Source organism: Papaver somniferum, chromosome 1, assembly GCF_003573695.1.
Source record: "Papaver somniferum cultivar HN1 chromosome 1, ASM357369v1, whole genome shotgun sequence".
NCBI lineage: Eukaryota > Viridiplantae > Streptophyta > Magnoliopsida > Ranunculales > Papaveraceae > Papaver > Papaver somniferum.
Window position 1 is genome coordinate 85,341,638 of NC_039358.1, and position 72,089 is coordinate 85,413,726.

Here is a 72,089-nt window from a genome sequence, read left to right on the forward strand (position 1 = left end):
AATCATACTCACGGATTTATATCTGTTTAATTTGCTGATTACATTAAGAAACAAAGATATAACTCTTTGATAAACTTTTCTTAAGATTGAGTCTGACTGTCAAGTGATTCTCTTGAAAGTATATTGGAGTTAGTTCATACAGATTGCTAAGAAAAATATTAGGTGTGGTTGTTAGACCCCCGTTTTTCACTCTTATCGATTAAAAAGAGTCTGGAAAATTCTGATTCTAAGAAGATTACTCCAGTTCGCGTTTCTGATCTACAACACTCATCATCTGCTTCTCTTTCACCTTCACCACCACCTGCTCATGCTGCTAAAAAGCGTCGTCGAAAACTTGCTTTTCTTCTAGATGATGATGAAGAAGAATATGTGAATCACATATTCACATCAACAAATCATCAGATCCATTCGTAGGAGAAGAAGATATTTCTGAGATAAACATATATCAACTATTCTTCGTCTTTTTGGAAGTGAAATTAAACCTAAGAGAGCTAGAAATCTTGTAAATGATTTTGATAGGGTTGCTTCTGAAAATGCGTGGGTCTAAGAACCTCACCCAATATTTCGATTAACAATCTGTATGGACTAACTCTAATATACTTTTAAGAGAATCAACTAGACAGTCAGACTCAATCTTAATAAAAAGTATATCAAGCAAATAGAAATCTATATTCAAGCAGAAATCTGCGAGTCTTTATTAAATACAAGAGATATAAACTTGGATGGTACCAAAGAACAATATCCAAGGATCAATCAATTTCCAATCAACAACCAAAGGTTGGATTTCACAATTGATCGATACAACGCACAACCTGTGATATTTCATTTATATAACAAAATACAATGCAGAATAGAAATAACACAGACACCAGAAGTTTTGTTAACAAGGAAACCGCAAATGCAGAAAAACCCAGGGACCTAGTCCAGATTGAACACCACACTGTATTAAGTCGCTGCAGACACTAGCCTACTACAAACTAACTTCGGTCTGGACTGTAGTTGAACCCCAATAAATCTAACACTGATTCAAGGTACAGTTGCGCTCCTTACGTCTCTGATCCCAGCAGGATGCTACGCACTTGATTCCCTTAGCTGATCTCACCCACAACCAAGTGTTGCTACGACCCAAAGTCGAAGACTTGAATAAACAAATTTATATCACACACAAAAGTCTATGATAATAGATAAATCTATCTCCCACAGATAAACCTAGGAGTTTTGTTCTGTCTTTTGATAAATCAAGGTGAACAGGAACTAATCGATAACCCGTACTTATATTCCCGAAGAACATCCTAGAATTATCAATCACCTCACAATAATCTTAATCGTATGGTAGCGAAACAAGATATTGCGGAATCACAAACGATGAAACGAAGATGTTTGTGATTTTTTTTATCTTGCCCTATCGGAGATATAATCTCAAGTCAATTCTTTCAATTGAACTCGTACGATAGAAAATGACAAGATCAGATCGCTCAACTACAAGATAAGTAGTTTCGTCTGGCTTCACAATCCCAATGAAGTCTTTAAGTCGTTAACCTACAAGGTCTCGAGAAGAAACCTAAGGTTAAAGGAGAAACGACTCTAGCTAAACCAACTAGTATCACACAGGAGGTGTGGGGGTTAGTTTTTCCAATTGCTAGAGTTCTCTTTTATATAATTTTCAAATCAGGGTTTGCAATCAATGTTAGCTTAGTAACAAAGCATTCAATATTCACCGTTAGATGAAAACCTGATTAGATACAAGCTAATATCTTTCAACTGTTAGATCGAAACTTAGCTTTTCATACACAAATGAAATGTATTTCATTTAGGTTTGAGTAACCGTACCTAAACGTGTACACTTAGTTGGTTCACAAATAGTTAACCAATGGTTAGCCATATGAGCACTTTCATATTAACCGTATTCATCTTCCTCATAACTAGTTCAAAAGACTTCAAAGAACTAGTTGAAGAGTTGTTCAATTGCTTAGCTCTTTATACATAGACACAATTGAAACAAAATCGGTTTGATTCATTTGAATCAATTCATGAATAATATAGCCACGGTTTGCAAAGATTGCATTCCTTATAATTTATTGTTTAAGTTCATGAACTACCGATTTGAGAAAATAACCAGCTTGGGTACGCGTACGGGTATGCGTACCTTAGCAACCGGATTGAGTTGGTTTTGGTTTTCAAACTCAGCAGAATTTTTCGGGTAGAAAAGTTTCGTCAGTACGCGTACGGGTACGTGTACCCAACCTGTCTCCTTTACCAATTCTGTATGCACACATATGCACGCACTTCGTTTCCGGTACATGGATTTATACACTAATGTGCGAACACACTATATATGCTTATATCCATAGATGGTTACATAATCTCAACTCTACATTTCAATCATTGAAACATTCTTCTATAATGTTATAATAGTCGTTATTCACAACTATCATCATCAAAGCAATTTTCAAGAGATTGAAACGTCATCATGACTTTTATCACGGGTAAAGATGAAAATGGTTAAAGCGAAAGCTTACCAACACATATTTCGAGAAATAGATAGGCGAGATATACTCGGCTCGAAATAGCAAATGTGTATGTATGAAAACTATCATACTTATAATGCAACATGATTAGGATGAAAGAAATACAGAGATTGCTGGAGATGAGAAGAGACTGAAAGAGCTGCGAATAGACGATATTAATCAAGAGATTATAGAAAAGATAAAAGGGATAAAAGGAATCGTATTAAATGATAATAATATTGATTGATTGATAATAAGATTGATTACCCTAAAACAAACGTATGCATGTTTATATAGACTACTCGTTAACTAAAGAACTAGAGTTCTAAATAAAGAAAAATACTAGAAAGGAAATAATAATAACTTGGGAAACAAGATAGAATGAGATATATGTCCTGCATCAGTCCACCCTTCTTGGAAAAACTCGTCCACGAGTTGTCATCACAGTTCATGGGTTGTGTTCTTCAATGGAGAGCGCAGACGTAAACTTCAACAACTTACCCCGATCAAACACAAAGTTCACGTCATTAGTGGAGGTATTGTTATCAGTTATGCAAGCAGTGACCACGAGCATAGGGAACGCTTCTCCCAAATTCTGAGCTACACATTTGAATGCACATTCAACTGACTCTTTCTTCCGCCGGTCCAGGAATTGGAAAATCTCATTGAGTTTATTACCAAAATGTTTGTTTTGGAATGGAATCCACAAACCAAGTCTTTTATCTTCAACGTACCGTCTAACGTCAATCGTATTATCCAGTATTGTCCCAACTATAAGTGAGATGAGATACCGCGGAAATGAGATACCATTCCATTTTTCCGCGCCATTTGTTGAATTAACTAATTAAAATGCAGCAACAACACAAAAGAACTCTTCTTCCGTGGCGTGTAATGGAATTAAAGCATGAGGTGTGTTTAACGGCTGCCAAAAAATCTTGTCGATGACTTTTTTCCAATGGTCCGTCAAGACACCTCCTAGCTTCAGCTGATTTAGAATGCAGTAGATCTTCTCTTCGGCCATCGGGAATGTCCAAAATGTTGTATAGTGCACTGAATCAACGAAAGCTGGCCTTGTCATAAATGTCCTTCTTTCTTCCAATGCGAAACGCTTGAACTCATTAGTTATGGAATCTGCAAGCATTGTCGTAGTAGATTGGTCTCCAATGGTTTTGGTTGCCCAAACTTTAGCCAGAATAGTTTGCTCAGTTGGTTCCTTAAATAATGAAGTGCGTTGATCATCCTAACTAAATCTCGGCTTTCTGCTGACACTAATCTAGCTGGTGGAAATGACACTTTTTGCAGCTTAGTTCTTACGACATTTGCAGTCACATCACTAGTGGCTGTAATATAGTCGACCATGCAAGTAGTATCCACGAGCACAAATAGTGCTTCTCTGGAATGCGTAGCGACATCCTTGAACGCACATTCCATTATTATCGATGAGATTACTTCGGCTCTCTCGTAGTAATTCCCAAGGTTTTTGGGAAAAGCTAAATCCATATGACTATCAGTACGTCTCGGAGCGAAAAATACATTAAACCGTTCACCAGTGATGCAATTCATTTTAGCACCTATTGTCGTGTAACCAAGAGACCGATGATAATTTCCAGTACAGTGTACATTGTTCTTATGGACCCGAAAGGTTCTAATGGAAATATCCAAGTCTCTACAAACCATCGACATACTAAATACACGTAGAAACGCTGAAGTATGATATGGAGACAACTTGAGATTTAAAAGTGGTATAAGGTCATCACCAACGATCATATAATTTATGTGTGGTGGTTTGTTTTCTCCTAATGACATGAAAGTGATATGTCCACCCTTTTTAATCATTGTGGGAAACAAGCTGTACCCAACAGCTACTTCAAGAGCCGTGATAAACTTATCTTCACAATCAAGCAACTGTATAACTGGACCAAACATTCCACGAATATTAGGATCAAATTTCTCACTTGGTTCCGATGGTTCTATCTTAAACAAAGATGAATGAATTCCATATGCAACGTCAGGATTAATATGCGCAACTGTCCATCTTATACTCAGACATTGCACCAAAGTGTTCCTCTTGCAAATATCAATCTTTGGACATGCGTTCATGTTGTCCCTTAACTTCACTACAAAATCTTTTGCCAATGATACTCTCTCCGTGTTTAAAAAAAATCGACCTCATTCCAGCGTAATTCTCACTAGTCATATCTTTTTCAAATCGAAAATCATACACATATATAGACATACAAGACGACATGGAAGAAAACCCACAAGATGATTCAACAAGTTGATCCTTGCTAGGGTTTATATATGAGATCATACGTGTTTCACCTTGATTAAGAACTTCATTATTCTCAACAGTAGATAAAGAAAATAAATCGGAATCATAATCAGCTGGTTTGTAAGGATTTGAAAACTCACCAATAACCATTTGAGAAACATGCGAAACCTTGTCAACCAGATTCTCGTCTGCCTTAGCAGCAAGGTTCTCTTCATCCTTGTCTTCAATTAGCGACGACGGAGGACTAGTAGAAAGGGCCATAATAATAGTTTCCTTTGAATTATAAGAAACTTCGTTCAACTGATTTTCATCCTCTTTTTGAGAAGTAGTTACGCCTTCCTCATAAGTTGATCCAATACAGTCCTGTCCAACATAAGTAACGGGAACAATTCCATTGCCCTCAGAAGACGTTGAATCTTCGTGAGTTGAAAACAAAACTTCTGTAACCTGATTTTCCTCCTCCTTCTGAGAAGTAATTTTAATTTCTTCTTCTGGAACAACAACTTTCATCTCTTCTTGGTTAACTGAAGTAGTCGAAACAGCTAGGGAACCATTATAAGATGATGAATTGTCTTGAACTGCTTGGCCGAAAAGTTTGGCAAATCTAAGTGGATATTCACGTTTAAATTCAGCCAAACCAATCCTAAACTTTTCACGTCTAGCTTCAACAATTAGAAATTGTTCAAGCTTCTCCAAGTTTTGCTCTTCCTCTTCTCTGGCACGATGAAGTTTTTGTAATTCCCATTTTTCTACATAATGAGTTTCCATTATTTTCTGATTAAGTCTTCTAATACTTTTCGATAATCGTAGTCTAAGCTTCAGAAGATCTTCCATAGGTACTGCATTCATGATAAAAAAAAACGAAACAAGAAAACTAGGTTTTTGTTTTTTTTATAAGGAATAGGGTTTTGAGTTTGCGTTGCGGAAGCGGTGTTAAAGGATCGAATCCTAGATAAAAATCTAGGAAAATAGCTCTGATACCAACTAATGTAGCACGATTAGGATGAAAGCAATACAGAGATTGTTGAAGATGAGAAGAGACTGAAAGAGCTGCGAATAGACGATATTAATCAAGAGATTATAGAAAACATAAAAGGGATAAAAGGAATCGTATTAAACGATAATAATATTGATTGATTGATAATAAGATTGATTACCCTAAAACAAACGTATGCATGTTTATATAGGCTACTCGTTAACTAAATAACTAGAGTTCTAAATAAAGAGAAATACTACAAAAGGAAATAATAATAACTTGGAAAACAAGATAGAATGAGGTATATATCCTGCATCAACTTATACAACTTTTGTCTCAAGAGTAGGAGATAGAGTAGATAGACTTTTGAGTGATAGATAAGTTCAAGTCTCCACATACCTTTTAGTCGGATGAAGTTCCACCAGTTCCTTGAGTAGTTCTTCGTCTTCGTAAGATGCTTCTGGTGGAGTCTGGAGCTCAACTACACTTAACTATCCTAGTCCGAGACTTAGCTATAAGTAGACTAGAAATCAAGACATATAGTTTTGACAACTAAATTTGACAAAAAATCTTGAGATAGCAACGCTTGCGAGTTTGACCGAGCAATGCTCTAACAGCTTCTTCTCAATCTGAATCATCAACAAATCTGATTCAATCATCACCAAGTCCGGTCAGATCATCACCAAATGCTCGTCAAATTTCCCCTGAGAAAGAAGCAATAGTAGAAGATGCATATCATCTGTAAATATGGTGAGAGTGAGTTTAGGGTAAAATAAGTAAATGTTTTATAATTCGGGGGCTGCAAAAAAAATCAAGTCAAAAGTTAAACACATCATTACTTGACAAAGTCAACGCGGGTCAACGTTGGTCTTTAGACCAAACGCAAAGGCAGGTGAAATGTTAGACCAAACCCAGGTTTCGGTCAAAACCTAAGTACCAAAAACCAAATAACCTCTATTATAAAGGTAACCATACGGCGATTTTGGTTTATAAATTTAATGCGACAAATATTAATGAAATCAAAAAAAGGAAAAGTTATTGTTCATGAAAAGACGAGGGTACCCAAATACACCGCAATCTTTTAAATATCAACCTATAAGTCTGATACCAAGTGTGATCGTCTATGGACAAAGTTGAGATAATACAAAAACTATGGTATACACTTTCGGTGATCTTTTATGGATACGAGATCGAGACAATACAACAACAAAGTGTTCACTTGATAATAAGGACGGTATAAACCGAAACACTATATGATCAATATAAAGTGACTAGGATTAACGTACGTGTGTAATTTAATTAATTATAATAAAAATTATTAAGAAAATGACATAACAAGATTTTATTAACGAGGAAAACGCAAATGCGCAAAAACCCAGGACCTAGTGATCTAGTTTTAAATACTCTCAGAACTAAGTCGATGTACAAAATCTAATACCAACTTCGTATACTTGAGACCAAGTAGACTACCCCTAGCTACTTAGTTTCCTCAGTATCCATGCGCCTTCGACTTCTAGAGTCACGCACGTGAATTACCACTCCTTTTGATTGTATCCCAAACAGTAAATGATAAAGTTGTTTGGTAGCCACTTTATTCAATCTTGGTAATAGCATATTTCAGTCATTGACAAAAGCTCTTCCCTTTAAATCGAATAAACTCCTTTGTCTGGTTAGATCAATCTAAACTTTGATCATCGAAATAACCAAATTCTAGATGGCAATCAATCGATACAGAACTCAAAAAGCAACTATATAGTGATGCCAATCTCACGCAACTAGCCAATTAAGTCTATCAAATATAAACACGATTCTAGTTGGATCCCAACCGATCAAGGTTTTGTGCACTAAATTCACAAGATACGAAAACTAATAAGAAAATCTTTTTCGTCTTCAAATCTTTGTTTGTCTTCAATAATAACTTGTACAACACAACTTGAATCCTCTTGTAGTCAATCACACACAGATCGAAGTCTGTTATCAAATTATCACAAGATGTCTTTAGATCCTAAAATGGTTCTAAAGATCATGTTGATACTTTGATCTAGTTTGAGTGAGCCTTATATCTGAAGAGAAGGTTCTATAAAATAAACAAACTAGTTGTAATCAAAGTTTCAACAACCGTTAGTCAATCAAATCAATAACCAAAAACTAAAATGAGTTTCCCACCAACGATACTCGTAGAGCTTCTTGATCCCACATAAGTCTTTAAACGAGCGGTCGTAAGAGATTCCGCCTAATTAGGGTACTTTCCTCTCCAGATAGACGGCTCCACCAAAAAACGACACGAATGAAGTTTGCCTGACTCTTCGGATAGTTTGTTAGAAATGCAAACTCAAGTATTTATAGACCAAGGTTATTTGGGCAACAAGGAAATTCCAAAACTGAAAATATTCTCAAAATATTCATTAAAGTACCAAATTTTGGTTTTCCTATTTCCAATTAATTACCAAACCATATTTCCGAAAAATCACTTATAAAAATTCCATTATTAGTGTAGCACATTAACTAATAATATTTTCCATAGGATATGCTTTAATTGCTGGTAATTAAAACATATATTATGAAAATCATAATTAAATGCTTTTCAATATTTCGGCTTGGGATCACCTTGAGCATAAATGAATATCTTTGAAAAATTAATGATAGGAGTTATGTACATGTTCAAATAATGTCGACATCTTGAAGTTCCTCAGCAAACTCTAATTCCAAGATTCACACAAAATATAAAGAGATATGTGAATATTGGAAACTCGGTTTTGCTCCTTGGGATCAGTTTGTACCATGACTCACAATGTAAGTTATGATCGTCTATACCTTATTTCCCGAGTTAGCTTGTGATCGATTACACCTTGGTTCTCAAAGTACCTTGTGACCGATTACAACTAATTTCCCAAATTAGCTTGTGACTGGTTACACCTTGCTTCCAAAAGGTAGATTGTGACCGATTACAACTAACTTCCCAATGTAAATTGTGCCCAGTTACACCATGCTTCACAAAGTAGCTTGTGACCGATTACAGTTTGTTACACAGTATAGGCTATGACCGGCTATACCTCAATTCTCAACATAAGTTAAGATAGGTTCTACCTTGTCATCTTGCATTGGTCATCCAAAAGATATTCAATAAAGAACCAAACCAATCATGATTTCCTTTCGATTACGAAACAAGTTGGTATGTGTACTATCTTTAAACAAATGTTATAATACATAGTTTTCTATGATGAAATCACACCTATATCTTACACATTATCAAGTAACTAAATATAAAGATTATGTTGATGTCGTATTTACGAATTTCCAGAATATAAGCGTTTATACTTTGTAATTCAATAAATTTCTTGGCACTTTGATCATAATGATATGACCAAGTCTAACCGCTAGAGTATTATATATATATATAGCTTCGCATGTTATATTTTTAATATAATCCGACTTGAAAGATACATTAGGAATGGAAACAAGATCAAGTCAATATTACCAACCTCAAGTGGATGATATCTTCGTTGTAGTCGTTACTTCTTCACATTCTTCAGGTCTTCGGAGTAATACTTGTACGTCTCAACATTCCTATACTTTCTAGTCTAACCTAAACGAAGTTGACTGTAGTATTTAATCAAGCGACTCTAGATGAGTTTTGATACTAAAATACAACAACCAAACTTGACATACCAATGCTTGGTGAGTTCAACTAAGCTATGCTCTAACAATCAAGATCTCAAATTATTCCTTAGAATAATGACCTCGTTGATTCAAGGGTGAATACCTGACTATAGATAAAACATTAATACTTAGACTTCGGACGGACCGACTATGAATATGAACTTGTAGTAAACTTGAACCAGTTTAAGATAATAAATTATATTAATAAAAATCAACTGTCTCAACCAAAGGCTCCAACTGATTCCAAAAGTGAAATACCTCATTCTCCAGTTAATGATGGAAGGAGAAAATTCTATCAAGCTCCAAAGCATGCACATACAAATTCAGGTAACAACAAGCATTTTATTGTGGAAAACCAGGTCATTTACAAGGAGATGCAGACTTCGTAAAAGACATGAAATAAGATCCGTGATTTGTTGATAAAAAAACAAGATTTTGTGCTCCCAACAACACAAATTTACAAGAGATCAGTTCTTCCAATATCCCCCCAAGGAAGTTTGGAAAAGACGTTGCGAAAACAAATAGATCATTTGCTCATAAACCAACTCAGAAGTGGATACTAAAAAGTATGAATAGAATAAGTGTCAGGATAAATGAACTTCCAGAAAAGAGATCGATGAAGAAATTCCATGACGACTATATAAGTCAAATCAACAATTTCAATTTTTCTGACCATATTTTGACAATCAAACAACAAAATAAATCATTGGTCGTTAGGTAGGGAAGAAGATTACATTCATTAGAGTTTGATAAGCAAGGGGGGTACTTTTTAATATACAAAATTTTCTTGAGATGAAATGATGAAGAAGGACAAAAGAACGATGGAAGATTAAAAATAATGGTTGTTAGGTTCGGAAGGGTAGTGAATTGGTTTGGGGTTGGGAAGAAAAAGAATTTGGTGAGGGTACTAAGGTAAATTTATCCTGTTCGGACACCCCTTAGCCCAAAAAAGAGTCCACTTAAAATTGGCATACACAATTAATATGGGTATACCCCAATCCGGCCATGATAATTTTAAATCCTCTTTTCAAGGTGTTTCTTTATTCTTTAGCCGAGTGGCTCACCAAAATTTTTATTCCAAAAAAAAGGTTTTTCCGACCAATAAAAAATGATGAGGGTTACCTTATCTTTTGATATGAGAGTTTATATTATCCAGGATTTTAAGTCTTTAACGCAAATATTAAGACGTACAAAACTTATAACCCAAAAGCAAAATAATTCATAAATACTTTTAGCTACCCTAATGTTAAATGTTAAATTCTAGTTTGGTCACTGTTACCCAACAAAGATGAAAGGGGAACAAAATGCATGAGCTACCTACCAAACCTTATCGTACAACATTTCTGTTTCACCTTCTTTTTTTTTTGCTGCCAAAGAAATAATTTATTGATTACGAAACTGAAACATTGTCTGCTAACAAAAGACTCTCAATAATACTGGGAGGTTTATCAAACCATTCCCTAGTGACTCCATTACTCCTGTTGTGTTTCGCTAGGTTATCAGCAGGTTTATTGCAACTTCTAGGAACAAAATGGCATTCCCACTGTGGGATATTTTTAAGATAATCAATGGCGTCAAGTAGAATGTCCTCATTCTCCCAGGCTATCACCGGTGCAGAGTTGTTGATGTAATTTTCAATTCCCTTCAAGTCTGTTTCCAGTACTATGTGTGTATGCTGCTGTAGTTGCAGGAAATCCTACAACACACCCCTTGTAATAATTTGTAGATCTAAACATAAAAATGATGATAAGAATGCTAAAATTGTAAAGAGACACAAGGTTTACGTGGTTCGATCAATGTGATCTACATCCACGGGGTTAGGGATCTTCACTATGATTGTTGAATTACATATGAATTACAATTGAGACTCCATTAATGAGTATTTGGAGCTCTCTCTCTCTCTCTCTGGTTTTTGGGGAAGAATAAGAAGATAATAATAATACCAATTAATTTTCTCTCTCCTACCTTTCTCTTTATATAGGATGCTACCTAGTGGATCACAGCTCATATACAGCTAAGATTTCCCTTAATTTTGGATCTGGCTTGCGATGATATCGCAAGCTTACAAATGTTAATTTCGCAGATTTTCCAATCTTCGCAAAGTTATTACATTTTTATTATGTTTAAGCTAATATAACCTATTGTGTCGTTTCTCAAAGTGCTCTGCGATATTTTTGTAATGTGTTGTTAAGAATTTCGTGAGCGTATCGTTGTCGCGAAATTCTGATCCTACATATTGCCTCTTTTTTCTTGAATATTGCTTGAAGAGCGATCTCCAGGAAAAAATTCATTGTTGTAGTTGTTGGAGAGAGATACGTGTTGTTGGAGTAGTCTTTGATCTTTGTTGATGAAGGAACGAGCGAAAGAATACTGGACTTGAAAAGTACGTACTTGCCTCTATTCGTTTGTGAAGTTCCGAAGCGTTGCGAAGTAAATAAGAAGTATCAACCCTTGAAGTACGCGAAGTATGAAATATCCTTGAAGAAGTACTCAATCCTCGAAATATATAAGAAGTATGAAGTATCCTTTGAGAAGTATAAGAAGTACTTAATCCTCGAAATATATAAGAAGTATGAAGTATCCGTTGAGAAGTATAAGAAGTATCCGTCCTTGAATCAGAATAATAAGTATTGCCTCTATTCATGCGAAATTATTACTCCATTTTTGGTGATTCTTTCCAAGAAGATAAAGAACATAAAATGTTTTCTTGGTAATACATAGTTGCCTCTGTTCTTTATCTATGAGGATAGAATCCTTGAGAAAATGTTGAATGTACGAATTGTTTCTTCATTCTTATCTTGCCTCTGTCTCATGTTTTGTGCTCATGCGATAATATAATCTCTTCAAGTTGCTTATAATTTTGCGAAATAATTGAGTGAGATAATCACATCATTCGAAATAATCACATTCTGCGAAATTCTGACACATCCTACGAAATTTCGAATCATTCTGCGAAGTTCTGAATCATTCTACGAAGTCCTGAATAATCTTGCGAAATTCTGAATAATCCTGTGAAATTCTGAGTAATCCTGAATAATTCTGCTAAATTATGCAATACTATTGCGAAGTTCTGCAATATTATTCTGTACAGTTTTGTAAAGTACTTGTGCGAATATAATGCTTATGTGATGATTATGTTATGAAATGTGTATGCGATGTTTATGCTATGAAATGCTTATGCAATATTTTTATGATGCGAGTATGATGGTTGTATGATGAGAATGCTTATCTATTGCAATGTATAGTTAATGTTTGTGTTACTTAGCTCATTTTGCACGCTAAAATTGATGTAGCTTTAAATTTCCTCCATTCTCCATTTCTATGGCTTTTTCTTTAGTGTATGCATTCCTCTTCGTGTAGTTATTGTTCCTCACAAGTTCTTACTTGTGTTTCATCTTTCCTTTTTCCTGCACTATTAGTATCTCATAACAGTATGATCATAATATCAAGTCTGCGGCATTTTCACTGCCTCAATTTCATTTCCATGTACGTATTCGCAAGCTTGTTTACTTACATATAATCATTCTCGCAAGCTTACTTGCTTACTCATTTTCTTATGTGGTCTTATTTTTCCTTCCTAGTTAAAGGTCTTATTTTGCCACCTCTTGTCATTGCGACAAAATCGCAGGACGTCTTTGCACTTTCATGCAAAAACCCATTGATCTTGCCTTAAATTTTTCTTTTGTATTATTGCCTCTTCAGGATTGTTGTGACAATATGACAAGCCTAAATATTCTTGCGAAAATAAAGCCCCATGACATTGTCGTCTTGCGACGAAATCGCAGGACATCTTCACATTTTCATGTAATGACCCATTGATCTCGTCTTATCTTTTTCTCTAGTATTATTGCCTCTTCAGGATTGTCGCACAAATATGACAAGCCTTAATACCCTTGCGAGTAAAAAGCCTCATGACATTTGCGTCTTAAGACACTTATCAGCTCCTTAATGGAGAGTGCCGCCCTTATCTCCCCCTGGTTTCCCCTTCAAGGAGGCGTACTTCTACCATACAAGGTTAGCTCCTCCCATCCGGTCTTAACAACAACCAGTTGTTTTCGCAGCCTATTATCCCTTTTACCTATAGGTCTTATGGTTACGAGACTGCACCCTAAGTGGGGTTTTACTCGGGCCGAGTGCAGTATAAGCCAAGACTTGTCAAGAATGGCAAGGTACGCTCCAGACGCCCCTGACACTCTTGATTCAACCGTGTACCTCGACGGCTTGATCAGATTCCGCACTCCTTGGAAGAGTCCTTATTACCTTAGTCGCCCAACCTAAGTCATAAGCTTAAGCTGAGAATCCAAGGTGCCTCTCCCGGATGGGCTTTATTGACCCCAAATCTCCATGACTCAGGATCCGGGGGTGGTGTAACCTTTCCCTGAGCCATGCAACAGGTACCCCCTTATATGACGTACTTTAGGTCTTACATTTGCCTCTTGCGAAATTGTATTCGCGAACTAGGGTGTACGCCATAAATGTTCGCCCCTTTCTCTTTTTGTTTCTGCGAAATTTTCACGTCTCTTTGTTCTCTCATTCATCTTTTCATTTCTGTCATCTCTTTCATTCATTCTTTCATTCTCATAATATCATATCATTTGAATCAAAATAAATATTCAAGAGAAATTTTAATACATGGTAACTCTGAAATCTTTGTAGTTGTGAAATCTTTGTAATTCTGCGATTCTATCGCGTTTTGTAAATCAAATAAAAAATCTTTTTATTCTATGCAAAAGAAATATTCTAGAGAAACATATAAATTGAATTTTCTCAGTTTTCTGTAATTTTGAAATCTCGAAATCTCTGTAATTTTGAAGTCTTTGTAATCTTGAAATCTTAGTAATCTTTATAATCTTTGAACTCTTGAAATCTTTGTAATCGTGCGATTGAATCGCTTTTTGTAAATCAAATCAAAAATCTTTTTATTCGTTCCTAGTATAAAGTAAAATGTTTAAGGAAAGTGGTACTTAGCTTTTATGTGATTCGCGGTTGTTGTCAATCTCGCGCGAAAAATACGTTGCATGAAGTATAAGTGCCGCTTAGCAAAAATAGATGCGAGAGGCAAGAATTGAACCCGCAACCTGCTACTTGCATATTCTCACACCATACCAACTGTGCTAAGCCTCTCTTGCAAAATAATCAAAGTTCTTGTGAAGTAATCAAATTCCAACTGTGTGAGAGGCAATTTTGTATAAATTTCGCGTAACAAAAATAAACATGCGAGAAGCAAGAATTGATCCCGCGACCTGCTGCTTGCATTCATGCCTCCTGACCAACTGTGCAAGCTTCTTCTTTGCGAAATATCTCTGCGAAATTATCATCAACTATCTTCTGTGCGAAATAATCAAAGAAATGTTTGTGCGAAAAAATACGCAGGTGTTAGGACTTGATCACACGACCATGAACTCATTAAATTCGCAGATGACCAATTGTGCTGCCTCTTGTTTGCGAAATAATGAAACAATATTGCGAAATTATCATTTTTTCGCTCTTTGTAAAAAAGAAGAAAACTATGTTCGTAGGCAAATTCGAACTTGCGACCACGAACACACATACTGCTCTCTGGACCAATTGTGCAAGAACCTCTCCACATAACTTTTTTCCTTATTCTTTTATTCTCCCATGGAAATGAGAAGAAAATGAAAAATATGTGTCTCTGTGAATTCGAACCCGTGACTTATTTGTTGTTCGCTCAGCCTTGAACCATCTGTGCGAATTTCTGTTTGTGATAGAAATTGCAGCATCTGCCTCTTATCTTTTCTTCGTCCTTCCTTAACTTCTTTCACATTTTCCTTCTTCTCCTGAACATGAAAATCTTCCACTGAAACTTCCATTTTTTCCTTAAATTTCACCACAACAACTAATTTTTGTCTCTCCCTCTTTTCATGTCTTTGAATTGTTGATGATGTTTACTCCCTGAAAGTGTGATTTCTTCCATAAAATTTCCATTTTTGAACCTAAACTTTGTAGATCTAGAAAAATATGAACAGTAGCTAATCTTCATGAAAATTTCTTGATCCAACATGTTATAGGAAGGATAAATCCTTTACTCGTTCCATGTTTCTAGCGCCAAAAATGTAGTTGCAGGAAATCCTACAACACACCCCTTGTAATAATTTGTAGATCTAAACATAAAAATGATGATAAGAATGCTAAAATTGTAAAGAGACACAAGGTTTACGTGGTTCGACCAATGTGATCTACATCCACGGGGTTAGGGATCTTCACTATGATTGTTGAATTACATATGAATTACAATTGAGACTCCATTAATGAGTATTTGGAGATCTCTCTCTCTCTGGTTTTTAGGGAAGAATAAGAAGATAATAATAATACCAGTTACTTTTATCTCTCCTACCTTTCTCTTTATATAGGATGCTACCTAGTGGATGACAACTCATATACAACTAAGATTTCCCCTAATTTCGGATCTGGCTTGCGATGATATCGCAAGCTTACAAATGTTAATTTCGCAGATCTTCCAATCTTAGCAAAGTTATTACATTTTTCTTATGTTTAAGCTAATATCGCCTATTGTGTCGTTTCTCAAAGTGCTCTTCGACATTTTTGTAATGCGTTGTTAAGAATTTCGCGAGCGTATCGTTGTCGCGAAATTCTGATCCTACAGATGCAACTCTTTACTCCATTTAACAGCTTGGTAAAGCGCTAGACATTCTGCTTGCTCTGAACTCCTTATTCCTGCATAGCATTTTGTAGAGCATCCCCGCCATTTTCCTGCAAAATCACGTAACACAAGAGCAATCCCTGTCAGTCCAGATTTTTTATCATAAGAGGCATCACATTTTATAACATCTAAAGGTGGAGCAGGTGGTTTCCAATGCAGTGGTGATGTTTTTTAATATGCAACTACGAAATCCTGATCAGTTTTTTCATATAGCTGCTCTATATAAGTAGCAAAGTTCATTGCTTTAGTGACAACTTTCTGAGGAACTTCCTGCTTCTGTTGAAACTGAACCTCGCATCTTTCATTCCAAATTGACCATGAAACAATCATGGCAGTGGTTAATCTTCCTTTTGGCATGTTGTGTTGTCTGTCGATCATCATCCAGTGCTCAAAGATTTCTGCAATACTTATATCATTTCCTGCAGGTAAACAAGGCCCTCCTTGTATAATCATCCAGACGGCTCTGGAGAATGAGCATTTGAAAAGAACATGCACTGCATCTTCGTCATACTGGTTGCAGAATGGGCATTGTCTATTAACATAACCACCAGATCTGGACAATCTTTCATTAGTGGGCAATATATCTGCAAGACATTTCCACCAAAAGTGTTGAACACGAGGCCAGGTTTTGATCTCCCAAAGACGCTTCCAAAGTAAATTCGTGCCTTGGATAGTGAGTGAAACTTCAGTGTCTCCTAAGCTTAACTCATGAATTTTATTGTAAGCTGATTTCAAAGAAAAACTTCCATTCTTTCTAAGCGTCCATACAAGTTTATCTTCTGTAGCTGTGGAGATTCTCATCTGTAGAATTAAACTAGCAGTCTCTGACTCAAATAGATGATGTATAAGTGCAACATTCCACTGTGTTCCATCTTGGACTAAAAGTTCCTTTGCCCAAATGAAATCTTCACTGTCTGTCACGCCCTGTTTTGGACTTGGAGGCTCATTCAAACCTAAATTCCAAGTATCCAACCGGATCTTTATTTTATCCCCTTTCCCAAATCTCCATCTGCTATTAGCTTTTATGAAAGTAATCTGTTTCTGCACTCCCTTCCAAGCCCACGAACAATTTTGTTTAGGGTTTGCATGTAGAATACTGGTGGAAGGAAAGTATTTTGCCTGTATGGCTTTAACCCATTCCTCATCTGGGTTACTACATATCCTCCAAGCCGCACGAACTAATAAAGCCTTGTTAAGAGACTTCAAATCTCTGAAACCCTGGCCTCCTAGATTTTTATGTAACCCTAATCTTTTCCAAGAAGTTATGTACGTACCTCTTTTTTCAGTGAAACCCCACCAGAAATCTCGTTGTATTGAGTTAATATGTTTAGTTGTTTCACAAGGCACTTGAAGGCAGCTCATGGTATAAGATGGGATAATGTTTGTGACCGTCCTTATCATTAATGATTTGCACGTCTGAGACATAGATTCACCATTCCATTTAGAAATCCTTCCTTTAACTCTCTCAATCAGACCTGCAAAGCAATCAATCTTATTTTTCCTGATAAGCAGAGGCAGCCCTAGATATCTCTCATTAGATTTCATTCTTGGAATTTACCATCATCTTGTAAGAATTCTGCAGAATCTTTGAGGGACTTGCACACTAAAATAAACACTGGATTTGTTGAAGTTAACTGATTGACCAGACGCTTCACCAAAATCTTTAATGATGTCAAATAGATTGTTGACATTATGCATATCAGCATTTATAAACAGCAGGCAGTCATCGACGAAGAAAGGGTGAGAGATAGAGGGTTAACTTCGCTAGTTCTAATAGTTCGCTAGTTCTAATAGTATTTGCTTTCGATAATTCGGCTCGAGACAAAAGGGAGTTCAGGAGGTCTTCATTTTGATCAAGCAAACAATCTTTTGTGGTGCTCTGATTTTGAAACTCTTTAAGCACTTGGATGTAAATCTTGCCTTAAAGGGAATTGGTACTCTCTTCTCACCGATTGTGTTATAGAAACATTGTGATTATTGGTTTTGGTCTATATGTATAATGTTTAATATATCATCTTGTTACATAACAGATTACGAAATGAGACCATAACTTATCATATAGTCATGGATGTACCTAATAGTTACTAAACAGTGAGTATTATGTTGACACATTCTGTGTTTTCTTTGTGATGTAGATACATTTTCTAATTCAAGTGCGACGGGAACACATCATATCTGTAAGTATGTCGTTAAAATTCTCTTAATGAGCTTCTAATTTTGCATAATGCTCACATTTCACTGCCGCCTTATAATGTCTTGACTCTCACGTTGACCTCTACTTTGAGTTAAAAGGACCAGATGCAATGTATGTAAGTCTTACCTGTTGCCCCTCAGTCTTGATTAATAGTGTTCTCAAAAGATTCTGTGTTTTTATTACTACTTTATTATTATATCCAAACATTTTTCTTAAATTTCCAACGTTAAACCTGCTGTTTTGATCTAACAGTCTTTGATTTATCTTCTCTAAACCCCGGTTCTGTTTCTCAACCAGATTTCCAAATTCTCAGTTTCTTTCACCACACACAGAAATGGCAGCAGAAGGGTTTAGGGCTTTAAATGAAAACACTTTAGTGGAATACATAAAAGCTACACCATCTCTTTGTTCCCAACTTGGAAACCTTGAGAATTTACAAATCAAAGAAGTTGGTGATGGGAATCTCAATTTTGTGTATATCGTTACTACTTCTTCTGGTTCACTAGTAATCAAACAGGTATGTTCTGAATTCATTTGTTGATTTTCATTTCTTAATTTGATTTGGAATTTACAGAACAAGCATTTGCCCTAGTTTTCACTCAATTTTGAAATGGGGATTTTGAGTATTACTATGCCTTCACTTAGTCTATAGACTGTGGAAGAAATTTCAAAGGGATTGAAAATTTTAAGCTACTATTAAGTGTTGAAACTGTTTTCGAGTGAGCAGGCACTTCCGTACATTCGTTGCATAGGAGAATCATGGCCAATGTCAAAAGAGAGGGCGTATTTCGAGGCTATTACTTTACAAAAACATGGTAGTTGGTGCCCGAATCATGTTCCAGAGGTTTATCATTTTGATCGTGTTATGTCCTTGATTGGTATGCGTTACTTGGCGCCTCCACATATCATTTTGCGGAAAGGTTTGATTGCTGGAATCGAATATCCGTTGCTTGCTGAGCATATGGCAGAATATATGTCAAGAACTCTTTTTCATACATCCCTTTTGTACAATACTACCACCGTGCACAGACAAGAAGGTAAATTATGGTGCTTAATTAGATTGCCTATGTGGTCTTTTTGGTTTATGGATTGTAAATTTATTATACTCTACAACACTGGTGATGCAGATTATCTCTAGTTGATGTGTTTGTTTGTTTGTTTGTTGCAGTGGCTAAATACTGTGGAAATTTGGAGTTATGTAGGCTCACTGAGCAAGTTGTTTTCTCCGATCCTTACAAAGAGTCTGAATACAACCGATATACTTCTCCTTATCTCGATAATGATGCTCTCGCTGTACGGGAGGATGATGAATTGAAGCTTGAAGTTGCTGAGCTGAAAGCGAAGTACTATTCCATATCTTCATCCTGTTTCTTTTCATAGTTTGTTTGAATTCTGCTATCTAACAAGTAACAAGACATTTTCTTATGATATATTGGATATTCAAATGGTTTTGCATTAATGATTATCGCATGGACTGCAGGTTCTGTGAACAAGCACAAGCCTTAATACATGGAGATCTCCACACTGGTTCTGTCATGGCAACTCATGATTCCACTCAGATTATAGATCCGGAATTTGCAGTTTATGGACCAATGGGATTTGACATTGGAGCCTTCCTTGGAAACTTGATTTTGGCATACTTTTCACAAGATGGACATGCTGATGCGGCCAATGATCGCAAGGTATCCGTCCTGATAACTTATCATATTTGTTGTGCTTAGTCTGTAACTCTGGTTTGTCAGGACTATAGCTTCAAACTTGTAAACCGCCAGGTTCCACTTTTACGTTGGACTTTTTGTAGCTTCATCCGTAAAAGCATCGTGGTTGATGCTATGAATTATGTCTAAAGAGTGGAGACTTTTTGCAGGCATATAAACAATGGATCTTGAAGACGGTAGAAGACACTTGGAAACTTTTTGAAAAGAAGTTCACGTCACTTTGGGTTGAAAACAAGTATGGGTTTGGTGAGGCATATCTTTCAGCTATATATACAGATACGGTCTTCTCTCGCGCTCAGGAAAAATTCATGAAAGCTTTGTTTCATGACAGTCTTGGATTTGGTGCTGCCAAAATGATAAGGTAACAACACAATGCAATCGCGCATCTTGTCAGTTTTTAGATTGCTGTTATACCTCCTTAATCTAATCGTGAATGTTGAAAACCCTTCCCCATTGGATCACATTCTTAGCCCCAATAGCAACTGCTCTCTTATATCATGTTGTGCACCTTGCAGGAGAATTGTGGGTGTTGCACATGTCGAGGACTTTGAATCAATTCAAGATGCTAGCGTACGGGCTGTCTGTGAGCGTCAAGCTCTTGACTTTGCAAAGAAGCTTTTAAAGGAAAGGCGGGGATTCCAGAGTATTAGTGAAGTTGTTTTGGCCATTAAGAAAGTTCCTTCATGATATTTCCTTACAGTAGACATTACATTGAAAGTTAAGGGAACTATTTTCTCATGGATGATTAGTTCACCCTTTGTTTCTTGGGTCTTCTGCTGGGATTACCCATTCATTTGGGATCCTTCTTAAGTTTTTGATTTTGTTTTTTCTGTGTTTTAGCTTCTGTAATATCTTTCTTCTTTTGTACCGCTCCTACAGTTCAAAAGCTCGCGCTCTTCCTTCACTGTAGTTGTTTTCCTTTTTAATGAATAATTGGTTACAGTGATTATTTCTGCAAATGGATTCCTTAAATGTGGCTCTAGTTTTCTTCTTCATTTGAAATTTAATTATGTAACTTTTGATTTTCGCCAAATTTCAATCATTTTATTTCCAATATATAAATCTCCTAATGCTATTACATATAAGAGAGGTTAAAGAGATCCCTGTTTTATTTTCATCATTTCATACTTAATTGGAACATAGAAGCTAAGGAATCGCCATCCTCAGCAGAAACTTAGTTACATATTAATCAGCAAACATACCTACAGAACGAGTAGATTTAAAGGATCAAGAATGAAACTTCGCCTTGTAGTCTGCAAATAGTTCAGTGGCGGATTTCCCCAGTAATTCGTTAAAGTAGCTATCGTTATAACCAGTTTTCATCTTTTTATTGAGTTCCCCTACAAAACCACTTTTAAGACTGTCGCAGTGATCAAGAAAGTATGCAGTTATGTCAGACCGTTCACCCCAACGATTACCACTACCACGTTTTGCCCAATAAGATCCTGGAAGGTTTGCCTTTAACCTAACATAGTCAGCAATTCCTTCGAGTAAGTCCTGTGGTGCTCGTGGTCCTGGAGTCCCATCCCACTGCCAGACATGCGTAAGTTCATGGTAGATTATCCCAGTGATCTCAGTTTTTATATCTCCGCCAGAGAAACCATTGATGTAATCTGCACTCACTTGAATCTCGTCACCAGTGTGGGATGCCACACCATCGAACGGTTTCACTAACATGCTAATACTCTGAACATTTTTTCTATCGGCTTCATTGGATTGTCCAAAGATTTGCCAAATGAAATTCGTAGCTTTTTCAAGTGTCTGACGACAGTATTCAGCACCAACTTCTGTATCAAACTTTGTACCACCTGGTGTTCCTACCGCTTCGTTGCTCACAACAAATTCCAGTGCATAAGCTTTTTCCGTGCTTGTAACTGAGATTAATACTAGAGAAGATAGAAACATGAATAACAGATTTTGATAGGCCATGTTTAGCTAATGTTTGCTGCTTTACTTTTGAATTTCAAGGGAGTTATAAGCATGAGTCTGTGGGTACTGATCGCAGTATATATAGGATTTTCTTCCTCTCTTTCATTTTGGTGGAAAACGATCCCGCAGGATCATTTTCAGTAGACGACAATAACCACATATGCACATACTTTTTGCATGTATGAACAGAAAACCTTTCCCACAAGGAACTACCAAGTATTTTAGCCTTGGGTGCTCACGCATACGCCACATGATCAGGACCTGAACCCAAAACCGGGTAAAAACCAAAGTCCAGGAACTGAAAAGTTTTTGTTTTTCTAAAGGAATTGATATCTTTTGTTTTGTTTTTTTTTAGTGAATTGAAAAGTTGGTTTTGGCGTGAGGTTACTCTAAGCCTAGACAAAGAAAACGTTATCAAGTCTGGACTGTAGCTAACAGTTTCAGGTACTTCACTTAATCCAAACTAAGCAGTATCTGGATCATTATCAGTGGATGACTCTTTGCACATGCCACAGGTTCCTGATGTGACGAGGATGGCAGCAGGTGGATAGGATTTAACCATGGAGACAAGAATAAACATAAGGATTGGAAGATTTCATTTAATAAAATTATTTAGCTCAAATTACAGAACAGCAGTATGATGCTTTAGTTCCCACTTTTATTTCATACTGTAATATTAATACTGCAGCTACACTTGTAGACTGCGATATGCATCAGTCCTTTTCAAGTAGTACATAGTTACTGATTTACTGGGCGTACTTCGCCTTGTAATCACTCCAGAGTTGGTCAACTGTTTTCCCAAGCAATTCAAAGAAAAAATTGTCGCTATAACCGGTCCGCATCTTCTTATTTAGTTCTGCAACAAACCCATTATTAAGACTGTTACAGTAGTCCAAGAAATGGGCCGTCACATCATAACCCTGATCCCATCTGTCACCAGCACCTGGTTTCACCCAATGAGATGGTGCGTAGTTAGCTTTTAGCCTAACGAAATCAGCAATCCCTTCAATCAAACCTCCGTTTGCATTAACGCTCCATTGCCATATGTGAGTGGCTTCATGGTATAGTACCCCGGTGATTTCTCTCTTGACATCACCTGAATAACTAGCAATATAATTTGAATTCACGTGAATCTCATTGCCGCTAGCATATGCCACAGGGTCTACCGGCCTCACAAACATTTTTATGGTTTGTATAGATTTCCTGTCTGCTTCAGTGGATTGTCCAAAGATTCTCCAAATGAATGATGTAGCTGATTCTAATGTTTGTTTGCTGTAGTCGACACCGATTTCACTGTCAAAGCGGTTGCCTCCGGCTGTTCCGGGTACACTGTTAGTTACTTCATACTGGACTGCTTGAGTTACTTGTAAAGTAACTACGGCAAGTGTTACCATACAGGATAGTACCAAGTGCAACTTGTTGTGAGCCATATCTGTTGGATTTGCTAGGAGTTGAAAAATGTTTTTTCTTGTTTTGTTTGGTTGTTAAAAGATCGTTCTAACTCCATCCATTTATAGAAAGAATTTCCTCAAGTGATACGTATCTTTTACTCCACATAGACTTTGATCTGGTCACAAAGCATTTAATTAAAGACTTTGAATATATTTTTTGATCGGAAAGGCTTTGAATATTTTTTAGCGTGTTTAGTTTGTGCATTGACTCCTTCCAACAACGAGAAGGTAGTTGGCATATGAATGTCCGAGACAAGACGGCAAGAAGATAAACGATAGAAAACATACCAAGTATGCCATGGGAAAGCTATTTGGTGGCAACATGGCATATTTTCTAACGTTTATACTCCTGATCAACCTGAGAAAACATAATTAACAAAATCGATGGAAAAAAAGAGTTAAAGTTTAAAATCGAAATTAACTAGTTGTTCAAGTTCTTCCACAGAAAGCCGTTTCTATTAGCGAGATAACAAGAATAGCAAAAATAGTTTTGTCCATCCTCATTTGCACGGCGTTTGCAAGCGCATTTCATATTTAACATTTTGTAGTTTTATCTTTGGTGAGATAATTTACATGGTGGATTATTTATAAATATGGCGTTAGCCGTTGTAGGCGCAGATAAAATTTCATTCAATGTTCAAATTCTAGAATATACAGAAGCTGCCATCCTTACCATCGGAGTCTCATTGTTTGTTTGGTTATTGTCGTAATCTGTTTGGATTTGCGAAACTGAACATAATTTTTGAAATTGAATATCTTATTATTAGTCGACTGAATAGGTATAATACAAATGAATATGCAATATTCTATCCAGGTTTTGAGAAAGATAAGCGTGTACCCCAACTTAAACGGTATTCCTTAACCTACACCACTTCTGCCGGATTATCCTGCACTGCATCACGACCTCCACTAGTATTTGAAACAGGAAAGGCCTAACAACCAAGGACAAAGAACTCTTATAAAGTCTGTACCACTAACTGTTCTGGCCATTTCACTTAATGGAGTCTTGACTCTTAACACCCACAGGACAGTGGGCACTTCTTGATATGATGAGGATGTTCGTATCTTGTCTACAATTTTGTAACAAGTTAATCCACCTTGAATTTTATATCTAGTTAGAGAAATATAAGTTGTTATGTATTTATTGCAGGCATGAACAAAATTTGAAAAAGTTAACAGCAGACACAAGGAAAACACATAAAGGAATACTTGGCTTTTATTTCTTGCAATATTAGTACAGCAGTTGCACTTGTAATTCACATTTAATCGACAGTTACTGGGGGTACTTGGCCTTATAATCACTCCAGAGTTGATCTACTGTTTTCCCGAGCAATTCAAAGAAGTAATTATCACTATAACCAGTCCTCATCTTCTTATTCAAATCTGCAACAAACCCATTTCTTAGACTATTACAGTAGTCCAAGAAACGAGCCGTAACATCATAACCTTGATCCCATTTGTTACCCGCACCTGGTTTCACCCAATGTGATGGTGCATAGTTAGCTTTCAACCTAACAAAATCAGCAATCCCTGTAGGAAAGATTCATGTCAAGATACATACTAGTAACCAACAGAAACAAACAGATCTTGCCAAAGATTAGAATCATAATTAAACCAAAGATTGAGTCTTGTTACATACCTTAACAGTGCTTTATATCTCCCAGCAAATAGAAAAGAACCAACAATTAGCAATTGAGAATGGAGTCTTCCCTTCTCTTTCAAGTCTGCCGTATATGGGACACGTATGGCATATCTGATGAGAAGAGGGACTCCCCTCTTTATATACTTTCAAACTAGTCCTCACCTATTACGAGGATATAGCAGGATAGGGTAAACCACCAATCTGAATCTTTATCTCACCGTCTTAATAGGGATAGATATCAGGTTATTCGATATTTTCCCTTATCTCTTTATCGTACCAAAGTGACTCACAATCCAGGTTTTAGCAAACACTCATGTTTAATATTAACCACATACGAAGATTCTTACATTCTCCCACTTGGTTGATTCTAAACATGTTAATAGTTTTTATGAAAAGATGTTACTGGATCAGCTTTAGAAAACGGGCGGCCACCCTTGAGTTTGAAAACAGTCACACAAGGTACTTCAGAGAGACAATCCTTTATTAATCTTTGCTCAAATAACACATTATTCTGCGCAATCTTATGTGTTATTCATATTCGTCCAAGCTTCATGCAGTTAATGCATGTCAACCTGATATGTTACTGCTTCCGCATGTAAAAATCTATTACCAACTATCCAGGATGAAAGCTCATCAACCATGGTGCCTACCCATGTAAAGCTCAAGCAAAATCAGAGCTTATGCAAAGCTTCCTGAGGCTACCGTATGTATACAATAATTATGATGCATCAATGGAAAAACAACTTATTCAAATCAAACAAGAGTTATGTTACTGTATACTTGACTGCAACATAAGAATAATTCAGTAATGTTGAACCAACATAATTACTTTAACGGTTTTTTCTACTGAAAGAAAAATGATATAAAGTTTTAACTTTACTGGTAGTCAATAATATATGATCTTGCAAAACTACTTACTACTTTAACAGTTTTACTGAAAACGATGGAAGTATGAACTCCCACTAGAAAACAACAATTATATGGACTTAGCCGAACCAAACAAAATCTACTTTATTTGCATTTACTCGAAACAAATGCACCAAAGATTTACTGCCGTAACTTAGGTGAATCCAACTCCCACTGAAAAACAGATCCAAATGATCTTTAATTCCCATGGCATTACTAATTCACTATAAGCAAAAATTGTGATAGCGAAACTCCCACTAGAAAACTCTATCAGATGATTCCACAATTCCTACTCGGAACACACAAGGAAATTGACAGGATATTGTATTTCGTGATCATAATTAGTCTACAGAACGTGTACTGTAACCATAATATTTCAAGCAAGCACAAACTCCACCGCACAACTATTAATGAGACTATATATCACAGTTCTGACTTCCAAGCCCCAACCTAAAATATACTCATAGTTTAAATGAGCTAAATATATTAACAAGATTTCATTTTACATCCATTAACTAATTTCCATTATTTGAGCCGGTGAATGCAAGATGGACACACAAATGGATATTTCAGCAGCTTCCAATTAATATGAAACGATGTGGTCATTAAGTCGCCAGAGAATTAAGAATATACTTCAAAACCCCTTTAATTCACTATTAACTAAAATCCAGCACTATATATAGTCACTGTCACACAACATCTACTATAAGATCACCACAATTTTGACCCCTATGTCGTGAGAATAAGCATATTCCACAGCATATACATCACGACAAAAGACATCACGGCAAAAGATACGTATATATACAGTCACAAACTAATTTCATAGAAGGATCAACCAGGAGAATCCAAAACTATCACAAAGCAGCCATAACTACAGTAAAATTAAAAAGGATTAGACCATACCATGTTCACAGAAACAAACTGATGCAATATGCTATCACCAATCGGTCTATAGTTAGAACATACTCATTTGTCCCTAAAAAACACCCATTAAATTCAGACTCTTGTTGCGGGTTCGTTTTATGGAAAATATAATCCTTAAAACCAGTAACATATGACCCTTAAAACTCCATTAGATCAAATTAAAAGATCATAATAGATAGAAAAACAAGATTACCGGTCCAATCACATCTTTAGATTTCCGCAAATTCCTTCATCTCCTTCAGTGCTACTCATACCTCCAATTGTAGCCAACTATAATATGTTCAAGAGTAAGGTTCATGTACCTATCTTAAGTGTATAATGAACTACAGTCCTATATAGTGAATTCTTGGTCCAAATAGCCTGTGAGAATGTACATCTGTATCCAGTAAAATGACTTTAATAATTAGAAAACGTGTAGCTCACTCCATACAAGGAGTTCTAAGTCTGGAAAAATTCCATATTAGCTAAACCATTTGACACATTTGACACTATAGTACGTCGAATTTAAACTCCAAATGAAACGACAAGTCAAATATTTTAGTAAGCCTGATTATAACACTTATATACTCACGGCAATTAATCCAACAGTCAGCTCAAACATACTCCGAAAACAAAAGAAACAGGCTGTACACATCTTCTCAAATTATTTATATACAAGATTAAATCAAAACAACTATTGCAAAACCAAACAAAATAAATAATAGTGTAATCTACACCACTAAATTTTACACTACATCTGCTAACTAATCACTGAGGCATTGAAACCATGAAAAATTCTAACTTTCTAACATTAAGATTTCCATAAGTAAAAGACAAGGATATTGGTCACCACATATTTATCTAAGGTACATGAGAAACTATACACAAATGAAAAAATATGCATTTGAAGTTGAACTCCAGCAATCTTTGGTGACTAACATAGTACAGAGTGGATAGTGAGGTTTCTGAACCATTCAAGAAGATTTCAAGCTTATACGTGTCCCCAAGACCAGGAAGGTACTACACGCAACCAAACAGTTATAAAGATGTTGTCTCTAATTCGAAATGCTACTTCTACTACTACTGTGTAGGTAGTTGCAAATTTCAGGCCAATAATTTTCCAACTAACATGTAAAGGATACATTTTCTAGTAAAGGTTAAACCTTAGGACAAGGTAATTTCTATTGGTTCCTGCAAACATTATGTATGGTAAGACTGCTTTGCAGTCAGCCAATTTGCACACATTGAGGCATTTCATGACACAAAAGCTAACACAAGATAGCAAAAACACTGGCTCAGTTAACAAAAGATGGAACAAGCCCAAAACAACAAAGTACTTTGAAATATCTTCACCGAATTAATTAGATCAGAAACTAGATTCTACAATGCCAATAGACTCTTCACGGGTTCTTTAGGCATGACTCTTCCAACTACAAGATCTTACACAGACTCAATATTGGGTGAAAAGTAGTTCTGAATCTCGCAGGCTACATCTTGTGGTGTTATTTTAATTCACAAAATTATGCAGCTTATAACACCATACAAAAACTAGTTCCCTTGCTATAAAAGACTATTAGGCCGCATACAACAACATTACTGAACTATGCGTAGTATTTTGTACTATAACTTGAGTTCCACTCACGGCAAACATGCTCACTTAATCAGCCTTTACAAAAGGTACACGTATAGAAGAACTATGAATCTGATGCCCAGCAGAACAACTATACCATTAATTTAATGAAACCAAGAAATCTCCAGTTATTTGTTCTCAACTAATCGATAAGCTGAAAACAGTGTCATTATCAATCAAAATTGACCAAAACATTCAGGATCTGTATTTATGGAATCGATGCTCAGCCATTATATTTCAAACAAACATAATTTCATTTTATTTCAAACACGTAAATCAGTCTTAGGGTGTAGCTGAAATACTCAGAGTGTTTTATAAACATTGCAACCTTTCCACTCCGCGGGACAGTGACATATCATCGAAATACACCTTTGGGCAGTACAAACGACATACAATTCACCTCCCTATATGTGATGAAAATCTCCTACAGAACTAATCTATTAGGACTCAGTTCGATATAAATACTTCCTTGCCTTTGGGTAAAGGGTTATTCATCTCTTGCTGAATACTAAAAACTATTCTGTTCTACCTAGTCCACAAATAAACTACTGGCAGTACAAGCAGTTTTACTGTTCATAGGCACACACTTGTGATCTCAGCGGTCAGAAACAAAATTCAAGAAAACACAACCTTATCCAAGTTAGACACCTTTAGGCAAGACTTAACTTGTAGAAATTATGCACTCTTGAATGATCACTTTAGTGGTCATCCAGAACCCAATATAGGATAGACCTTTCTTTACTCTTAGGTTTAAGAACATGCTTTAATCTATTATAGAAGTTAACGAGTATAGATGTCATTATACGACACTTCATGACATCATAGAGTACAAAGAACAATTACTTGTATCTAAGCGCAGTCTACTGTTATCATTAACCAATGAATAGCACTTAAATGTTCATATCAGCCTTTGAGACATGTTAGCAAATAGGTTTCTTGCATATAAAAAGTGTTGTGTCTAACCTATCATCAGGACATAAACATGTATCTAGTTGGAGTTTATATCAAATAGGTTATATGCATTCAGTTGAAACACAACACTCGCGAGAAAGCACAAAAAACATTCAACACAGTGAAACTATGAACCACTACACACCTTTGGGCAGTCCTAGTAGTTCACTGTTTGGAGGTACAAACTTGTGATCTTGCTGGTGATAAACCAAATCAACTGAGTAGACACAAAAAAAAAAAAAAAAAAAAAGAACAGTCACCTTTTGGTGGACTTATCTTGTGTAACTTATGCTTTCTAAATGATCACTTTATTGGTCTTTTCGCAACCTAAATTAGGACAGACCTCTCAATACAATTGAGTTAAATCTATATCAGTATTACAACACAGATTGTGTATAGGTTTTAAAACTAAGACAACAACAGATGAAAACTTATAACAATTCACAAAAAAGTTTTAGTATGACTTAAGATCACTTTATAACATTTTCTCAAACAGCTTATATGCATATATATCCACCTACATTTGTAATCTTCCTGACATAGCAAATGTTTCTCTGATTTGGTTTAAACAAAACTTAAAATCAACAAGAACTCATCCATACATAAACATGAAATCAGATTTTAATCTAGGGCACAACCACGCTCATGATACCAATGTAGGAAATATTCATGTCAAGATACATACTAGTAACCAACAGAAACAAACAGATCTTGCCAAAGATTAGAATCATAATTAAACCAAAGATTGAGTCTTGTTACATACCTTAACAGTGCTTTATATCTCCCAGCAAATAGAAAAGAACCAACAATTAGCAATTGAGAATGGAGTCTTCCCTTCTCTTTCAAGTCTGCCGTATATGGGATACGTATGGCATATCTGATGAGAAGAGGGACTCCCCTCTTTATATACTTTCAAACTAGTCCTCACCCATTACGAGGATATAGCAGGATAGGGTAAACCACCAATCTGAATCTTTATCTCACCGTCTTAATAGGGATAGATATCAGGTTATTCGATATTTTCCCTTATCTCTTTATCGTACCAAAGTGACTCACAATCCAGGTTTTAGCAAACACTCATGTTTAGTATTAACCACATACGAAAATTCTTACAATCCCTTCAATCAAACCTCCGTTTGCATTAACGCTCCCTTGCCATATGTGAGTGGCTTCATGGTATAGTACTCCGGTGATCTCTGTTTTGACATCACCTGAATAACGAGCAATATAAACGAATTCACATGAATATCGTTAGTGCTAGTAGCATAAGCAACAGGGCTTATCGGTCTCACAAACATTTTAATACTTTGTACATTTTTCCTGTCTGCTTCAGTGGTTTGTCCAAAGATTCTCCAAATGAACGATGAAGCTGATGCTAAAGTTTGTTTGCTGTAGTCGACACCTATCTCCCTAGTGAAGCGGTCGCCTCCTGGGGTTCCGGTTGCATTGTTAGTTACTTCATATTGGACTGCTGCTTGAGTTACTTGCAAGGTAACTAGCAGGCCAAGCCCCATATATCCATTGTAGTCTTATGAGTTACGAATATGAAGAGAACTCACAAAAAAAATTAGAACGTTTCTTGTTTTATTTATAATATTATTATTTTATTTATTGATCATAGATATATTCTTACATTATTATTTATTATCGTACCAAATTATTTTTCATCCATCAGTATGGAATTATACACTAAGCTGATGATAATCACTTGCCATACTTTTTCTTATAATCCCTCCACAACTGATTAACATTTTTTCCCAACAAATCGACAAAGAATCTATCGCTGTAGCCATTCTTCATCTTTCTGTTAAGATCTGCAACAAACCCACTTCTAAGACTATTACAATATTCCAAGAACCTTGCAGTCACGTCGTAACCTTGGTCCCATCTATCACCACCACCAGGTTTAACCCAATGAGACGGTGCATGCTTAGCCTTCAACCTAACATAATCAGCAATCCCTTCGATCAAGCCTCCAGGTGCATTTCCGTTTCCGTTCCACTGCCAAATGTGTGTAGCCTCATGATAAATAACACCAGTGAACTCTCTTTTTACGTCCCCGTTGTAACCAGATAAGTACTTAGCACTGACATGTATCTCACCGTTGCTAGCATATGCGACGCCATCCATGTTCTCCACAAACAGTTTAAGAGTGTTCACATTTTTCCTCTGAGAAGGGGATTGTTTGAAGACTCTCCAGTTAAACTCCGAGGCTTTTTGTAGGATGCTTTTGCTGTATTTGACACCGATTTGGTTTCTGAAACGGGGTCCACCAGCCCTGTCTTTAACTTCATAAGTAACTGCATAAGTTCCTTCTAAGGTTACTAATAAGGCTATTAGCAGAGAAGATATAATGGAAATTAGATAATGAGGAGCCATTTTACTCAAGCCTCTCCTTTTTGGTGTTGGAATCCGTTGGGTTTTCTATGAAAGGTTAGACAATGTTGTTCCATATTTATAGACTTCTTCTATTGGATTAAAAGAGAAGGCCATGGCATGTGATGAGTCTCGTATGAATGAGGAAATTGTCAATCCATCAACAATTGTTGTTTAATATCCATTGACCAGAATCTTTGACCAGTCATAACAGTGAACTGCTGCATTAAATAAAGTAGAGGGGTAAAGTGAACCACTTGTGAGTTGTGACGGTCTATTAGATCAATCTACCACTTTTGGGCGGGCAACCTCATTCGCACGGCGTTCAGTTTTCAGACTTCGATTTTTAATCCGAATTTATTAAAAGAGCAAAATGGAATCGGTAAAATTAATTACAAGAAAACGGGTATCCATAAATGAAAAAATAATGTTTCTAGACAGGCACCTCTATGCTTTGTAAAAAACAATATTTTAAAAATCGGCCCGGACCGGCCAGTCCAACCGATAAACCAGTGAATTAGTGAGAAAAATGGGCTAGTTCACCATTGACCCACTAATCTGTTAAAAAACCATTAAACCTGGTGAACCGGCCGGTCCAACCGTTAAACCAGCTGATCCACCTGGGTTTTAACCGGTTCATCCAGTTTATTCTCTATCAAAATCTTACGTAAATTTTTTTCCTTAAACTTCTTCTCTGTGCGTCAATCTCAGTTTTCAAATTGAGATGTTAATGATTATCTTTCAAAGCATCCATGGTTGAAGTTTGTATTTCATAAGCTAAAAGAGAAACCTAAAACTTGAAGAGTTAAAGGAAACACTGCATTGATCCATTTCAATTTATAAGATACGCGAGGATCATATCATTTGATTTTTATTTTTTATTTTTGTTTTTTATCAATTGTCACTTTTTTGTTCAAAATTTTGATTAAACCTATTTGCAATAGGAACAGTAAAACATTTTATGGCAAGTCGTTAACGAATTAGTTAGGATTCATAAAGAACAAAATTGGTTTGGGAATGCAGAGATGACGAACCTAGTCATCATGAAAACATAAGACATCACAAACTTAAGACCATAGGAATTTAGTAGGAGTAATAGTGTCTGAAATTGATTAACTCAGTTAGCCATATATATATTTAAATGAAGGATGACTTACATTTTAACAAATCAACCAACCGACTACTAATAGTTCTGAGGATAGGATTACTATTTCTTTCTCTATGGAAGATAAGATGATATCGACGGTAGTTGTTTCACTACATACTTTTTGTTTCTTATATATGTTTGACCCAGTGAACCACTGGTTAACCCACTTAAACCTGATCTAGTGACTTTTCTGATTCAATGTCCGATCCGATTTTTAAAATATTGGTAAAAAGTCTGGTTTGGCAAAAGGACATTTTCTTCGTCATAGTATCTGTTGCAAAATTAACTTCACGATAAGGGTTTTCATATCTAATTTCTTAATGATGTCTGCAAGTTAAAAGCCAACTCTGCCTAATCGTCCAGTGGATGGACTTGTTGTGGAAATCCTAAACAATATTAAGCGAGTATGATGTTACCAATATCTTCCTCTAGTGCCATCAGATTGCCCATTCCAGACCAAAGTCCAGAACATGCTATGTAACTAGTCATTACCACCTGGGTAAAAAAAATGGATTTCATATTTAAATTTCTCGCAATTTATTGAAAAATTGTAATCATATTGTGGTTCATATGGAAGCATAGAAAAAAAAAATCCAGATCCAACAAGTTTCATTGACCAAATTAAGAAGTTTGTTATATCCTCGAAAATCAAGGAAAATGTCACAACTCAGTGTATCCAGAAAGCAAAGACTATTAAACCTTCATGGTCCAGTTTTAAGTCGGAGTGGATAATTTTCATTGATGCGTCGTATAAAAAAAAAGAATTTATCCATGGATATGCTTTCATTCTGTACTCAGTGGACCAAGAAGCTTTTATGCATATTTCAGCGGGATCGGAATGGGCTTCTTCAGTCCTTCATGCAGAAACAAAAGCGCTACCAAAGGCTTTAAAACGGTTAGAAGAAAATCTACTTTCTAGTGTCTCCATAGTAACAGACTGTAAACTCCATTATAAGAAAACTTCCATAAGCACATATTAGATATATAAGTAGAGATCATAACGCAGCGGCGGATTCAAAAAAAAGCGAGGATCAGAAAACTTCAAGATAGGTCAACGCACTTGCACCAACAAGTTCAAAAGGCGAGCATTATTTTAATGTATTTGATAAAAAAAATGAAATTGTAAACTTATTGTATTATATTGATTAATTTTTATATATTTAACCTTTTCATAAAAAAAATATCGTGTCATGACTCTCTTGAGGGATGTAGTGGGGTATGCCATTAGTATTTTTAGCAGGTATAGTGGCTGAGTCCGTATTCAAATTAATAGTGAGTTATTTAGTTATTTGTGTTCTTTTGTTATGCCACATGTATCAGTTAGATAGCGGCTAAAGATAAGGTTTGAGGTGTTTTGGTATAAATGATGTAATGAAACTTGTTATTATTCATCTATTATTCAAAAGATGTAAACAAGCAACAAGTAATATTTTGAGAATCAGATCGAGCAATGAACCGGAAAAGTCACTGGGTTATGTCAATCATGTTCGACCAGTGGGTCATTAAGTAAATATTTAAATCAATGACTAATATATTCTACTTATCATGTGAATGTATTTGAAGTTTATATAATCTCTTGAAAGTATTAGATCCAAGTGATAAAAAAAAAATATATATATATATATATATATATATATATATATATATATGTATATAATGATGAAAAGGGTAAGGTAATCAACTAAATCATTATTTAGTTTTGTATATGTACTGGATACAATATTAATTCTCAATAACAGTAAGTGATCGGTCGTCTTTAAAGTTTGTAACCTTTAAATCACTGGTTCCAGTCTTACCTTTTACAAAATTTCACTTTATCTTTATATTGAGTAGAAGGTTGAACCAATTGAAAACCATACGGTTCATTCAATAGGTTTGGTGGTCCAACTAGTCAGGTCATCCGATTTTGTGGTTAGATCCGGCTTTCTGAAGATTTAGTGGGTCGGTCAGCGTCAACCCAACCCAGATTCATGATTGTTTCATAAGTTTGGCGGTCGGACCGACCGGTCCGAGATGGGTTTTAAAATGTTGATAACAAGAAACGCAAAAGTACTCCTTCTTCTATTACTTCTTCGAGTTCATGTTCACAAGGTTCTACTAGCTTGCATAGAATTCTAAAACGGAAACAAAGAATTGAGAACAAGGTAAAAGGTGTACAACTTCAACTAAACATTATTCCAACAAAGTGTTCCGACATTGAGAAAGAATGGTGAACATCCGTGCCGCATGGAGTGACTTTTAAGATTATAATGAAGTTGATACTTAACTCGTTCAGTAAATCTTGTTTTGTGTTTAACTTCTTGTAAGGATTTATTCTTATTTTTTTAAGGAGAAAAACCTAGTATTTTGAAGTAGTTTAATATTTTCTCACATTACAACTTCTAATTATTTATCAATTATTGAAAATTATTTTGTTAAATTTTATTTTGATGATGATGCTTGCAATACTTGATCTTTATTGATTATTCTTTGTGTATTTTCATGTGACAGTTCTTTTTTTTATCTTAAACTTATGATTAGAACGTATTATGATAAATTTCTCTCATAAGTTACGCTCTTTACTCTTTGTATTCATAATTGGCTAAAATAGGAGGAAACTTTTGAGAACAAATTGCAATACTTTATCTTCATGATTATACTTTGAATATATTGCAAGTATTTCATAAGATGATTCTTACTCATGGGTTTATTTTTCTCCCTCGTTACTTACAGAAAATAAGGTTGGGACTTTATATTCTAAGTACGTACATGGCTAGAACCGAATAAAAGCTTATGTAAATCATATCATGGAAGTTACACTTATTACTCTTTGTTTTTAACTTGTGAAGAGGAGCAAATTTTTGTTGATGATTATTTTTATCTTAAAAAATAATATTTCTGGGTTCCTTTAAAATATAAAATCATTATTTTTTAGCTTCTTTATTCTTAACTGGCGAGAAAATATTGGATGCTAGTTGTGATGGACCAGAAAATTTTCTTCCTGATGTGTTCCTCATAACACAATGACCGGGTCTTAAAGCTTCACTTCTCACCAGGCAAATGCACATCTATTTTGCATGTGGAAGCTTGCTTCGCAAGCATGATGCCTTAAACATAGCTTCCACACCGTTCCAACTTACCCTTGTTCTGCGAAGGGTGCAAGATCATAAAGTCTAAAGTTGATGCATTTTGCATGCATTATTGGTTTCACATAACCCATTGCAAGCCTATTTACAGCTTCCTTAGTACACTTCGGAATTCCTAAAAGCATGCACTAATCTTGTTTGTGCCAAGGGTGCATCAGTCAGGCTCATGTCGTACTTGTATTGCATCATCCTTGTGATGCAAGTGGCTTATGCAAGCTCTCCTAACTTGCATACTAGTTTAGCTTCCTTTCCTTGGAAATGCCCAATTCACAATTGGTCCATGCCTACCTTGAACGACTTGATAGTAAGTATTAGCATGTAAGGAATGAACCGCAATTTACCTCGTCAAGTATGACAACAATCATATCTTGTATCGTATTGCCGAGCCTGATGATATGGGTTACCATAATGTCGCAGTCACCTCGCAATTAGATGATATGAGCAACAAGTTGGTGGATCTCTAATGTTACAACTCATTACGGATGCCTAAGTACCCTCTTTCGTGGCTTGAAGGGATCAAGCATAACCGTAGTTCATTAACTTGGAACAACCAACTAAAGACGACTCGTGTTTCAAGGACAAAGCCAAGCAAAACCTAGTCCGCATATGCCAAAGGGACTTTCGCAAATATGCACAAGTCCATGCATGATTGATGCTTCCTTGAGGAAATATCTTTGACTTACTCTAGGAAACATTCCTGAAGAAAACCACCAAGTACCTTCCTCGATTAAGCTTCCTCGGGTAAGCTTCCCCGAGTAAGCAACACGTCTTAATGATGCTTTCGCATCATATATACTATACCAACTAAGCTAGAAGCTTAATGGTGCACTCCTTCTTTATGATCCTTCAAACAAATACCCCTCCCTATATGTTTCTTTTTGAAACTTTTACAAATTCAAATTCTAGACCACTTTGCCACTCACGGAGTCCAAATTCCTCGAATAAACTTCCTTGAGGAAACTTTATTGGGGAACATCATCAAAATGTACCACTTGCTTCCTCGACAATCATTGTTCATGATGCTCCCCTGAGTAAGGGACATAAGGACAGTAATACTTCGTTTGGGAAGCATCACGCACAACGGTGCCGCAACATCATTGATGCTTCCACTAGTAAGCAGTGTGGGAAAATATTCCTTCCTCGAGTAAGGAATACGCGCATGATGATACCGTAGCATCACAAATGAAGTGTGACAGTCGATGGAATTAAGGAGTGGGGAAGTGGAGATCGTGTTTGAAACCAGTTGCTCAACGTGTGGAGACTTGGTCAATTTTCCACCCACTACCTCGTGAATTCCTTTAACTGATTGCACGACTTGCTCACATTCCATCGTGTGTTTGAACACACGAGCCATAGATCGCCATACCAAAAACCCTAAGTGATATCCTCCCAAGTGACATGATTGACGTCTCGTGGTTTGTTAGTCAATTGATGACTTCGTGGTTTTATGGGACGATGAGTCCATGTAGTTGTTGAGTTGAACATGATGTTCTGAAACTCATGAATTGAACATGTCATGAGACAGAGGTATAGTTCTTACGATGAAGTGAGCAAGTATTGCTCATTCGATGGGTCGTTGAATATTGATTGTTGAACCAATATTCCTTGGTTTGAGCAAATATTTATCATCTGAGCAAGTGTTGCTCATGTGATGAATTGTTGAATATTTGATCGTCTGAGCAAGTGTTGCTCATCTGATGGATTATTGGCAGCGTGACCAAAATATTAATTAAAGTACTGGTTGTTGAACCGAGCATAATTAATAAGATTAATGACCATGAGGTCGTCGTAAAATTATTAAGGTTGGAATCTGGAATGATGACCCTTGGATTCAGAAACCCTAATTTGATCAATTGATGATCAATTCATGGTTCGTCGGAATTTTAACCATGGGACGAAGGAGGGAGCGACTACATGGGACCGTGGATCAACCATGTAGTTTCCATATGCTCACGTGAGCAAAATACGAAGAACTCCTGGAGAGTTGACGATTTGTTGGCGGAAGAATGATTAAATGCTGGCTTAATCATTTATCCAAAATGCTCGTCTTAGGTGAGAAAACCTAATTAATTATGACGAGGCGAGGGACCTATCATGGAGTCATGAAACCAGCCCTGGGTTTTCACGTGACCGCCTGACGATCACTTCATGAAAATCCAAAGTGTTTGGAAGAGTTTTGGACCTAATACGAGCAATTGTGCAAATTAGGTCAAAACTGTGAAAATTGATGGGACCGGCTTCCGTGAGCCAAAGAGCCAATCTTGGTCTGTCAAGATAGAGTGCTCGTGTCCCCAAGGCGTCTGCGTCTCAGTCCTGAGAATTTTGATATTTTCTGACGTGCAATCGAGCATCCATTCGAGAAAATATGCCAAAATTAGGGTTTCGACGAAACTGAGGAAAACACCATGAGATGATGAAAAATAATTATAAAATAAGGAATGAGGAGGTGTGGGACTGCCGTGTTCAAGGCATGGTCGGTCGGTCATGACCACGGTCCCTTGGTGCCTTTTCCTTAATTTTATAATAATTTGATGATTTTATGAAAAATTCATGAATTTTGAGAAATTTGATGAATTTTGGGAGTTTCCATGAATTGAAGGATTTTTCATGAGTTCAAGGAAGAAAAAATATTAAAATAATAAAAATAAGGGCGTGTGGGACCGTGGAAGGCATGGTCGGCCGGCTAAGGCCCGGTCCCACAAGTTTCCCTAATAATATTTTGATGATTTTATGAAAAATTCATGAATTTTGAGAAATTTGATGAATTTAGGGAGTTTCCATGAACTGAAGGAGTTTTCATGAGTTCAGGGAAGCAAAAAAATATTAAAATAATAAAAACAAGGGCGTGTGGGACCATGGAGGCATGGCCGGTCGGCTTGGGCCCGGTCCCGCGAGTTTTCATAATTTTTTAATATTTTTTAGGTATTTTTGATGATTTGAGGGAATTTTTCCTAATTTGAGAGAAATACCATGAAATCAAGGAATTTGATGAATTCAAGGAAAATTAATAATAAAATAATAAAACAAAGGGGCGTGTGGGACCGGCTAGGGCATGGCCGGCCGGCCAAGGCCCGGTCCCACAAGTTTTCATAATTTATATTATTTTATTATTATTTGATGATTTGTGCAAAAATACCATGAAATCAAGGAGTTTTTTCATGAAATTAGAGAAATAATAATAATAATAAATAATAAGGAACCGTGGATGTGGGGCCGGTTGGGACCAAGGCATGGCCGGTTGGCCAATGGTCACGCCCCACACTCCTTTTCTTAATTTTATATTATTTTTTATGGATTTATGGAAGTACCGTGAAACCGAGGAGTTTCCTCGAGACGAAGGGGATTTGAGAAAACGAGAGGATTTTCATCAAATCATGGAAAATAATAAAAATGCATTAAAAATATAAAACTGGCGTGGGATTGACCAAGACACGGTCGGTCGGTCGTGTGTTCGTGCTCCCAGCACCCCGGTCAATATTTTTAATTATTTATTATTTTCTTCTCTATTTTGCACAGGTTCATCGTTTCGTTGTATTTTTGAAATACTCGTTCGTGCGGTGACTGTTAGTGTATCATCGTTGAATACACCTTCATCATTTGAATCGGGGCTTACTTAGAGGTAGCTCAGACACCCGGTTGTTGATTCTTTATTACTAATTATGGAATTCAGTGGAGAATAATTCACAAAACTGAGTAATAAGATGTTTATTATTAATTCATAGGATCAGCCGAGGATTCGACTACGAATTCAGAATAATAAAGTGAGCATTACCATTCCATGGGATCGTAGATTCGACCATAGAATCAGAGTAATTAAGGTTTATCTATTACCATTTATGAGACCAGTTGTGGATTCGATCATGAAATCGGAGTAATGAGATAATATAGTTATTGCTATTCTATGAGATCAAGTCATGGATTCGATCATAGAATCAGAACAATTGTTATTTTCATTCCATGGGACCAGTCGTGGATTCGACCATGGAATAGGAGGATTGCAATTAGGAATAATTAACTTTGTGGATCTATACTAGCAGAGCAAGCTGTGTAGGAGCATTAATTATCCTGATACGAGCTTGCCGGTAAGTCATATCCTTTATATAGTCAGGGTAAACTTGTTGTTTGTTCCTGAAGACATCATCGCTCTATACAGCAGAGCAAGCTGTCTAGGAGCCGTCCATCTCGTGATGCTATATAGAAATAATCACTGAAAGTATTCAGTATTCATGAGATATGCCGTTGTCCAGTCGTGAGACTGCATATCTACATGTACTCTGAGAGAAAGTACTCTCCGTTGAGAATTCGATGAGAGACCCGTGTCTCGATACTCACGTCTGATTGCTGAATCAGAGCTTCGTATAATTATGAGTTTACGAATTTAGCCTTTGTCGAAAATCCACCATCTACATTAAGTCCCCTACTTACTGAGTAAAGTTGTTTTCCTCAGTCAGCATTAGATGGTGATTTTCCGGCCATAAATAATAATACCAGTAATTGAACTTAGTCGTAAGCTGAGATGTTACCGGATTTAGAGAGCATGAGAAAACCAAGACTTGATGAAGTGTTCAATGTCATGATTGGAGAATCGTTTGATGAGCATAAATTGGTGTTGAACCGCTGGTTTGGATGATGGGACCGTGGTCGTTTAGGATTTGCGGGCCGAGCCCAATAAGGAAACCTTGTAAAATTAGGTTTTGGAAATAAAAATTAGTATAAAAGGGAATTAATCCCTTCTTTTTTTATTATTTTCCACGACCAGTAGATCCCTTTACTTCATCACCTTCATGTCGCCAGGGAAAGAAGCAGAAAAATTCGTCGGAGCACCTTCGTCCGACCGACGGTCGTAGCCACCGTCGACCAACTTCCGGCCGGCGCCGACAGGTGCACAAATTTTTATTTTTTTTTTGTTTGCTGATGTTATGATTTTCAGGAATTGTTCATGCTTGAGTTTATATATACATGTGTGTATATTAGTGTGAGTTTTATGAAAAAAACCCTCGTTTTTGAAAACGTATGTTTGTTCGATCGTTAGTTTTGAAAACTAACTATAATCCCTGATTTATGAGAGTTTTTTTCTTAATATGAACTTAGGTCCAGTGATAAAACTTAGTGTATGAGCTTTCATGTATACCAAGGTTTCATCATAAAAGAAGTGAATTTTCATGAAATCGGAATAATCCTTCGTTTTAAAGACAAATAACGATGACACGAAGGAAAATATGGATGATGAACTTGTGTCCAGTGATAAAATTTTGCTTATGAGCTTTCATGTAAATACAAAACTTTATCATATCTATGAGATGTGAGCTTTCACGATATTTTTTGAAATAAACCTTCGTTTTAAAGACAAATAACGACGATACGAAGGAAAAATAATTTTTTTTTATATATGTATATGCAGCCGTGACATATATTGTGCAAAATATGATGATATGTTTAATTTTCATGAGTTTTTTTTCATTAAATAAAATCCTGGAGAGTTTATGTATGCAAGTTGCATTAATTGCCGCTTTTTTGAAAAACCAGAAACGCGGGTTTTGAGGAACCTTCGAAGATAGACAATATATTTATGATGAAATATTTTATTGTTGTAAACTTCATGGGTCAGTTGTGTGAATGTTCACATTATGAAAATTGTGTCCGTGATTTCATGAAAAATCAGTTTTGGAAATTAAATAAAGTTTCGTTTTTGCAGTTTTCGAAGAGACGAACGATTTTGAGGTGTTAACTCTAGTATTACTATCACCATTGTTAGTGAAAGTGTAAAAGGTAAGAGTTAAGAGTTACCATTTTTTGCTTTTATTTCCTTGATTTATATCTGGACGGCATACTGAAGTAGAATGTAGTGTGAACCTTTTCAGCTACTTACCAAAGATGTCCAATTCCCAAGCTGACGACGCCTCGAGGGAAGAGATGTGCGTTGATGATGGTATCTCCAGAGATGAGACATGCATGGATGAAACTTCCTTTGGGGGAGACGAAGACGAAATCTCTGGGATTAAGAATGTCCCGAACATAGATGATGCATTCTTTGAAAAAGATATCCCAGGAGCTGAGAAACATTTGAAATCCCCAGTGTATCGTCTTTTGATAAATCCCAGAACTGTTACTCAGAAGAAGTTGGTGACTCCTAAGACAGTGATTCGATTTTGTCTTGAACGAGGGGTCTTCGCCTCATCAATCATAGAGTTTAAGCTTTCTCGACGACCTTTGGAGAAATTTTCCGGCTGGGCGAGGCATATGCTGGGTTTTCCTCATGTGAGGACTATGCTCGACCAGGCACAGGTGACGAGAGCTATTCAAGCTTCTGGAGAGTTGTTCATTTATCATGACGCAAGTGGTATTGTGGCTCTGTTTGCTCGCTGGTGCATTCCCACTCACACTTTCATATGTAGATGGGGAGAGTTTACCATTACCTTGGAAGACGTGGCGGCTCTGATGCATCTCCCGATCACGGGCAATCTTCCTGGGTATCTTTCAGATGAGGAGACCGTCGTTTCTCATTTCTTGACAACTGCAATGGAGAAAGCGAATAAGGCTGGTAGTAAAGGATGCTATGCTTCCTGGTTGACACACTGGTGGCCCAAAGACAAGGTTTTTGATAAACCAATCGACGGTATGTTACCCATTGCTGCTTTCTTATGTTTATGGTTGTCCAGAGACGTTTTTGAAGACATTGGAAACTTGTTGAAGCCTTTTGTGATTCCCTTTGCTATTAAGATGGCTCAAGGTGAGCAACTTCCGATTGGTAGTTTATTCTTAGGCTCCTTGTATTACAACCTGGACTCCTTGATTATAGACTCCAGTGTGTCGAACGACTCTATGAATATTGAGTGTTATGCCAACACGATGTTTCTTCAAGCTTTGATGTGGGAGCATTTTAAGAATTATGCACCTACTCCACGTAATGTTCTGCAAGGACCGAATACTGATGCGCGCCATACTTTCCCTGAGAAAGATAATGCTAGGATCATGCGTTGGTCCACCAAGCAGCCTCGTTCTAAAATACGTTTTATTGATGTGTTAGATGAAGAATATGAGTTCAATTTTCGCCCGTGGGTGTCAGTCCCTGATTATGTTTCTCAGCCGATGACTTTCAATACTGGAAAAGGCACGAGTTTGACGTCTGGTGTGCATCTGAGTGATGGCGAAAGATCTTTCATGTTGAGTTGCACTCCTGGTCATTTGCTATCAGTCACGTTTGGAGATCTTTCAGTGGAGGAGTACAACATTGATAGAGAAACTCGACAAATGGGTATGGATCAGTGTGTTCTAACCATATGAAGAAGAAAGCCATCAGTTGAGCAACTCAAGACTCATTTGGATCATACTCACGTGGAAGGGAGTAGCTACTGGTTTCCTGGTTCTGATAGATTCGCCTATGTAACCCCAGGTTATGTAGAATTCTAGGACCAGCAACTTGGGAGTTTGCGTGGCTTTGTAAGATTTCCCAGACCTCCATTCAAGGATCTTCCTTCGGCTGAGATGATTTCCAGTCGACCAAGATTGAAGTATCTTTCTGGTGATAAACGAAAGTCGTCTCCAGGATGCTCTCAGGTATGTTTATTCATATAATCTTCACGAAATTATAAGAACTGTATTCTGATTATATTACTGGATTTCACCACAGGACGGTCGAAATATACGACCTCTAATCGGTGTAGATTTCTCGGAGACTGAGGAGGTTATTCATGGCGGAGAAGGCAGGGCATAAAGGTTTTAAGCTGTTACCTAATACCGTAAAGTCCCCAGTTGGTGCTTTGGTGAGTTCCCAATATTTCTCATTGTGACTTTCATTGCTATTAGTATTAGAATCATGAAGCCAACGTTGTTAATTTTGTTGCAGAATTTTACTCCATCAAGTCTTGAAGGTCTTCAATTTTTTGCTACTGAACAAGCAATTGCTGATTTGAGTGACGAGGAAACTGTAAGTATTTCTTCACATGTTCAAATGTAGTGCTTCATGGATGAAAATATTGATTGTAAAGGACGTGTACAGGAGGATGTCCTCATGGAGATGGAGAATTCCGGAACTCAATCATCCTCTGGGAAGGGGAATGGAGGTAATTCCCAAGATTCGGAACCGGATGGAAGTGATGTTCCTCTTGTCGTTGATGTGGACAATTCCAACCCCTTGGACACTTTGGAAACTCCTCAAGTAAGTATATGTCCTGTATATTCTTCATAGAAGTATAAAAGTGCTGACTTGTGAATGAATGAATGAATGAATGAGAACCCATGTGAATATATGAAAACTTAGTTGAACTTCGTCGTTAGAAAATTTAGAACCCAGCTTTTAGTAAAAACGTTGTAGAATCTTCGTCCGGAGTCGGATTTTGATGATCTGCATGTGCAAATTCAATCCCGAAAAATTTCCAAGCTTTAGTTAAGAAGATTTTTAAGTTTTGAGCACGTTCAGAGCTTGAAAAAGGCGAAATAGTAAACTTCCAGGAGACTTCCAGAACTTTTTCAGATTGCGCATCATTTAATATTTTGGCCACATCTACCCGCTCGTTCATTGGATTGTCATGAAATTTTGACATTTCATAGAGGACATCCATACGAAGAGAATGGCATATGACCCATCCTTGGATTCCTTGTAGATGTATCCCAGTTCATCTCCTAGTACAGGGCATAGTTCAGTTTCTTCAGACGGACTCATCGTAAAATGTGTTTTCATGACTTTCATGTTATTTGCTCGTGCCTTGAATGTAGTATGATAAACCTTGATGATGTTTACTTGTTGGTATACTGTGTTTCATAATCTCCTTTGGATTCGTGACTCTAACCTCAGGTAATATTCGTATTAGGTGCTAAATACCGAAGTTGAGGATGCTGGAGCCAACGGTGATAACCCTAACCATTCCGAAGTTATTGATGAAGAGACAACCATACCTGTATTTCAAGGCCATGAGAAGGTCGCTACTGCTGTTATGGAAACTCAGATGGTTGTTGCCTCAGTGATAGAAGAAACCGAGACAGCAGTGGAGAATACCGAAGGAACTGTTGCTTTAGTCGTGGGAGCCACTCCAGTGACCGAGAAACGTATAATAGTGTATGAATATAAAACTGCAGGGGTCGCTTTATATCCTCCCTTTAACACTTCACTCACGTATCATGAACTGGTCGGTGGATTCAACGTTCCCATTGGACATGCACGCTTGTATGAGATGATATGGAAGAAGTTCGGCCATATGATCGTTGACAGGAACCCTAGGCGTGCTTACGCTTTAATCATGCAAGTAGGCGTTATCTTGCGTGTCGTGAGTGATATGCATACGAGACCCAGGAATACCGTGACTCCAGATATACTCTTTGATTGGGAGTTTAACTTGGAGAATTCAGAAAGACTTAGCCTCAACGTGAAATAGCTTCGTAATAAAATTAACGTTATCAAGGATTCATGTGAGAAGAACATACCCTTTCCGAATGATGCTGTGACGGAGAAGGAGGAGATTGCCAAGTTAACCGAGGAGTCGAACAAGGAGAGGGCGGCTTTGCAAATCTTGAAGGATGCTGATGAGCGAAAGTCTTTTCTTGCTTATCTATTGAACTTCTGAATTTATGAGAGATGTGAGGTTTATGCTTGGGTTTTTGATATTTAGATGGTTTTGGATTGACTGATGGTTGAGGATTTTCTTGTAGATTTGATAGAGATTTTCTTTTATGAAATATGAACTGAATTTTGATAAATTGCTGAATTCAAATACTGATTGCAAGTATTGCAAATGTTTTGGAGGAATTGAAATACAAATGAAAGAAAATCCTAAATGTTAAATCCCAGCACCATGAGTGCTTCAAACGCCCAATACTTTAAATGTCCAATAATTTCAGATAAACGCCTTGAGCCAATTTTCGTGAATTACTGGTAGGGTTCTGCTATCTGTGTTGGTCAATTTGTAGTATCCTCCGGCCACGAATTCAGTGACCATGAATGGTCCTTCCCAATTGGAGTTCCTTGTAGAATGAAGACCGCGATGAACTGCTTTGAGAACCAGGTCCCCTTCATGAAACTTGTTAGGCTTGGTCGATCGTGCCTTGAATATCTTCCGCTGATTCGGAATTCCCTGTTTGATGGAGTTCCTCGATTGTGGCCCGTATGGACATTCCCGCGGAAGAGGGTATCCAGCATAGTGTTGATCATGCTTAGCCAAGTCTTCAGCAATAAACCTCTCGATGGAGTGACCGATTTGAAGAAGTTCTGAACCCAACCATTGAGTGTAATACTGCTGAGGTGAAGTCACCCACTCGTAGATTTTGATGACTGCTAAATTATTCATGGGGAGAAGTCCCTGGACCATAGTAGTGTATTTGAACATTGGTAAGATTGGAGCAAGAGGAGGAATAAGACTTTCCTGAGCTCGAAACCTTCTGACAAAGGTGTGCGGATTATCTCCAAGTTCTTGCGTAAGTCCCATCAGAGTTTTTACTTCTTCCAGATGCACAAACGGTGGTGCGTCTTCTGCTTCGTCTTCCGACTCGGAATCCTTGTCGATGACAGGATGTGTCGAAGGCATCGTTGTCCTTTCAGCATGAATCCAAGTTCTCCAAGGAACATGTCGTATCTAGGGTCTTCCCGTATTATGAAAAACTTGGCCTCAGTGCAGATCGATCTTTCCGTAATTTTGAGAGTGATGAAGCTGTATGCGTTTCTGGAGATTCCTTCGTGGTCCCTGATTGCTACGGGAGCGTGGGTGGCTTCCCGTCGAGTAATACCAGCAGCTCTGAGAGTCTTCAAAGGGATGATGTTGACGGCGGTACCAACATCGATGAACGCCCTCTTGAACTCATTTCCTTTAATGTGCACTGTGGTGAGAAATCCCCAGTCATACATTTATGTGTCGGTGGTTGAAGGTACGGTGGTAGTCTCTTGGATCAGCGGACGTCTTCCGGACACGATGTGGTTCAGTGCAGCAAACATCTCTTTCCTTTGATCTTTCGAAAGATACAACATCTCGCAGACATGTTCGATCAGAGATTGGACCGTTTCCTTGACTGGAGGTTCGGAGATGGTAAAAGTTCTGACTGGGAGGGGTTTTTTGTGCACCCCTTCATTCCCCAGGTTGAGCTCTCCTGATTCGACCTTTTCTTTGAATATGCGCTTCAAAATTTTGCAATCACTCGTGGGATGGCTGACGTATCTATGGAAGCGACAATACCGAGGATTTTCCATGGCCTCTTCAGTTGGTTCCTTCTTTACATAAGGCAATTTGATTGCGCCGTCTTGAATCCAGGCATCGAGTAGTTCATTAAGTTCTTCAATTGAACATGGAAAATCAGGTGCTTCTGGATCTTCCGTATGCTGAGGAGGGATTTTCGAATTCTCCTTCTTGTGTGTCTTTGAAGGGGTGGAGGAAGTCTACTTGTGTTGTGGTTCTGCTTTTCGCTTACTCCCTTCCGCGACAGCATTTTTTGAAGGTTGCAGGTTATACTGCTTGTTGATCAGATGCCTGTTTCCTCGAGTGTCTTTTGAATCTTCAGTCTTTGTAGACTTTGATCTTTCCAAAAGAGCGGGTGCAGTGGTTGCCGACCTCTTCGCAGCTTCGTGAAGTTCTGAGAAAGTCTGGAATCGGAGGTTTTCTATCAAGGCCCTGTAGACCGGGAGCATGCCATTGATGCACAAGTCCACCAGTTGTTGCTCCGTGACGTTTGGGTCATGACAATCCAGGGCTTGGACTCTGAACCTTTTCACATAATCATTGGGATTTTCACTGACCCTCTGAAACATTCTTCCAAGGTCGGAGAGGGTGACTTGTTCTGACACGAAGAAGTATTTCCTGTAAAATGCGTTTACCATTTCTCCCCAATTGTTGATGGTTCATGGTGTGATGTTGTTATACCAGGTGTATGCCCTGCCTTTCAGAGATTTTGAGAATTCCTTGAGACGGACGACATGATTATGTTCATGTTCTCCCAAGGCTTCGATAAAACGAGAGACATGTTCCCGAGCATTGCCAGTTCCATCATACAAGGTGAAAGCTGGAGAAACGTAACCTTTGGGGAGTGGAATCCTCTGCGTAGCGGTAGGATAAGGAGGTTGATGATGATGGTCATGCGATGTCTTTCCTTTTCCATGGTTCTCCAAAAGGTGCTCCAGATCCTCGCGAGTGATGAAATTCGATGATCCCTTCGCTGATGAGTTGTCAACAGCAGTTTTGTGGACTTCGTCGTCTTCTACTGTATGGATTGGAATTACTTCAGGACCGTCATCTGAGGATTTCTCCTTCTCCTTTCCCTTATCTTGATTATTCTCTGACATCTTGTCAGTAAGAGTTTTGAGATAATTATACAGCTCCTTCTGTGTAGCAGCCATGTCAGTCTGGTTCTTTGCAAGAGTCTCATGCGCTTTGATAAGATCAGTAATAGTAGGCGGTGGATCTCCTCTGACTTCTTCATGGTGTCGTCCGGACAGTGGATGACCTTCGGCGTGAAGAGGAGTAGCGTCACCACCATCAGTGTTGGAGGTCGGAATTGTCTCCGGGATATTCCGATTGTTGTTGTTGCTACTGCTAGAACGGTTTGTGTTAGGATTAGTAACTGATCCTGACCTGAGATCAAACATCTTGTGAAATTGTGAGATTGCAACCGAGAGAATGATATCCCACTGTAGTCGCCAATTTGTAGATGGGGAAAAAATATTTGCTGGTTTTTAAGGAATTGAGGAGACGACCGCGCGGACGAGACTCCTCGAACCGAGCGAAATGTTAAACCTCACACAGATGCACCGCTGCAAAGGGGGTGCTTTAGATTCGAGAGATCAATATGTAGTACTCCGTCCTAAATCAAGAAAATGACCGTTCCAGAGTAAATTCGGTCACAAGAGAGGATGAGTTGATATGTAGGAGGGAAGCTGAGAAATGTGTGGTAATCAAAGATTGTGGTGTATGAATTCTGAATACGATAAGCTCTGAGTGATTGAAATTTCTCAATTGAGAGTAGTTGCTAAATTGATGAGTTGATGATCTCGTGTTGTCAGTTTGACGTGAGATTGATGATACTGATGATGATTTAATCATGATTCAGAGACTTATTTATATTGCTGGAATTGTAGACACCATGATTCCATGAAGTGTGACAGTTGATGGAATTAAGGAGTGGGGAAGTGAAGATCGTGTTTGAAACCAGTTGCTCAACGTGTGGAGACTTGGACGATTTTCCACCCACTACCTCGTGAATTCCTTCAACTGATTGCACGACTTGCTCACATTCCATCGTGTGTTTGAACACACGTGTCGTAGACCGCCAGACCAAAAACCCTAAGTGATATCCCCCCAAGTGACACAATTGACGTCTCGTGGTTTATTAGTCAATTGATGAATTTGTGGTTTGATGGGACGATGAGTCCATGTAGTTGCTGAGTTGAACATGATGTTCTGAAACTCATGAATTGAACATATCATGAGACAGAGGTATAGTTCTTACGATGAAGTGAGCAAGTATTGCTCATTCTATGGATCGTTGAATACTGATTGTTGAACCAATATTCCTTGGTTTGAGCAAATATTTATCATCTGAGCAAGTGTTGCTCATGTGATGAATTGTTGAATATTTGATCGTCTGAGCAAGTGTTGCTCATCTGATGGATTATTGGCAGCGTGACCAAAATATTAATTAAAGTACTGGTTGTTGAACCGAGCATAATTAATAAGATTAATGACCATGAGTTCGTCGTAAAATTATTAAGGTTGGAATCTGGAATGATGACCCTTGGATTCAGAAACCCTAATTTGATCAATTGATGATCAATTCATGGTTCGTCGGAATTTTAACCATGGGACGAAGGAGGGAGAGACTACATGGGACCGTGGATCAACCATGTAGTGTCCATATGCTCAGGTGAGCAAAATACGAAGAACTCCTGAAGAGTTGACGATTTTTTGGTGGAAGAATGATCAAATGATGGCTTAATCATTTATCCAAAATGCTCGTCTTAGGTGAGAAAACCTAATTAATTATGACGAGGCGAGGGAACGACCATGGAGTCATGAAACCGGCCCTGGGTTGTCACGTGACCACCTGACGATCACTTCATGAAAATCCAAAGTGTTTGGAAGAGTTTTGGACCTAATACGAGCAATTGTGCAAATTAGGTCAAAACTGTGAAAATTGATGGGACCGGCTTCCGTGAGCCAAAGAGCCAATCTTGGTCGGTCAAGATAGCTTGCTCGTGTCCCCAAGGCGTCCGCGTCTCAGTCCTGAGAATTTTGATATTTTCTAACGTGCAATCGAGCATCCATTCGAGAAAATATGCCAAAATTAGGGTTTAGAAGAAACTAAGGAAAACACCATGAGATGATGAAAAATAATTATAAAATAAGGAATGAGGAGGCGTGGGACCGCCATGGTCAAGGCATGGTTGTCCGGTCATGACCACGGTCCCGTGGTGCCTTTTCCTTAGTTTTATAATATTTTGATGATTTTATGAAAAATTCATGAATTTTGAGAAATTTGATGAATTTTGGGAGTTTCCATGAATTGAAGGAGTTTTTATGAGTTCAAGGAAGCAAAAAATATTAAAATAATAAAAATAAGAGCGTGTGGGACCATGGAAGGCATGGCCGGCCGGCTAGGGCCCGGTCCCACGAGTTTCCCTAATAATATTTTGATGATTTTATGAAAAATTCATGAATTTTGAGAAATTTGATGAATTTAGGGAGTTTCCATGAACTGAAGGAGTTTTCATGAGTTCAGGGAAGCAAAAAAATATTAAAATAATAAAAACAAGGGCGTGTGGGACCATGGAGGCATGGCCGGTCGGCTTGGGCCCGGTCCCGCGAGTTTTCATAATTTTTTAATATTTTTTAGGTATTTTTGATGATTTGAGGGAATTTTTCCTAATTTGAGAGAAATACCATGAAATCAAGGAATTTGATGAATTCAAGGAAAATTAATAATAAAATAATAAAACAAAGGGGCGTGTGGGACCGTCTAGGGCATGGCCGGCCGGCCAAGGCCCGGTCCCACAAGTTTTCATAATTTATATTATTTTATTATTATTTGATGATTTGTGCAAAAATACCATGAAATCAAGGAGTTTTTTCATGAAATTAGAGAAATAATAATAATAATAAATAATAAGGAACCGTGGATGTGGGGCCGGTTGGGACCAAGGCATGGCCGGTTGGCCAATGGTCACGCCCCACACTCCTTTTCTTAATTTTATATTATTTTTTATGGATTTATGGAAGTACCGTGAAACCGAGGAGTTTCCTCGAGACGAAGGGGATTTGAGAAAACGAGAGGATTTTCATCAAATCATGGAAAATAATAAAAATGCATTAAAAATATAAAACTGGCGTGGGATTGACCAAGACACGGTCGGTCGGTCGTGTGTTCGTGCTCCCAGCACCCCGGTCAATATTTTTAATTATTTATTATTTTCTTCTCTATTTTGCACAGGTTCATCGTTTCGTTGTATTTTTGAAATACTCGTTCGTGCGGTGACTGTTAGTGTATCATCGTTGAATACACCTTCATCATTTGAATCGGGGCTTACTTAGAGGTAGCTCAGACACCCGGTTGTTGATTCTTTATTACTAATTATGGAATTCAGTGGAGAATAATTCACAAAACTGAGTAATAAGATGTTTATTATTAATTCATAGGATCAGCCGAGGATTCGACTACGAAATCAGAATAATAAAGTGAGCATTACCATTCCATGGGATCGTAGATTCGACCATAGAATCAGAGTAATTAAGGTTTATCTATTACCATTTATGAGACCAGTTGTGGATTCGATCATGAAATCGGAGTAATGAGATAATATAGTTATTGCTATTCTATGAGATCAAGTCATGGATTCGATCATAGAATCAGAACAATTGTTATTTTCATTCCATGGGACCAGTCGTGGATTCGACCATGGAATAGGAGGATTGCAATTAGGAATAATTAACTTTGTGGATCTATACTATTAGAGCAAGCTGTGTAGGAGCATTAATTATCCTGATACGAGCTTGCCGGTAAGTCATATCCTTTATATAGTCAGGGTAAACTTGTTGTTTGTTCCTGAAGACATCATCGCTCTATACAGCAGAGCAAGCTGTCTAGGAGCCGTCCATCTCGTGATGCTATATAGAAATAATCACTGAAAGTATTCAGTATTCATGAGATATGCCGTTGTCCAGTCGTGAGACTGCATATCTACATGTACTCTGAGAGAAAGTACTCTCCGTTGAGAATTCGATGAGAGACCCGTGTCTCGATACTCACGTCTGATTGCTGAATCAGAGCTTCGTATAATTATGAGTTTACGAATTTATCCTTTGTCGAAAATCCACCATCTACAACTTGTCGCGTGAAAGTTGACCTACACTGCCAACTTGGGCATAAGTTTTTCCTACATTTCCAACTATCGTTCCTTATTGTCAAGGAACTTGATTTGTCAATTTATGAGGCAAACTATGACAAGTCCAAACTTACACTCTCAAGTGATTCGGAACTTGCTCTGATGCCAATGTTGATGGACCGTAAAAGAATTCATGCAGCGGATAGCCGCACAGGTACCACCTTCCTTTGAGACAAGCATGGTTCATGATGCTTCCTTGAGTAAGGGACATATTGATAGTGATGCTTCTTTTGGAAAGCATCGCACAATAATGGTATCGCAGTATTATTAATGCTTCTACTAGTAATTATCATTGGTAAATCTTTCTTCATCAAGTAAGGAACAAGGATGCCAATGTTGTACCATTACGATGCTTCCATAAGTAAGCTTCATAAACTTAAGATGGGGCTTCATTATGTCCAATGGTACATATTTGCGCATGTATTATGCGAAAAGTGCTGGTGTTACCTTAATGTCCAAGGAAAATCCTTCTCTTGCATAGAGAAAGGCCACTTTTGTTGTTCTCTTTGAGAGTAACATTAATGGGAGAGAGGTCAATTTGAACTTTTGCTTAAATTTAGTTGATCATAACTATATCTTGATTTATAGTCTAATAAGGTCATTCCCGGACTAGGAACGGAGCATTGTAGTTGAGTTTCAGAATTCACTAATCGACCTTGAAGATTGAATACTGAAGAACAATGGAGGCGTCTACGATAACTTCATCAAAAAAGGTATGTGAAGACTGACTTTGCTATTTTCTCATATTATCTACCATTTTATCAACTGAGACATGTCGTATGGCTTTAGTCTTATGATGTATATTTCAAAGAAGCTCGAGCACAAGCTATTTGTTAGAGCACTGCTCGGTCGAACTCGCAAGCATTGGTATCTCAAGCTTGTTTGTCAAGTTTAGTTGATGAAAACTATATACTTGATTTCTAGTCTACTTATAATTATGTCTCAGATTAGGATATAATGTGTAGTTGAACTTTAGACTTCACGCCGTTCACCAATTGAATAAGAAGATCTACTGAGGAGCTTGGAGGAACTTCATCAACAAAAAGTATGTGGTGACTAAAACTTATCTATCACTCAAAAGTCTATTATATTCTATCTTCTAATGAGACTAAGTCGTATAGCTATATAGACTTTTACATTATACACATTTGATATTTCGAGCCGAGTGTATCTCGCTTATATTTTTCAAGAAATATGTGTTTGAAGATTTTTGCTTTAGCTATGTTCATCGTATTATTGACGAGTTTAGTTGGAAACAATCTATTTGTTGGAAACTAAATATTAAGTCAAAAGATGATCATGTGAAAATTACCTTGAATATCTTATATGATTTGTGTGAGACAATCAATTGATGTTATCTCGGGAAGTTTCGTATTGATCATTCGATCACTTGAAAATTACTTGAATCTAATGGTATGTGTGAGATTACCATTGTCGTCTTCCAAAGATGTTTCAATGATTGAAATAAGAGAATAGAACAATTACCAGATACAACACGGTATGCGTACCTAGTATGTGAACTGTATTGTGATGATTCAGGTCCGGAACTCTTGTTTGTGTACCTAGTATGTGAACGTGTTAACCTGGGTTGGGTCTAGAACGGTTGTTCGCGAACCGGGTTTGCGAACGACTTGACTAGGCCAAGGTCCGGAGCTGATGTTTGCGTACCTAGTTTGCGAACACAGTGGTGAAGTTCTAAATTTGGTTATGTATGATTCTCATACTCATGAACTAAAACATTTATGATTTAAAGAATGCAAATTAACTTTGCAAACCGTGGATTAATGTTTATGAATTGATTCTTTTACAAGTACTTTGTATGATTACGAATCAAAACGATTTCGTTTCAATTTGTTCATATATATTTATATGAGATAGTGAACAATTGAACAACTCTATTTCAAACACAATCAGATTCATTTGATTATCTATCATGATTGATTAATCTTCATTTTTTATCTAGAATAGATGAATACGTCTAAGACAAAAGTGTTCATATGGCTAACTTCGGTTAACTGTAATTGAGCCAACTCAATATACACGTTTAGCTACGGTAACCCATATCTAAATATAATTATATTTCATTTGTGTGTAACAAGCTAAGACCATCTAACGGTGGAGATTAATTGCTTAGTTTCTAAGCAGACTTAGCTTGAATCTTAAATCAGGAGTTCATCTAACGGTGAATATTGAATGCTTTGTTACTAAGCTATCTTATCTTTCATTGTAAGCAACCCTGATTTAAAAGACTATATAAGGGAGAAATCTAGCAACTGGAAAACCTGATCACGGCACTTTCTTGTGTCCTAGTTGCAAACTAGAGTCGATTCTCCTTTAACCTAGGTTTTCCAAACCATTATTAGGTTAACGACTTGAAGACTTCATTTGGGATTCGTGAAGCCAAATCCAACTATTTTCTCTGTAGTTAGTATTTTGATCTTACTTGTTCTATCGTATTGAGTTTTATCTTCTCTAAGATTTACTCGAGATTTATCTCCGATAGGTAAGATATAAAAAGTAATCACAACAGTTCTTCGTCTCAGACTCTTGTGATTTCATAATAACTTCTGTTAATCAGTTAGGTTATTGTGAGGTGACTAATATTTCTAGGCTGCTCTTCGGAAGTATAAGACCGTATTATTAGTTGGTTCCTGTTCACCTTGATCTTTGTATCAAAAGACGGAACAAACAGAATAAAGGATCAACATATCTGTGGGAGACAAATTTGTTTATAAGTCTTCGACTTTGGGTCGTAGCAACTCTTAGTTTTGGGTGAGATTAGCTAAGGGAATCAAGTGCGCAGAATCTGGCGTGGTTCTAGAGGCGTAAGGAACACGACTGTACCTTAATCGGTTTGAGACTTGGTTAGGGCTCAACTACATTTCAGTCCGAAGTTAACTTGTAGTAGGTTAGAGTCTGTAGCTACTTAATACAGTGTGGTGTTAAAATCTTGAATAGGTCCCGGGGTTTTTCTGCATTTGCGGTTTATCGTTAACAAAATTTCTGGTGCCTGTGTTATTTCTTTTTCGCATTATATTTGGTTATATAATTGAAATATCACATGTTGTGCGTAGTTCAATCAGTTGATAAATCCGATCTTGATTGTTGGATAGAACTTGATTGACACTTGGGCATTGGTCTTTGGTACCGTCCAAGTTATTTGTCTTATCAATCAGGCTCGCAGATTTCTATTTGTTTGATTTGCTGATTGTATTGAGAAAGAGATAAAAACTCTTTGATATAATTCTTGATTGAGTCTCGCTTTTAAGTTGGTGCTCTTGGAATTAAATTGGAGTTTAGTCCATACATATTGTCGAACAAATTATTGGGTATGGTTTTTATACCCCCGCTTTTTCACTATTACTTGGTAAAACTCGAATTTTTAATTCAAGCAATATATAACTTATCGCATAGTACGTAGGTCGAGAGCAACTTATAGTTTGGCATATCACAATTGCGTATTAAGTTCATAAGGAGTCGTCAAGTTAGTTTTTGTGTTCATAAACTGACTTGCTCAGTACACGAACTAGGAACTTATAAATAATAAGACATGATTAATTATTATCTAATTAGCTAGCGTACACAAACTGATTTGGTCACTTCATGAACTGGTTGATTTTAAAAGGTTTCTGGATAGTTTTATAACTTTAGTATACAACCTAATTTGGATAGTTTGTGAACTTATCAATACAAAAAGTTTCTGAACTCCAAGATGACAAATTATTCACAAACTGCTATAGTCAGTTGATATTGAACTCCAAATGATGTTTGAAAGTTCAGAATAACTTAAGCATTGTTCTCGGGCTAACTACTTGGTGTACAGAGCTTATTTCAACAAATATGTGGTTGCACATTCTTGTTTGTAATTCAAGCAAAACTTCTCACATGCTTACATGATCATTTTATATGGATAAGTTAAGCTTGCTTCGTATCAAAGTAATTCTTAAACATGGAAACAAGTTCACGAACTCAACTTTGTTTGTAAGCTACCTATCCTTGTTCACAATTATAAATATGACTCTCTGCATACTAGTATCTCAATTCTAGCACTTTTGTGCCTTAGTTGCGGCTAGATTCGTTCTCTAAATACCTAGGTTTCTTCGTCAAAGTATATCAGGTTACGAATTTTAAAGTCTTCACTAAGGGAATTGTGAAGCCCGGTCAAATTATGTTTTATCTGATACTTCTTGATATCTGGATCCTATTCTTATTAATTATCGTAGTTCACGAACTATAGATCAAGGACAAGATAGATAAAAATCACAAAATAATCTTTGTCTCAGAATTTGTGATTTTACAAGATTGGTATCTAAACTCTTCTTTGATTTGTTTAGATTGTTCATATGAGGTGGAATCGATTAGGCATCTTTACCTTTTGAAGAGAGTAAGTTATTCTAATTGTTGAGCTTGATATCTTGTTTACCTTGAATATCCCTCATAATAAAATATATTTTCATTTCCTTAATTGAAACATATCTGAAGGGAAATCAATAGGCTATCTGTTAGAGGAAAATTATTAGTTAAAAGTATTCGTTTAGGCCAAAATAACTGTTAGAGTATTTTTCGGTCGAACTCGCAAGCGGTTGCTATCTCAAGCTTGTTTGTCAAGTTTAGGTGATCAAAACTATAATTCAAGATTTCTAGTCTACTTATAGCTATGTCTCGGATTAGGATAGAATATTTAGTTGAGCTTTAGACTTCACAGGGTTCATCAATTGAAAACGAAGATCTACTAAGGAGAGCTTGGAGGAACTTCATCAACAAAAGGTATATGGGGACTAAAACTTATCTAACACTCAGAAGTCTATTCTATTATATCCCCTAATGAGACTAAGTTGTATAACTATTCATACTTTTATATTATACACATTTGATATTTCGAGTTGAGTTTAACTCGGTTATCTATTTCTCGAAATATATGTTGGAAGCTTTTTTCTTCATATTTTTGACAAGTTTAGTTGGAAAAAATTTATTTGTTGGAAACTAAATAATAAGTCAAAAGATGATCATGTGAAAATCGCCTTGAAACATCTTACATGCTTTGTATGAGACAATCATTTGATGTCGACTCGGAAAGTTTTGTGTTCATCATTAAATCACTTGAAAATTACTTATAAGCAAATAGTTTGTGTGAGATAGTTATTGTCGTCTTCTAAGGATGTTTCAATGATTGAAATGGGAGTTTAGAACAAATTAACCTTTGTCTGGATACAACACAGTACACATACCAGTATGCAAACTGTTGTGGTATGATTCAGGTCCGAAAACCTTGTTTGCATACCAGTATGCGAACGGTTTTCACTGTTAAAGTCCGGGAACTAAGTTTGCATACCAGTATGCGAACTGTTGTACCTGAGTTAAGGTCCGGGACAACAGTATGCATACTGGTTTGCAAACTGTTGGACAAGACCAAAGTCCGGAACCTATAATTTGCGTACCCGTTTGCAAACTTAGTGGCTAAAGCTCTAAAATCGGTTAAGTATGTTTTCATACTCATGAAAAAATATATTTATGAATTAAGGAATGCAATCTTTGCAAACCATGGGTTAATGTTCATGAATTGATTCTCATGAATCAATCCGATTTTGATTTAATTGGTTCATATATATTTCTGTGAAATGGTGAACAATTGAATAACTCTATTTGAAACACAATTAGATTCATTTGATTATATTTCATGTTTGATTGATCATCATATTTGATCTAGAAGTGTTAGATGAATGTGGTTAAGACAAAAGTGTTCATATGGCTAACTTCGGTTAACTATTATTGAGCCAACTCAATATACACGTTTAGGTATGGTTACCCATATCTAAATGAAAGTATATTTCATTTGTGTGTAACAAGCTAAGACCATCTAATGGTGGAGAGATATTTATTTAGTTTTAAGCAGACTCGGCTTGAACCTTGAATCAAGTTTTCATCTTACGGTGAGTATTGAATGCTTTGTTACTAAGTTATCTTAGCTTTGATTGAAAGCAAACCCTAATTTGAAAGACTATATATGGGAGAAATATAGCAATTGGAAAACCTAATCCCGACACTTTCATGTGTCCTAGTTGCGACTATAGTCGATTCTCATTTTACCTAGGTTTTTCCAAAATCATTATAGGTTAACGACTTGAAGACTTCATTTGGATTCGTCAAGCCAGATCCAAATATTTTCTCCGTAGTTGCGTCATCTGATCTTACTTGTTCTATCGTATTGAGTACTATCTTCTCTAATATTAACTCGAGATTTATCTCTGATAGGTAGGATATAAAAAGTAATCACAAAGCTCTTCGTCTCATTCTTTGTGATTCCACAATAACTTCTTCTACTACCATATAGTTAAGTTATTGTGAGGTGATTGATATTTCTAGGCTATTCTTCGGGAATATAAGACCGGATTATCAATCGGTTCATATTCACCTTGATTTATCAAAAGACATAAAAAAAACTTCAAAGGTACTTCTGTGGGAGACAAATTTATCTATCAGAATAGACTTATCTGTGGGAAACAATTTTTTTTTATAAGTCTTCGAATTTGGGTTGTAGCAACTCTTAGTTTTGGATTAGATCAGCTACGGGAATCAAGTCCGTAAAGTCCTGCTGGGATTCAGAGATGTAGGGAACGCGGATGTGCCTTAATTGGTGTGAGACTTGGTTAGGTATCAACTGCATTCCAGACCGAAATTAACTTGTAGTAGGATAGTGTCTGTAGCGGCTTAATACAGTGTGGTGTTCAAATCTGGACTAGGTCCAGGGGTTTTTCTGCATTTGCGGTTTCCTCGTTAACAAAACTTCTTGTATCTGTGTTATTTCTTTTCCGCATTATATTTGTTTATATATTTGAAATATCACCGGTTGTGCATAGTTCAATCAATTGGTAAATTCAACCTTTGGTTGTTGATATAAATTGATTGACACTTGGGCATTAGTCTTTGGTATCATCCAAGTTATTTCTCATATCAATCGGGTTCACAAATTTCTATATGTTCGATTGCAGATTGTATTGAGAAATTAAGATATAAATCTTTAGTATATTTCTTGATTGAGCTCGCTTTTTAAGTTGGTGCTCTCGGAATTATATTGGAGTTAGTCCATACAGATTTCCGAACGAAATATTGGGTGTGGTTGTTATACCCCCGCTTTTTCAATTGGTATCGTAGCAGGCAAACACTATAAACCTGATAAGTTTGTGTTTGTTTGATCCTAAAGTTTATCCCGATGGGAAATCATTTTGGGAAACTTGTTCTGTGCATATGTAACGCACACCATAAATTATCAAAGATTGTTCATGGTTTATTTTCCTCAAGACCTCTGGTCTTTCAAGATAATCTCAAGTCATCTAAGATATTATAAATCTTAGATAATGGAAAACAATCTAAGGAATTAATTAAAGGTTTCTTTAAAACGGTCCGTTGCAGGAAACGTGTGAACAAAAGATCAAGGATATGGAACCTCACTAGACCGCTTCTCAATCTATTTGAGGAATACTATCATGATGGATCGATTGATAAAGATCTATTTAATGCTTTTGAAAACGTTTTTAAATCACTGGAATGACTGATTTCGATTAAGGAAAAGGTTTGTACTGGTGAAAATTCCTACTCTGTCAATTCATGTATTCATGACGTATAGTCGGGTCTTGTTAACAATTCTGGTAAAATCGATAAAAAGGTTTCCGCTGTTTTTGTTGCAAGTTCCAGATGTCGAAAAACTCTTTTCCTTATTCATAAGAGAAAAAGAGTCAAAAGGTTCAATTAACCCTGAGTATCATCATTACTTTGATAATACTTCTGGTACATTTCACAAATATCAACCGGAGATGGTGGATAAGGGATCCTCTAGCCTCTTGGTAACAAGATTGGCTTCACCCCATCTGTATATAACTTGAGATGGGGCAAGTAACAGGTTGATTAATTTTGTGACTTTTATGTATTGGGTCAGTTATTTCTTTTGAAATGTAAAATACTTCTTTACAAGAAAAACTCCTTTTGAAAAATTTTCTTTCCACCTGAGGATTAATAACATCATGTAGTTTTCTACTATCTAAAATTTCCTCAATATGCGAACCTCATGGTTCTGGATTTAGAATTGAAATCATGTTTCCTTTTATAGGTCATGGTTCATGAACAGGTCCAAGCCCATCACCAAGTTCTTAAGGGTTTCAGTACGCATACCCTTCATCTTCATCTCTTTGTCCACGTACGTGAATAAAGGTTCTTTTTAGGGTTCACCTATCAACTCCATCAAAACCATTATTGGAGGTCTAAAAGAGGCAAAGGATTGTCATCATCTTCAAAGAGCATATCAAGTAAGATTTTCCTTCTCTTTTTTTCTCAATTTTTAGGTTCATGGGGAAAATCAATAATGATGATAAGAACTCAAACAAGATGTTTAAAATCTTGTTTCTTCTTCTTCTTCTCTTATGAATATGAACATTGTTAGACCACTGCTCGGTCGAACTCGCAACCGTTTCTATCTCAAGCTTATTTGTCAATGTTAGTGATCAAAACTATAAGTCTTGATTTCTAGTCTACTTATAGTGATGTCTCGGACTAGGATATATTGTGTAGTTGAGCTTTAGACTTCACGGCGTTCATCAATTGAAGACGAAGAACTACTAAGGAGAGCTTGTGGAACTTCATCAACGAAAGGTATATGGAGACTAAAACTCATCTATCACTTGGAAAGTCTATTTCTACTCTATCTCCTATATTGAGACAAAAGTCGTATTACTATATAGTATTCGACTATACACATTTAAGATTTCGAGCTGAGTTTAACTTGCTTACATATTTCTCGAAGTATGTGTTGGTAAGCTTTCGCTTCAACCAAGTTCTCTTATATTCTTGACGAAAGTCAAAAGATGATTATGTGAAAATCGCCGAGTAACATATTACACGGTTTGGGTGATACAATCATTTGGTGTAGACTTGAAATGTTTCGTTATGATTATTTCAATAACTTGAAAATTGCTTTGATGCTAATAGTGTGTGAAAACGGCTATTGTCATCCTCTAAGAAAGTTTCAATGGTTGAAATAGAGTTTAGAACTATTGGATATATACATAGTATGCGTACTTGCATATATGTTATCCATGTCCGGGAACTATAGTATGCATACCCGTACGCGTACTGGATGGTTAGTGAAAGTCCGGGTACCAAGTACACATACCGGTACGCGTACATGCGTAAAGTATTGGTCCGGGAATTTCTGCTGGGTTTTGGAAGTGTACTAAGGTATGCATACCCGTTCGCATACTGGCGAACCCAAAATCAGACCGGCTACTTAGGTATGCGTACCCGTATGCATACTTGAGTGGTTAAAGTTCTAGAATCGGTTTTGTCATGAACTAATACATTTATATAATAATGAATGCAATTCTTTGAAAACCGTGGCTATAATGTTCATGAATTGATTCGAGTGAATCAAACTGATTTTGCTTCAATTATGTTCTTGTATACTTCTATGAGAATATATCAATTGAACAACTCTATAACTAGTTTCATTTGAGTCATTTGAACTAGTTGTGGTTAGATGAATAAGGTTGATATGAGAGTGTTTATATAGATAACCTCAGTTAACTACTGTTGAGCCAACCTAGTGTACACGTTTAGGTACGGTTACTCAAACCTAAATGAAGGTACATTACATTTGTGTATAACAAGCTAAGTTCGATCTAACGGTTGAAAGATATTAGCTTGAGTCTAATCAGGTTTTCATCTAACGGTGAATATTGAATGCTTTGTTACCAAGGTAACCTAGATTGCAAACCCTGATTTGAAAACTATATAAAGGAGAACTCTAGCAACTGGAAAACCTAATCCCTACACCTCATGTGTGATATTAGTTGCGACTATAGTCGATTCTTCTTTAACCTTAGGTTTTTCACGAAACCCCGTAGGTTAACGACTTGAAGACTTCATTGGGATTGTGAATCCAGACCCAACTATTTTCTCGGTAGTTGTGTGTTCTGATCTTACTTCTACTATCGTGATTGAGTATTATCTTTGCTAAGATTTGATTGAGATTTATCTCTGAGAGGTAAGATTAAAAGTAGTCACAAACATCTTCGTCTCATCGTTTGTGATTCCACAATATCTTGTTTCTCTTCCATATGATTAAGATTATTGTGAGGTGATTGATAATGCTAGGCTGTTCTTCGGGAATATAAGTCTGGGATATCAATTGGTTCCTGTGCACCTTGATTGATCATAAGACGGAACAAAACTCGTAGGTATTTCTGTGGGAGAAAGATTTATCTATTCATATAGAATTTTCTGTGTGAGACAGATTTGTTTATCAAGTCTTCGAATTCGGGTCGTAGCAACTCTTGATTGTGGGTGAGATCAGCTAAGAGAATCAAGTGCGTAGAATCCTGCTGGGGTTCAAAGACGTAAGGAGTGTAATTGTACCTTGATCATTGTGTGATTGATTAGGGCTCAACTACATTCCAGTCCGAAGTTCATTGGTAGTAGGCTAGTGTCTGTAGCGGCTTAATACAGTGTGGTGTTCAAAGCTGGACTAGGTCCCGGGGTTTTCTGCATTTGCAGTATTCCTCGTTAACAAAATTCGGGTGTCTGTTTTATTTCTTTTCTGCATCATATTTTTTTATATAATTGAAATATCACAGGTTGTGTATTGAATCGATCAATTGGTAAATCCAACCTTTGGTTGTTGATTGAAATTGATTGATCCTTGAACTTTGATATTTGGCACCATTCAAGTTATTTCTATTATATTCAATCGGGCTCGCAAATTCCTATTTGCTGATTGCAGATTGAATTTAGAGATAGAGATATAAACTCTTTGATATACTTTTCTATAGATTGAGTCTGACTGTCTAGTTGATTCTCTTGAAAGCATATTGGAGTTTGTTTATTCAGATTTCCAAATGAAATATTGGGTGTGGTTGTTAGACCCCAGCTTTTTCAATTGGTATTAGAGCAGGCAAACACGTTAAAGACCTCATAAGTTTGTGTTTGTTGCAATGTTATTATTATGGAAGAGTCTATCTCTAATAACGTATCAGGTCAGAAATTACCAGATGATTTTCAAAGCTTGAATTCACCTGAGAGAACTGTCACATCTAAGTCAACATCTAAACATTCTCTGAATATAGAAACTGTTGATTGGGAAACACTCCTAGAAGAACAGTTGGATGAACTTTCTGATGAAGGTGATTCAGATATTGATAGAGATGTTGATGAGGAAGTCTCGGAGTATGTTAAGTTTTTGGATTCATTGAAAATAAAGAAGATTACAACTTTTCATGTCACACCTCTTCTGACTCCTCCCTGTCGAGAAAACAAGAAATTAAAAAGGATTTACGGAGGTCTTTATGGTTGGAATCGCTCTAGCGAATCGATCCTCAAAGATTCTGAGGAAAACCTGTGTAGAAAGTCACTTGAATGTGATTAATGTTTATCAAAAATACTTCTTGTCACAGCAAGCAAGTTTTGATCACAGAGAAAGCGCTTATCTCGCTCGAGAAAAACACCTTGAGGCTGATTTAGCTGCTGCTCTTGATAAAATCAAGATGTTGGAAGATGACTTGAAAAAGTTCAATACCAGTTCAAGCAAATTAACCACTATGCTAGGAGAAAGTAAAAATCATCGTGATACACGAGGATTGGGCTATAAGGGAATAGATGCTCCAAGTATTAGCAAAGAGGTAAAATTTGTCAAGGCTAGTGATTATTTTCAACAAAAGGTTTCCACTGATGGAAAAAGTGAAATACCTTCACTAGCAGTTAAAGTTCGAAAGAGCAATGTCTATCAACCTCCAAAGTCAGCACATACAGATCGAGGTAAGAACATTCCTTATGTTTGCCACTATTGCGGAAATAAAGGTCACCTGGAAATGAGATGTCGTTTCCGTATAAGGAATGAGAAACTTTGTGATGTTCTTGTTTGGGCATCACAAGAAGTTGTGAAACCAAGGTCATATGTTAAGACTAATCCCCTTAACGTTACAGGTTGTAATTGTCCAACCTTTAGGAAAAGAAATCAGTGCTGTGATAAACCTAGATTTGCCTATAAACGTCATACGAATCTTTTTCACAATCGTAATGGTTATCAAAAGGATAACTTCGTAAAGAAGAAGACAAAATCCGATACTCCCAATTGGAGAAAGACTAACTTGCAAAATAATAGTCACTCCAATTCTCTTCTGAGAATTCTAGAAGAGAATAATGGGAAGAAGGTTCTGGTTGTTCCTAAAGGAACTCAGAAGTGGATACCAAAGAAATTCAATGATGTTTTGAGTGTGAAAAAGAATGATCTCCCAGAAAATTCCATGACTATGGAGAAGGCAGTATCCATGATGTTGGAACTTAAAAAGTTCTTTGGAAAGATATTTGGATGTGAAAGGTTCTAAAAGCGATCTCTTTCATGATAATCCAAAAGTCACTTGTGGTGAGCAAGACATTGTTCACCTGAACACAATTTGATTGTGTTGTAATTGCATCCTCACCAAGGAATGCCCTGCTATGTATACAGTGAGGGAAGCACGAGAATTGGGGCACATATATTGTGTCAGGTATGATTTTGAATCTTTGGTAACGCCGTGGAATTCGATTGGATTCTTCTAAAAAGGTATGTCTATAAACTTGAGAAAGATTTGTGTTTTCATTTATTTGCTTAGAGTACTTATAATGATCCATGTACCTTGCTTATCGTTCATTTCTACCTAACTTGATCTGTGTGTAAGGTTCTCAATTTTTTTAGGTTTGAAAATACTAGTTCGGGATGTTTAGACTTCATGGTACACATACCAGGTATGCAAATCATTTAAAATCAAAATCCAGGGATTTTAGTACGCAAACCCGTTTGCATACTGCTCTAGGTCACGAAAATTCGTTTGCAAACCGGTATGCATACTGGCCTGTAGATGTCTTTTTTCGGTAAATTTGTTTTGGACGTATCTTCTTCGTCTGCACTCGGAATGATCTCATTGTTTTTGAATTATCTTCCTCTTTGAATTCTCTTCAAAATGGAAATTAGAATTCCTGAATTTGGACGAGTTAAGATTAGTCTTTGTCCTATCACTTGTTTTTGAGTGTTTTGCTCCGTTTCGTCGCACTTGTTCAACTTCTATTGGACCTGGGCACTTGGATTCTTGGAGTAATACTTATCTAAGATCATTTGTAGATTTTACAAGAATTTTGTTGGTGAATCACAAAGAAGGAAGTTCAAGAATGGGCAGTAGTACGCATTGATATGGGATTCTTGAATGTTCATAATCATCTTATGTAAACTATGGTGCGTGGTCGTTAATGACTTTGTATGTTCTTCTTTGTTAAGAAAATATTTTTATATGCCTTTGGTAGCTATTCTTGGTGTAAATCCATGCGAAAAAAGTTGATTATACCTTCTAAGGGAAAATATTGTTTTTGCAGTATTAATCTTTATTGATTTTATATATTGCAGAAATAATGTTATAGGATATGTGCGTTTACGTCTGTGAACTATGATTGTCCCATATGTGCTCAAAAGTTAACGCTATATGTCGATATGAAAGTATTGATATAAGATAGAATGAGCTTTTGACTACAAAAGTTAAGCCTATTATGTCTTTATGAAAATATTGATGGAATATAGGATGAACTTTTGTTTACAAAGATTAAATCTATTATATGTCATTGTGCAAATAGTGATGAAAAATAGAATGAATCTTTGATTATTCCGCAGTATTGGTCTTCCCTGATCCATATCATTATGTATATACTGTGTTGCTCCGTAAATTTTCTTATGTTGAGCATGGCCAATTAAATTGATCATTTTCCTTGTGGTTAATTCAATTAAGTTTTTTGGATACAAATTCATGTTTTATGTGATTTGTTAAGGTCCAAAGAAATCCTTCTTTTCTTATAAAAGTAAGGTCGCTCTTGTAGTTCTTTCGGGAATGACATTTTATGAGAGAGAGTTCTTTTTGAACTTGTGCTTAATTGCCAAATCTTTGTGGGGAGTGCGGCTGTGGAATATTGTAGGAGTTTTCTTGTATCTTTATAAACTCCTTGATGAATACACTAAGTTTCGACTATGTGAAATCATCGAAACAAGTTGGTATGTTGTTCTCTTTTGGTCATGAAGTATCTCTATGAAAATTTCATGAGGATCCCACTAGTTTTTGTACCTTTGCCAATTTATATGGACAAAAAGGGGGAGAATTAATGTGTAGTTCACACTACAAATACATATGGTATACAGATCATTATGTAAGGGGGAGTAGTTTTCATTGTGAGATGAAGTATTGACTAAGGGGGAGTGATACACATCACCCTAGTATTGTTGTCAAAGTTGTGATACAATTGAACTTTGATGTCGTGTAATAATATTATTGTTAGAGCATTGCTCGGTCGAACTCGCATGCGTTGATATATCAAGCATTTTGTCAATATTAGTGATCAAAACTATATGTCTTGATTTCTAGTTTACTTATGACTAAGTCTCGGTCTAGGATAGTTAAGTGCAATTGAGCTCCAGACTCCATGGCGATCATCTTACGAAGACGAAGAACAACTCGAGGAATAAGCGGAACTTCATCCGACAGAAAGGTATGTGGAGACTTGAACTTATCTGTCACTCAAAAGTCTATTCTATCTCCTACTCTTGAGACAAAGTCGTATAAGTATGATAGTTTTCATACATACACATTTGCTATTTCGAACCGAGTTTACTCGCATATCTTTTTCTCGAAATAAGTGTTGGTAAGCTTTTGCTTTAACCATCTTCATCTTTACTCGTGACGAAAGTCATGATGACGTTTCAATATTGAAAATAACTTTGATGACGATAGTCGATTCTTTATGTCTAACGACTATTATAACATTATAGAAGAATGTTTCAGTGATTGAAATGTAGAGTTGAGATTACCAACTATGGATATAAGCATATATAGTGTGTTCGCACATTAGTGTATAAATCCATGTGCCGGAAACCAAGTGCGTGCATATGTGTGCATGCGGTATTGGTGAAGGAGACATGTTAGGTACGCGTACCCATGGAAGTTTTCAAACCGAAAATTTCTGCTGAGTTTGTAAACTCAAATCCGGTAGCTAAGGTATGCATACCCGTACGCGTACCCAAGCTGGTTATTTCTAAAATCCGTTGTTCATGAACTTAAAACAATAAATTATAAGGAATGCAATCTTTCCAAACCGTGGCTATATTGTTCATGAATTGATTCAAGTGAATCAAACCGTTTTTGTTTCAATTGTGTCTATGTATAAAGACCTAAGAAATTAAAAAACTCTTGAACTAGTTCTTATGAATCATTTGAACTAGTTATGAGAAAGATGAATACGGTTAATATGAAAGTGCTCATATGGCTAACCATTGCTTAACTATTTGTGAAACAACCCAATGTACACGTTTAGGTATGGTTACTCAAACCTAAATGAATACATTTCATTTGTGTGTGGCAAGATAAGTTTCGATCTAACGGTTGAAAGATATTAGCTTGGTTGAATCAGGTTTTTCATCTAACGATGAATATTGAATGCTTTGTTACCAAGGTAACTTGGATTGCAAACCCCGATTTGAAAACTATATAAAGGATACATCTAGCAACTGGAAAAACTAATCCCCACACCTCCTGTGTGATACTAGTTGGTTTTGCTAGAATCGATTCTCCTTTAACCTTAGGTTTCTTCTCGAGACCCTGTAGGTTAACGACTGAAAGACTTCATTAGGATTGTGAATCCAGGCGAAACTACTTTCTTGTAGTTGAGCGATCTGATCTTGCCATTTTTTATCGTACGAGTTCAATTGAATAATTGACTTGAGATTATATCTTTGTTTATGGGATAAAACTATTTCTGCTGGTTTTGGTAATTTTGGGGTGTGTGTGGATGAGAAATGAATCTAACCCTAAACAAATGCACTGCACGGGAGTGCTTTCCGATTTGAGAGATCAATCTGTACAATTCTGGCCTAAACCAAGAAATGGTCGTTCCAGACTTGCTTCGGTCACAAAGTGAAGGAGATGGGGTTGATCTTAGGGAGGGAAGCGAAGAAGGTGTTGAGATTGTGAAGGTGTTGGATGTTTATGACTTGTATCAGAATACCGAACTGGCTTGCAAGATGTAAGCAATCAGCTCTGTGTGTTTGAATACGAATTGTATCAACACTTGGTTTCTGTCTTGTCTCTCTTGGAAATAGAGAGGAGAACCTATTTATACAAGTCATTGAGCCTAACCCACGTATCTCGTGGGAAGTGGAGGAAGTGGAGTGATGGAGTAGTGGAGTCATGTTAGTGATTGTCACACGATCAGGTATGATCCCACTCATCACTAAGCGTCCATGTCTTCCTGACACGTTCTTGTGATGGCGTGCTGCACGCTGCACGCTGTAAACCGCCAGACCAATACCTCAGTATGTATCCCCCAATTTGTGACATGCTTGATGTCTCGATTGTGAGGATCGTAGGACCCACATAAGGTAGCATACGGTGCTAGGTTAAATAACTAAGTTATTTAGAAAGTCGATATTCATGAAATATCGTGTGTATTCTATACATGTAACGCATCAAATCAATGTGTATGAAGCATCGTTGTTTTAAGGCTTAATGGAGTAAGTCGCGGATTAAGCGTCTTAGAACAGATGCATGCTTAGCTGTCTTCGAATGATAGTTTGTAGGTTGCACATGCAATCCCTCCCTTGGACGATCACATGATGTGGTAGGGTGACGGATGGTAATCACCATGGCACTTTATTGGCCATTTAACTCCTAGCCTGGGATGCCTAACCAAGTTGGTAGAGTTGGACGGATGAGATGATATATGACGCTCATCTGCGACCGTTGATGAAGTTGTAGGATTTTGAAGAGGTGCAAGCATCACTCTTCAGCTTGGTCGAAACCAAGCATGGGAGGTGTTCTTGGCAGGACCGATCGGGCAGGCGTGTAGACGGCTTGCCGGTGTGTATGTCCATACCTCACTGCCCCATGAAGATGCGATCTAGGCCACTCAAGTTTACCGGTAAAGAGGAGTGGCTGAGATCGATTTATGACAAAAATCCTGTGCCGCAAAGGATTTCCAAAGGGGTGTGACATGCCATCTTCAGGGCGCACGAACCGAGGCGTCTGGTCCTGCCTTGCTCTGGTCGGTCGGACATAGAGGTAGACGGGCCCACGGTGATCATGTAGATATTCTCTGGACCTCCTTAGTCTATTCCTGCACCCTTCATCCAGGCTGGCGAAGATGGACGCTCGTGATCGATTTACGACACATGTAATATGCCGCGAACCTTAATTAGGGTTTTATGTTGGTCGCGCGCATGCTACTTTGGACGGAAGAATTTGCATGCTATGCTCTTTGTTTGATTTGGCCGACTACGTGGGACCCACATTGGGCCGGTGGTGAACATGGTGATACCTGACTGATAGTCATAGGCTTGATCTAAGCCATCCAAACATGCTGGTGAAGTCGGATGGTCGTGATCAATCTAGACCCTTAGTGGAATTTCCTGCGACCTTTTAAGCCTCACGCCGGCCCAACTTCAGGCAACCGCGCGTCATTCCGTGGCTCAGTCAAGGGAGGATCGATTATGCAGGTAGGAAGGGGGCCCATTGGTGTACACCACGGTACTTGTCCGACCGGACTTGGAACAATCTACACCGTCCAACCATGCCGACGAAGTTGGACGGCCATGACTGTTTTTAAGTCTTGTTTGGACGCCCCTTGTCGCGCGATCCTTTTTAGCTGCTCCACACCAGCCTGGACATCCAACTCTGGGCTGGTGTTCGGTGGCCATTTGATGGGTGTGGTATGTATTCGACCATCCAGGGCATAACCGGGCCCGCTGGTGGTCATTGTGGTGATAGCATGCTCCTACTGAGGATCGTATAGGCTATCGAATCATGCGGCCAACCTGCGTGGCCATGATTATTTTTGAGACTGGCACGAGCAGTCCATATTATACTCAATCGGGCTAGTATAACACACCGAGAGGAATGCTCAATCGGGCTAGTATAACACACCGAGAGACTTTACTCAATCGGTCTAGTATAACACACCGAGAGATAGCCTGTACGGGCATTTCGTGCATGCCTCACTATTGACACTCGGAGATTCGTTTTACCCTGTTAGGAGTAACACTCAGTCCTCATGCCGCATCAACAGTGAAGGTTCCTGGGAACAACACAGGAAATACAAGGCTAATAAAGCATTATTTAATAATGCTATAAATCCACAGAAAATCGGGATTGTTGCTACATGCTCCGTTCTGGGTGTATTTAATTCCCAAGGATTGTTTCCACATGCTCCATTCTAGGTGAATTAATAAAGTGAAGAAGTATTCATCACTCAAATGGATTTATCCTTTACAGGATGTCGGCCTATTAAAATTCGGCTTTTACAATTTTAACCTTAAACAAAAATCCACCATCAACATTAAGTCCCCTTCCTAGCACACAATGATTACACTATTGCGGGGTAGGCATGAGATGGTGACAATTTACATATCGAAATGACCAAGCTAAAGTAAATATAAATTTACCGCGTGAGAGAAGACTGTCATATGCCACAAGCGTCCCGGAGCTGGTTGAGCCGTTCCTCCTCAACAGTCTTTTCCGATCTTAATTAGGGTTTGGAAGAGAATACGACTTGGTTAGACGAGCTGCTTTGACTTTCTTTGACTCCCTCCGCATATCCCTGGACGGAACTCGGCTCGCTTCTTGGAATGGGTGTGCTTACTCTCATTATACGGCAGCTTCTCCCAAACACGTCTGACAAGCATTGTATATCTGATAAGTATTGTTGATCACTATCCCGGATCAGTAGCTTTTATAGGTGGGAAGCAAAGACTCCTTTTTCTCCTGGGATCCTGTTGGATCGTGAAATATAAAGAAGATTCCAAGGACCTTCTTCCTATCAAGTAATCGCTTTCTTCGATATCTCAGGTACTGCTCCGTGTCTATCTGGTCCTCTGATTGACCACGATGATTTTTTTTTTTTGACATGCAACTGTAACCTCTTTTTTGCAGTACATCATGGAAGCAATTGGTGATGACCACTCTGTAACCTCTCCAGAAAAAAGTTTCGAAGTCAACAAGCCTGAGGCTAAGGCGCACGAAGAGGTGATGGCTAAAATCGACCTCCCACTTTGCGAAGTTGGTCGTGCTATATAGGGGATGTCCATTCTGCATCTGCGTATTTCCAGGGGACGTATTTGTACCCTTTCAGCTGCAATCGATATGGAGGAGCAATGGAGGCATGATGAAGCGTCGCGAGTACCAGTGAGTGCGAGAGCTGAGAGGTTTGCAGCACGGTTAAAGAGGCGGAGGGTTGAACATAAACGACCTTCAGGTGATGCAAATTGTGATTATCCAATCCACGATGGTTTATGATAATCCTTGATTCCGACACAGATGAGCCCTAACGTCTGAAAGTGATTGGCACAATCTCCAATGTTGCAGTGAGTTCTGAGGAAGGTACAGAGGCTGTTGATAAATATTTTTTGATTGTGATTGTAGTAAATAGGATTCGTTTCAGACTTGTGAATGAAATGGAATTTTTAGATTTAATAAAAATATATATACAAAAATATTAACAATGGGCGAGAGGTACTGGGACTAAGGATTTGGCCGAATTCACTACACAGGGTTCATTCATATATTCTTTGAAAATTTAAAACTCAATAAAATTAACACGGACTCTGATTTTTCCAAGATAG

The 72,089-nt window shown here is 37.2% G+C and overlaps 4 protein-coding genes and 1 pseudogene across 4 annotated transcripts; 1 reads left to right on the forward strand and 4 right to left on the reverse strand.

Annotated features, from left to right (window-relative positions):
- Positions 1–18,433: 18,433 nt before the first annotated feature.
- Positions 18,434–20,991, forward strand: LOC113293129 (methylthioribose kinase 1-like). The gene is made up of 6 exons (XM_026541881.1): positions 18,434–18,808; positions 19,019–19,328; positions 19,460–19,634; positions 19,772–19,973; positions 20,159–20,370; positions 20,525–20,991. The coding sequence occupies exons 1-6, from the start codon at positions 18,626–18,628 to the stop codon at positions 20,694–20,696; spliced, it is 1,254 nt and encodes a 417-aa protein (XP_026397666.1). The 5' UTR covers positions 18,434–18,625; the 3' UTR covers positions 20,697–20,991.
- Positions 20,992–21,236: 245 nt separating this feature from the next.
- Positions 21,237–21,938, reverse strand: LOC113346889. The gene has a single exon (XM_026590440.1). The coding sequence runs from the start codon at positions 21,936–21,938 to the stop codon at positions 21,237–21,239; it is 702 nt and encodes a 233-aa protein (XP_026446225.1).
- Positions 21,939–22,511: 573 nt separating this feature from the next.
- LOC113330880 lies at positions 22,512–23,408 on the reverse strand. Its single transcript, XM_026577677.1, has one exon. It carries the CDS (start codon positions 23,366–23,368, stop codon positions 22,685–22,687), a length of 684 nt encoding a protein of 227 aa, XP_026433462.1. The 5' UTR covers positions 23,369–23,408; the 3' UTR covers positions 22,512–22,684.
- A 1,195-nt stretch (positions 23,409–24,603) lies between these two features.
- LOC113346896 lies at positions 24,604–30,938 on the reverse strand (annotated as a pseudogene).
- A 161-nt stretch (positions 30,939–31,099) lies between these two features.
- LOC113330889 lies at positions 31,100–31,844 on the reverse strand. Its single transcript, XM_026577686.1, has one exon. The coding sequence runs from the start codon at positions 31,801–31,803 to the stop codon at positions 31,129–31,131; it is 675 nt and encodes a 224-aa protein (XP_026433471.1). The 5' UTR covers positions 31,804–31,844; the 3' UTR covers positions 31,100–31,128.
- Positions 31,845–72,089: the final 40,245 nt, after the last annotated feature.

Bases quoted from the DNA above. Each gene is read 5' to 3' on its own strand.
- LOC113293129 (XM_026541881.1), top strand. From the start codon at position 18,626: ATGGCAGCAGAAGGGTTTAGGGCTTTAAATGAAAACACTTTAGTGGAA. The intron at 19,329-19,459 runs GTAAATTATGGT...TGTTTGTTGCAG, and splicing joins CACCGTGCACAGACAAGAAG to TGGCTAAATACTGTGGAAAT. The intron at 19,974-20,158 runs GTATCCGTCCTG...GACTTTTTGCAG, and splicing joins ATGCGGCCAATGATCGCAAG to GCATATAAACAATGGATCTT.
- LOC113346889 (XM_026590440.1), bottom strand. From the start codon at position 21,938: ATGGCCTATCAAAATCTGTTATTCATGTTTCTATCTTCTCTAGTATTA.
- LOC113330880 (XM_026577677.1), bottom strand. From the start codon at position 23,368: ATGGCTCACAACAAGTTGCACTTGGTACTATCCTGTATGGTAACACTT.
- LOC113330889 (XM_026577686.1), bottom strand. From the start codon at position 31,803: ATGGCTCCTCATTATCTAATTTCCATTATATCTTCTCTGCTAATAGCC.